The sequence below is a fragment of the Salmo salar genome, chromosome 13 (assembly GCF_965601325.2).
Source record: "Salmo salar chromosome 13, fSalSal1, whole genome shotgun sequence".
Classification (NCBI taxonomy): Eukaryota; Metazoa; Chordata; class Actinopteri; order Salmoniformes; family Salmonidae; genus Salmo; species Salmo salar.
The window spans coordinates 92712891-92773838 of record NC_138303.1 but is presented as its reverse complement, the minus strand read 5'-3'; the positions used below and the strand labels follow the sequence as shown (position 1 = coordinate 92773838).

The window sequence follows — 60948 nt, the reverse complement described above, 5'->3', positions numbered from 1 at the left end:
GTGCCCATAGGCGACGTTGTTGCCGGTGATGTCTGGTGAGGACCTGCCTTACAACAGGCCTACAAGCCCTCAGTCTAGCCTCTCTCAGCCTATTGCGGACAGTCTGAGCACTGATGGAGGGATTGTGCATTTCTGGTGTAACTCGGGCAGTTGTTGTTGCCATCCTGTACCTGTCCCGCAGGTGTGATGTTCGGATGTACCAATCCTGTGCAGGTGTTGTTACACGTGGTCTGCCACTGCGAGGACAATCAGCTGTCCGTCCTGTCTCCCTGTAGCGCTGTCTTAGGCGTCTCACAGTACAGACATTGCAATTTATTTCCCGGCCACATCTGCAGTCCTCATGCCTCCGTGCAGCATGCCTAAGGCACGTTCATGCAAATGAGCAGGGACCCTGGACATCTTTCTTTTGGTGTTTTTCAGAGTCTGTAGAAAGGCCTCTTTAGTGTCCTAAGTTTTCATAACTGTGATTTTAATTGCCTACCATCTGTAAGCTGTTTGTGTCTTTACGACCATTCTACAGGTGCATGTTCATGAATTGTTTATGGTTCGTTGACCAAGCATGGGAAACAGTGTTTAAACCCTTTACAATGAAGATCTGTGAAGTTGTTTGGATTTTAACAAATTATCTTTGAAAGACAGGGTCCTGAAAAAGGGACGTTTCTAATATATTTGTCGCGACCACGTTTTTGAATACCACTGTTTTTTTTTTTTACTGTACCATGATTCAACCAATTTCAGTATTCAGCAGGAAATCTAAATTAAAACCAACTTTCTTTAATAGCCTACTACTTTAATATGAAGTTTATACTATATTCTTCTTCTAGTGGATAATGTTTCCTCATAACGTGGGTGGAATATTTCTCAGCTCAGGCATTCGATCCAAAACCGAGCTCCGTTAATCTGTGGGAGTACCTTGGCTCATCAAATGACCTGTCTTGCAAAAATCTGCCTTACATCCTGTACAACATACCACGCCCACTCAGCTGTTTCCGCAACGTTCCATTCGTAAAAATTGTTCCTCTTGCGAGGTACACTAATTGATCTACTTCTATTCAACAAACCGAAACGTTTCTAGACGGTAAAGGTTTTCCTCGGGCTAAACCTCCGTAGGCGTCAGCCATGTCTCTATCAGACCAGAGCCGACAGTGGTATCCGACCAGTGTACAGGTAACTGTGGTTCAGGCAAGAAGCCTGAGGATAAAGGGGAGAAATGGCACCAACGACGCATACGCCATCATGCAAGTGGCCAAGGATAAATTCGCTACATCGGTGGCAGAGAAGAGCGTGGCACCGGTGTGGAAGGAAGAGGCCACGTTCGAGCTGCCGCTTTTCCACAACCGTAACACAGAAAAGTGTACGTTGCACGTCCACGTAATGCACCGGGCTCTCGTGGGACCTGACACGTTGCTCGGCCAAGCAGTCATCAACCTGTTGGAGCTCAGCGAGGTTAAATCCCGTAATAAGACTGAGTGAGTGTTCTCGTCTCTGTCCAGTAATAGTCACAGCCTTACTATTTCTAGATTGCTCCAGAAAGGGCTTTGGAGTAAGTTCCATAATTCCTTTTAAAATGAATCACTGTAGTTGTTGAAATAGCCTAAGGCAATAATGGAGCGCCACAATGTCACCAATATGTCTTCAATAGGGGTTGTAATTATACAAGAACAGGGACTGCACCATATTCCAATTATATAATAATCATCTGTCTCAACATGAAACCAAAATGTTATAATGTAAGTTATAAGAGCAGGCCATAGGCCTAAAAATGTTGTCCCATAGTTTTACTCTGTCAGTTAATTCACCCAGCAGAGATGCAACAACAAGTTGTTAGAGTGGAACAAGCCTATGGAATAACAGTGCTTTCTCCCGTTGCTTTTTACTTCGCTCCTCTTGCCTTCACCTCCCATTGAGTGACACTGTTTGTTTTAGCAGCCTTTGCAGTCTACTGATTTAGCCCGATCATAAGTGGCGCATGTGAGGAGCACAACATCCCATTATGAGCGAAATTCCCAAATATACACTTCGATACAGCTATGACTGGAAGTGACTTTGTCGTAGCAGGTTATGAGAATTAGGTTAAGGAAAATGTTCCTAACCTGCTATGAAAAGTCACTTCTGGTCGTAGATGTATCGAAGTGGCCTGTTTTTAGGGAGTCCCCAAAGGCAATACCTCACTAATTGCCTCTCCTGTGAGTCTTTAGTTCATATCAGTATTCTCTCTCTTTCTGAATATCTGTAAAGGAATTCATTGATTTTATTACAGGCCTCCTCTCCTAACCAATGGGTTTGCATTACTGAAGCATCTGGCTGACCTTCCTCATTAATGCTCCTTGCTCAATGGTAGAATGACTGGGAAGGCTTTGCTGGTACAGTTTATTGCTGACACAGTCTAACTGAAATAATATAATAAATACTGCAAATAGGATAAACAAACAAGTTTCCTGCTGGGTCTTCAGTCAAACTGTTGCTGTTTTCCTTCACACATTAAGTGAAGTCTTTGTTAGAGTTGAGCAGCAGGTGTTTATTAATTAGGCTGCAGGCTTATTTATTTCACAACAACTTCTTGAAATATAATCCGGAACAAATATATATTCAACATGTAAAGTGTTGGCCACATCTTTCATGAGCAGAAATAAAATATCCCAGACATTTTTCATACGCACAAATATATTTCTCAATTTTAAGCTCAAATTTGTTTACATACCTGTTAGTGAGCATTTCTCATTTGCCAAGATAATCAATCCACCTGACAGGTGTGGTGTATCAAGAAGCTGATTATACAGGAGCACCTTGTGCTGTGGACAATAAAAGGCCACTCTAAAAATGTGCAATTTTGTCACACAACACAATACCACAGATGCCTCCAGTTTTGAGGGAGTGTGAAATTGGCATGCTGACTGCAGGAATGTCCAGGAGCTGTTGCCAGATAATTCAATGTTAATTTCTCCACCATTATCCGCCTCCAACGCCATTTTAGAGAATTTGGCAGTATGTCCAATCGGCCTCACAACTGCAAACCACGTCAGCCCAGGACCTCCACATCCGGATTCTTTACCTGCGAGATTGTCTGAGGGGGTGCTGAGGCATATTTCTGTCTGTAATGAAGCCCTTTAGTGAGGAAAAACTTGATCTGTTGGGGGGAGCCAGGCCCTACCAGGCCTACCCATGGCAGCGCCCTTGCCCAGTCATGTGAAATCCATAGATTAAGGCCTAATGAATTTATTTCAATTGACTGATTTCCGTATATGAACTGTAACTCAGTAAAATCATTAATTGTTGCATGTTGCATTTATATTTTTGTTCAGTATACATCCCACTAAGCTGTCTCTACGCCAATAGCTTATTTAGCTGCTATACACAACAGCAGGTGATGTGCAGTGCACACACTGATGTCTGGGAAGGGGGCACTCTTGAAAGTGGATATTGCTGGTGTAACCGATGTGAAATGGCTAGTTAGTTAGCGGTGGTGCGCGCTAATAGCGTTTCAATCGGTGACGTCACCCGCTCTGAGACTTGAAGTAGGGTTGACCCTTGCGTTGCAAGGGCCGTGGCTCTTGTGGCGCGATGGGTAACGATGCTTCGGTGGGTGTCAGTTGTTGATGTGTGCAAGGGTCCCTGGTTCGAGCCCGGGTTGGGGCGAAGAGAGGGACGGAACCTACACTGTTACATTGATGCTGTTGACCCGGATCATTGGTTGCTGCGGAAAAAGAGGAGGTCAAAAGGGGGGTGAGTGTAACCGATGTGAAATGGCTAGTTAGTTAGAAATTGCCAAGAAACTGAAGATCTCGTACAACGCATTGTACTACTCCCTTCACAGAACAGCGCAAACTGGCTCTAACCAGAATAGAAAGAGGAGTGGGAGGCCCCGGTGCACAACTGAGCAAGTGTAACCGATGTGAAATGGCTAGTTAGTTAGCGGTGGTGCACGCTAATAGCGTTTCAATCGGTGACGTCACTCGCTCTGAGACCTGAAGTGGTTGTTCCCTTTGCGTTGCAAGGGCCGTGGCTTTTGTGGCGCGATGGGTAACGATGCTTCGTGGGTGTCAGTTGTTGATGTGTGCAAGGGTCCCTGGTTCGAGCCCAGGTTGGGGCGAAGAGAGGGACGGAACCTATCACTGTTACGCTTCTTGTTTAGACTGTATTAGAGTAAGTCTACTTTGGTTATGGCATCTTGATCTTTCTGATTACCTTTTATGGCTCAATATTTGTGACAGAAACGGACGAATGTAACTAAGGCTGGGAATGACAATACAATCAAACAAGCAAGGGCAAAGATCACAAGTCAGTCATAACGTGGCTAATAGGCTAGCGCATCTATTGATGTAGCAAGCTAAAAACACGGAGCCTAACGTTAGCTAGCTGCTAGGAGGATGTCATGTCATTGGAGGAGTGGGTGAGTGACTGACATTTTCCCCTCATTGTTTTTCGATGGCTATACACAGCTAGAGATGCAGGTGTCATTTGGTTAGCTAGCAAGAACTTGAACAACTGTTATTCAGTTAGCCAGAGTGAATTTGCGAATGCAAGAGATATGCTATCTATCTACTCCGATTTCAGAGCACTCTCATCTGAGTGTGCCAGAGCGCAGAATGATGAATTTACATACGCGCAACATCTGCTGATTATGGCCGGTGTCAATAAACGTAGGCAACGAAAGTAATAGTCACAAAAGCTCTAGATAACATGTAAACATCCTAACCAACTCTGGCAGGGCGAGTAAAATGGTCAGAGTGTGAGGTGTTCTCTCATTTGTGTCTGGAAGTAGCTAGCTAGCCAACTTTAGCCAGTTAGCTTTGGGTGCTTGTTTGAGACAAGCATGCATTGTTGGCAGGCAAGCTGCAGAAGGACAAGTAGGCTACAATTCTCCATTGTTTATCAGTGCAATTTTGAAGGCCAACTAGCTGAAAATGTTTGAAGGTGTATCTAATGTTCCTTCGTTAGATGTTAGCTCACCTTTCTCTGGCTAACATTAGTTGATCTTTTTGTTGTTGATGTGCATAACTAAGGGAGAGAGAGCTTACCTTTTTCATGGTTGTTTGATCAATAGGAATGTAAAGTTCGCAAATGTAAGTGGCATTGACATATTTGCAGAAATCCATTCAGGTGTATTTTTGTGGCTTTTGGCCAATGCGTTTTAATGATCTAATGTCGCGCTGTTGCAACTGCCTGTAAACACACAGTCCAATTCAAAGTGAATGATGGCAGGCCTGTTTGCATAAGGCCTACTGTAGCTCTAATTGGCTATGGTGCACCGGTCTGCATAGACTCCAGTCCTGGATGAGACAGATGTTTTATTTAATTGTCCAAACGCATGGCCACTTTCCCACTCTATTTTGCTATAGAATTTCCACACATTTTTTAGTATATGTAATACCCAAACGTTCTAAGAATTTATGAAAACTTGAAAATGACCATATCTTTTGCTCGATTGTCAGATTTTTAAAAACATTTTGTCATATTCTTCCTGGTGCTAAAATGCTGTCAGTTCCACTTGAGAGTGCATTCTCCATGATGGTAATTGGTTTCATGCAATCTGAGTAGGAGTCAGTCTGGAGACGGGGCTAAGGATCTCCATGGCTGATAGTCCTTTTTGCTGTGTGACAGTGATAGGTTAATCTGACCATTATTGTTATCGTTGCCCTTTAGTTCAAATGCCAAACTTCAGCAGAACATGTTTTCTCAGACCTGAATTCTTCCCAGACCTACTTTCATATGCACTCCTCAAAGCCTCTCAAATGTTTTTCTTTTTCTGGTCAAAGGATATCCATGCCGGTTCATACACCTTAGTATTGTATACAATGGCTATCAACTTTTGCAGCATCCCACAGGATTATCGTTTTGAGTGCTTCATAAAATCTTATATAAAACCAATGTACACACACTTTGAGCCATATTGAGGAAGTTTCCTCATGGTTTGTTCTGCTCTGATTTCTCATTGTTGACTGTGGTGTACCTGATTTCTGCGGGGCCCAAATCCAGAATTGGCTTCACATTCTGGAGTGTTTTTCGGTGAAAAACAAACACATTTTTGTCTCTGTGCTCTCCCTCCCTCTCAGGGGGTAGGGACTTGACTGTCGCTTTACCAGCTCCCACACAGACTGTGTTATGTTTGACTTAAAGCAGATAACTGTTAATGGTAATGTTTAAACAGCCTCACTGCCAATTCTCACTAGCCGCTGGAAATGATTTCTTACTAACTCTGAACTGTGTTTGCAAGCCCTCCCTCGACTATTTTCTAAAGGGGGAACATGGACCATGGAGATGTTGGCCTCTGTGAAGGCCAGCATCCCGGAGTCGCCTCTTCACTGTTGACGTTGAGACTGGTGTTTTGCGGGTACTATTTAATGAAGCTGCCAGTTGAGGACTTGTGAGGCGTCGGTTTCTCAAACTAGACACACTAAGGTACTTGTCCTCTTGTGTAACAGTGTAGGTTCCGTCCCTCTCTTCGCCCCAACCTGGGCTCGAACCAGGGACCCTTGCACACATCAACAACTGACACCCACGAAGCATCGTTACCCATCGCGCCACAAAAGCCACGGCCCTTGCAACGCAAGGGGAACAACCACTTTAGGTCTCAGAGCGAGTGACGTCACCGATTGAAACGCTATTAGCGTGCACCACCGCTAACTAACTAGCCATTTCACATCGGTTACACTTGCTCAGTTGTGCACCGGGGCCTCCCACTCCTCTTTCTATTCTGGTTAGAGCCAGTTTGCGCTGTTCTGTGAAGGGAGTAGTACAATGCGTTGTACGAGATCTTCAGTTTCTTGGCAATTTCTCGCATGGAATAGCCTTTGTTTCCCAGAACAAGAATAGACTGATGAGTTTCATAAGAAAGGTCTTTGTTTCTGGCCATTTTGAGCCTGTAATCGACCCACAAATTCTGATGCTCCAGATACTCAACTAGTCTAAAGAAGGCCAGTTTTATTGCTTCTTTAATCAGAACCACAGTTTTCAGCTGTGCTAACATAATTGCAAAAGGGTTTTCTAATGATCAGTTTAGCCTTAGTAAAATGATTAATTTGGATGGGATAACACGCCTATGTAGCTATTCCATAAGAAATCAGCCTTTTGCAGCTACAATAGTCATTTACAACATTAACAGTGTCTACACTGTATTTCTGATCAAATTTATGTTATTTTAATGGACACAAAAAACGAGGACATTTCTAAGTGACAACTTTTGAACGGAAGTGTATATATTTGCGATTCTTCAAAGTAGCCACCCTTTGCCTTGATGACAGCTTTGCACACTTTATATTCTCTCAACCAGCTTCAACTGGAATGCTTTACCAACAGTCTTGAAGGAGTTCCAAAATATGCTGAGCACTTGTTGGCTGCTTTTCCTTCACTCTGTGGTTTTACTCATCCCAAACCATCTCAATTGGATTGAAGTCGGGTGATTGTGGAGGTCAGGTCTTCTGATGCAGCACTACATCACTCTCCTTCTTGGTGAAATAGCCCTTACACAGCCTGGAGGTGTGTTGGGTCATTGTCCTGTTGAAAACCAAATGATAGTCCCACTAAGCACAAACCAGTTGATGGCATAACGCTGCAGAATGCTGTGGTAGCCATGCTGGTTAAGTGTGCCTTGAATTCTAAATAAATCCCTGACAGTGTCATCAGCAAAGCACCCACACACCATCACACCACCCACCATGAAGCATGGAGGAGGAACCACCCATGCGGAGATCATCCAATCACCTACTCTGCGTCTCACAAAGACACACTGGTCTCAAATTTGAACTCATCAGACCAAAGGACAGATTCCCACCGGTCTCATGTCCATTGCACATGATTCTTGGCCCAAGCAAGTCTCTTCTTATTGGTGTCCTTTAGTAGTTTCTTTGCAGCAATTAAAACCATGAATGCCTGATTTCACGCAGGCTCGTCTGAAAAGTTGATGTTGAGATGTGTCTGTTACTTGAACTTATTTGGCCTGCAATTTCTGTGGCTGGTAACTCTAATGAACTTATCCTCTGCAGCAGAGGTAACTCATGAGAGCCAGTTTCATCATAGCGCTTGTTGGTTTTTGCGACTGCATTTGAAGAAATGTTCAAAGTTCTTTAAATGTTCCTCATTGACTGACCTTCATGTCCTAAAGTAATGATGGACTGTCGTTTCTCTTTGCTTACTTGAGCTGTTCTTGCCTTAATATGGACTTGGTCTTTTACCAAAATAGGGCTATCTTTTATATACCACCCCTACCTTGTCACAACACAACTGATTGGATCAAATTCATTAAAAAGGAAAGAAATTACACAAATTAACTTTTAACAAGGCACACCTGTTAATTGAAATGCATTCCAGGTGACTACCTCATGAAGCTGGTTAAGAGAATGCCAAGAGTGCGATAAGCTGTCATCAAGGCAAAGGGTGGCTACTTTGAAGAATCTCAAACATATAAACAAATACAAATATATTTTAACACTTTTTTTGGTTACTACATGGTTCCATATGTGTTATTTCATAGTTTTTGATATATTCACTGTTATTATACAAAGTAGAAAATGGTAAAAATAAAGAAAATCCCTTGAATGAGTAGGTGAGTCCAAACTTTTGACTGGTACTGTAACTACTCAGCTACTACAATATAACAGTTGTGACTGCCATCCCTTTTGTAAGTGTTCCAAAAACACATCTTTTCATATGATCACATGTGAAGTTAATGTGATACCATGTGACACCATATGACAACATGTAAAGCAACATGTGATATCATGAAAAATTGTGACGTGAAGTGTTTCAAAAACACGTTTTCACATGATTTCTCATGTTAAATTTAATGTGAAGTTGTGATTTTCCACGTGAAATCATGTCGTTTTTCTGTAAGCAATGTGACCCCCCTAAGTAAATTCCAGGAGCAGGCATGTCTTTCCCTGAAGTTCTGGCTCAGTATTCCACACACTAGCAGGGAGGAATAGAAGGACAGGATGAGTATTTGGGGGGGGAATTCAGTCACTCAGTAACATGAAAGGAGGGTGTGTGAAGCTGCCTAATATTACATGCTGGATCAGTATTTTTAGACTCAATGGACTCTCTCATAAAGGAGAGGTGTTACATAAACAAATCACCTGTTTACTCATGGACACACCCAAATTAAGTGAGGACTGAGGAGGTGTGTGTGTGACATCTTTAACGTTTCTCTCATACAGTCTCCATCGCAGAGATGTAAATGCTCAAAATATTTCTCATAGCACTTACAAAAATGTATATGTGTCGTCAGTTCGCAAGGGATTGTAATGACAGCTAGGACATACAGTAATGTCCATCAATGATGTCATTTCACAGTAATTGACTCAATAGAGGGACAGGTTGAGCAAGCCGACCGCTTTGTTTTGGATTGTTGTGCAATTCCCAAATGTAGTGCCTTGGGTATTCGAGCGCCTTGGGTATTCGAACCAGCAACTTTTTAGTTACTGGCCCAATGCTCTAACCACTAGGCTACCTGCCACCCCAGCTGACACCCCTACTTACCTTGTGCTACCTTTCCACATTCGGTCCTCTAAAAAACACAACTGTAGTGATGGAGTGAGTTGATGCTCTCTCTCACCCCATTCAATGGTTCATCACATTTGTCATTCTGTGAGTAGCCAGTTTCTTTCATTGCCTTTGTTTGGATTCACATTGAGTGCTTCACTCAAGATAAGAAACTGCAGTCACAGCATTGTGTTCATTTTGTTTTTGTAACCTCCAAGAGGGTACTCATTGCCACACACACACACCCTAACCTTGCAGATCTAAAGCCCCTAGCTGTCTCTTCCTGTCCTTTTCATTTCCTTCCAGAATTCAACTGGGTTGTTTTTTCAGGAAAGAGTTTGAGGAACAGACAACCTCAGGCCTTATGGGTTTTGCTTGACAGACTTTTACTGCTGCCTCAGCTCTTAATTGTTCAGTTCCAAACTATAAATTAGTGATTGTTTTGACATATGTACCTTCTAGAATAACATAATAATGACATGTAGAATACAAACAGACAAACTAACCGCTCTTGTTTTGATGTTTTATACAATAGTGATTTATTGAGGGTCATTGAACCAGTCAGCATGAAGAATTCTCTTTGTTGAAGAATTCTAACAATGTGAGTCTCTGTACTTTGACCTTCATATCCTCAAAATGAATCTTCTGTACTAGTGAACCACTAAATGAAACAGACTTTAGGCATAGAGGAATTATAGTTATGGTATTCTGATTTTATATTTTGTGAAATACATTCATAAATAGACAAGTGCCTGGGGATTTCTAAAGTCATTAATTAAATATGAACCTAAATTGATTGGAATTGACTCCCAAAATATTTAGCGTGCATAGCACTTTGCGGTATCAGCTGATGTAAGAAGGGCTATATAAATAAAATTGATTTTGATTTGATAGCCTGTAGCAGGGATGAGGGAGAAAAAAAATCACTCTCAGAACCCTCCAATGTAATTTATCAATTCAATTTTACATTGCAAAATGATTTCACTCCTGGAACCCGGTTCCCCTTTTAGTAGCCTTTTATGGTACATTAGTGTTTTAAGGCATGGTATTCAGTCTTAACAGAGTAGTGACAACAACTTATTAGGACGGCACAGTGACAGAAATAGAATGAAATGCATAATGTTCCTGCCGGTGAACATTTTTAGTATGAATTATTATTGCCCAAACACTGACTCTCCAGAACACTCACCGCATCATCAGTCATTTCCGCTGGTCCCTCCACCCTTGGGCCAATTCAGAGAGAGCTACTGTACTGATCACCGTTTTCTATGGAGGAACTCTAAACAGTAAAAGGAAAAATGACATCAGCCCCTACTTACTGGAATTATTCACTTGGTTATGATAAACCCTTGGAACCCTGCAACAAAAAGGGGAAAAAATAGCATCCTTAAATAAAGCAATGCTAGGGGTGAAAGCGTTTTTTATTTGTGAAAAGCTATCAACATGTAGACAGTCTTTTATAAAGCTGGAGGGGAGGCCCAGAGGCAGGTGAACATACGTTATTGGATCCTCAGCCTTCCTCTGCTTATGCAGACTGGGATTGTTCAGACAGATCAGTCTGAACAGTGTGTGTTATCTGAAAAGAAGTGGTTAATGCCTACATATGTCAAGTTATTTTCAATGGCCATGAACCCCTGGAGGAGACAGCAGGCATCTGAAAAATAGAATATTATGTTGATTCTTTTTTTCACTGCCTCACATTCATTTACACCTTTAGTTCTTGTGACATCTCTTGGAGAAGAACAGCATTTGTTTTATACCAGTTATATTCGGTTGAAGTTTTTTGATAAATAATACAGATTTTCTCTCGACAGATGGCATAAACTGCTGGACAAGGCAGGCAAGCCAGACAAAGACCGGGGAGAGGTGCAGGTGGACATCCAGTTTATGAAGAATAACATGACAGCCAGCATGTTCGACCTCTCTGCTACAGACAAGCCACACTCCCGCCTGGGAAAGTTCAAGGACAAGGTGCGAGGCAAAAAGGAGGGTCTGTCGGACACTGCGTCTGCCGTGGTACCGTCCTTCACCCAGGTTCTGACGGACAGCGAGGGGGAGGGAGAGGGGGTAGGGAAGGGGGGTGCAGACAAAGGAGAGAAAAAGAAGAAAAACAAGCTGAAGTCTCTGTTTTCTCCCAAGTCTAACCTGCAGCGTCACGGACTGTCTCAGTCCATGTCTGTCCTTGGCCCTCTGCCTGAGAAGAACTCCTCACTGAGCGGCAGCCGCTCCACAGGCCTCAATGTGGACTCCTCTGAAGGTGAGGATCATCACAGGCTGTCCATTCAGTTGAAAATATAGCAGCATGATCTATTAGAAAACTCTTATGTTACACAGTATGTGTTTGCAGATCTAACCTTTCCCCGTTTCTTTCTTTCTTTCTCATCCAAAGGAAAAAATAAATTCAAGTTTCTGACCCATAAGCGCACAGGCAGTTCCCTGTCCCTAGGGCGCTCTAAGATTCCTGCCCCGCTTGCAGAGCGGAGTAACCTGTGCATCAACGGCACTCACATGTACACAGAGGAGCCCCAGCCCCGGAGCGCCCGCACTGGCTCCAACTTTAGCCTGGCCAGCTCAGGCCATGGCTCCATGGAAGACCTGCGCAAGGCCCAGGGTCGTAAGAGCTCCGGCACCTCCATGGACTCCTTCAGGGCCCTGAAGCAGCCTTCGACCTGGGCAGAGGAGGAAGAGAGGGTTATGTTGGATGAGGAGAGGAAGAGAAAGGAAGAGCAGGAGAGTAAGAAGTTAGACGAGGAAGAGAGGATAAGGAAGGAGGAACAAGAGAAAAGGAGGATTACGGAGAAGGAGGGGGAAGAAATAAGGCTAGAAGCGGAACAGGAGGAGAGGAGACTGACGGTGGAGGGAGAGGACAGGGTTTGGAAGGAAGACCAGGAAAAGTGGAGGTTAGAGGAGAAAAGGAGAGAAATGGAGGAACAAGAGCGGTGGGAAGAAGAGGAAAGAATTAGGAGAGAAGAACATGAAAGAATGAGGGAGGATATACTGAGAAAGGAGGACGAGAGGAAAATGAGGGAGGTGGAGGAAAGATTGAAGAGGGAGAAAGATGAGAGGATTAAGGAGGAAGAAAGGACTAGGAGAGAACAGGAGGAGGATATGCAAAGAAGAGAGGAAGAGGAGAGGAAGATGAGGGAGGAGGAAGAAAGACTAAGGAGGGAACAGGAGGATATACTGAGAAGAATAAGGGAGGAGGAAGAAGAGGAAAGGAGGGCTGAAGAAAGAATGAAGAGAGAGGCTGAAGAAAGAATGAAGAGAGAGGATGATAGGCTGAGGAAGGAGGAGGAAGAAAAGAGGAGGATTGAGGCTGAAGAAGGAAGAATGAAGAGAGAGGAGGACAGAGTGAAGGAGGAGGAGGAAGAAAGGAGGAGGTTTGCGGAGGAAGAAGGAAGAATGAAGAGAGAGGATGATAGGCTGAGGAAGGAGGAGGAAGAAGAAAAGAGGAGGCTTGAGGCAGAAGAAAGAATGAAGAGAGAGGAGGACCGAGTGAGGAAGGAGGAGGAAGAAGAAAAGAGGAGGGTTGAGGCTGAAGAAGAAAGAATGAAGAGAGAGGAGGACCGAGTGAGGAAGGAGGAGGAAGAAGAAAAGAGGAGGATTGAGGCAGAAGAAGAAAGAATGAAGAGAGAGGCTGAAGAAGAAAGAATGAAGAGAGAGGCTGAAGAAGAAAGAATGAAGAGAGAGGCTGAAGAAGAAAGAATGAAGAGAGAGGCTGAAGAAGAAAGAATGAAGAGAGAGGCTGAAGAAGAAAGAATGAAGAGAGAGGCTGAAGAAGAAAGAATGAAGAGAGAGGCTGAAGAAGAAAGAATGAAGAGAGAGGCAGAAGAAGAAAGAATGAAGAGAGAGGCTGAAGAAGAAAGAATGAAGAGAGAGGAGGACCGAGTGAGGAAGGAGGAGGAAGAAAAAAAGAGGAGGATTGAGGCAGAAGAAGAAAGAATTAAGAGAGAGGCTGAAGAAGAAAGAATGAAGAGAGAGGAGGATAGGCTGAGGGAGGAGGAGGAAGAAGAAAGGAGGAGGATTGAGGAGGAAGATCAAATAATTAAGAGAGAGGAGGATAGGCTGAGAAAGGAGGAGAGAAGGATGAGGGAGGAGGAAGAAAGAGTGAGGAAGTCCGCAGAGGAAGATTGGCTGAGCGAGGAAATGGGGATAAAGAGGATGGAGAAGGACAGAAGAATTAAGAGGGAAGAGGAGGATAGGCTGAGAAAGGAGGAAGAGCTGAGGAAGATTAGGGAAAATGAAGAAAGGCTAAGGAGGGAAGAGGAGGATGATATGCAGAGAAAGGAAGAAGAGCAGAGGAAGATGAGGAATGAGGAGGAAAGGATAAGGAGAATAGAGCAGGAGATGTTGAGAAAGGAAGAAGCAGAAAGAACGAGGCTTGAAGAAGAAAGGGAAGTGGAGAGAAGAAGAGATGAGGAGCAGAGAGAACTGATGGAGGCGAAAGAGAGGTTTAGGGTGGATGAAGAAAATATGAAAAAAGAGGAGTTGAGAGGGCAGGAAGAGAAGATGACAGAGAAGGAGAAAAAGAAGAATGCACAGATGGAGGAAAAGCGAAGGCATGAGGAAGTGAGGGTAAAGTTGGACAAAGTTGAACAACAAATGAAGCAGAATAAAGAGGCAGAGGCCATTGTGTGCAATAATCCTTTTGAGGAAGTCTCTCCTACCACTTCATGTGATGACAACTCTTCAAATAACCCGTTTGAGGAGACCCCCACAACCTCTTCTACTGGTCCCATCAGCTGCCGAACAAATAAAGTATCAGCAGTTAAGCCAAGGTCAGTCCCACTCCCAAACCACACACACACACACACACACACACACACTCTCCATCACTGTCTCAGTTCCCCAGAATTGTGTTACCCCTTGGGTGTCATAAATTATAGATGCACTATTTATTTAGTCTGCAAAAGCAGCTGGTGGTCTCCAAAAGCAACACTGAAGTTTCTGTTGCTCTGTCTCCTCATCCACACACACCTACTAACGTCCTTGTCTCATATCCTCACTGAACTCTTTCAGACACCCTCTTTCATCTTCTAACAGAACTATGTAAATTATGCTAACATTCTCTTTTCCTGTGCTGTCAGTGCAGGGTGACACAAGTCTGATTAGAGTGGAAAACCTGCCAATTTGTCTGAGAATACTTTTATACAACCAGTTAATCAGGCCAGGCAACAAGCCTGATTTATGGATGTGGGACAGTCAGTATAGCTGCTTGTAGAAACTAAGCTGGATGCAATTGGGAGGATTTTGTTGGATCTGTACAGCTGTGGCACAAAATACAGATTTGAGCAGAAAACCTGTCGCTTTATCAAAGACTTTAGTACAGGAAAGTGTTCTGTCTAATATATTAAGTCAATTGAAACGCTTGGTAAGAGTTAGATCTGTGTGTTGGTGTCGTGGGCATTTGGTGTGAAGGGAGTGTGTAAGCTAGATGTCATGGTATGTTTGTCAGTGTGGCGCGTAACACTACTCCAACATGCACATCTCATTAAAGCACAATCCCCTAAAGCAAATATGGGCAACTTTGATTAGGGTGGGGGCCACAAAAAATCTAAACTCATCATGAGGGGCTGCAGTTGTTTGCGGTTCTGCGTACCCACAAACATACCACACTCATTTTGTCATGGGGCGGAGAGGAAAATAAGCTGTTTTACAGCTAATTTCCTGCAATTCTACACATTTTTCCATAGGGTGGAGAGAAATGTTTTCAATTTTCAAAATGATATCTGAGTGAAAGTGACTAACAAAATCAATGGGGGCCCCCCTGCCAGTAATTCGACCATGATAATTAGATAGCCGGCCGCTAAACTAACTTAGTCAGTCAATTTTTTTTAGATTTCTATCAGTAAAACTGCTGGTGCACAATCAAAGTTCAAAATTGCACCTTATGTAGTCTACTATTCTAACTCGCAACAGTAAGTTGAGACCCCGACTAAGTTCCAAAAAATAAATAATTGGGAAATTGATCCCAGGGTCTTCAAAAGGTGGGCCGCAGGCCACCAGTTGCCCATCCCTGCCCTAAAGTAATCTAATACCTTCATGAAAATTGCAGTGCTGTGTAAAACGTGGATGTGCGTGTGCATCTCTGTGACTGTGTTTACGCAGGCAGCCCAATTCTGATCTTTTTTTCACCAATTGGTCTTTTGACCAATCAGATCAGCTCAGAAAAATATCTGATGTGAAAAGATCTGATGTGATTGTTCAAAAGACAAATTAGTGGAATAAATATCAGAACTAGGCTGCCTGTGTAAACGCACCCCTTGTGTCTTCGTATTGGAAACCTTCGGCTAAACTGAGATTGGCTGCGCTTCCCATGAATCAATCGTACCTTGTTATAAAGATTCTGCAGATGTCATATTAAAGGTGTTACAGAGAGACATAAAGCATTAGGTGATTGCTCAAGTTTTTAACTAGGGCGTTGATGATGAATGACTCATGCGAATCTATCCTGATGAGGCTGGACCAAAGAGACCATCCAATAGGATGACATGACTCAGTATAGTCAAGGCAAGTCTGTTTGGTCATGTGAACAGGGAATGGTTCAGAGGCTATAAGCATTACCTTTTTATATTGATCATTTACTTTCGTTTTATTATTTAATATCTACATGTATAACCTTTCTGTTCCCTAGTGTGCTTGTTACTAACCTAAGCATTATAACTAACCTTCATGTCCCTCATAAAGACCTAATCAAATGAAATCCCACCCTTTCTCCCATTGTCTTGTCTGGTGAATAAGTCCAACCCTAGTAACAACTTTGTTAGGATGTAACACCTCTGTAGTTGTCTACCTCTCTGCTAAATGTGTTTGTGTGTGTGGATTCCAACAAGACTTTCGTTTTTGATAAAAGTAAAAAATATCACATTTAATTCAACATTTGTTTATTTCATGACATTGCATTATTTACTTTTAGAAACAAATTATTTTTTCTTATACAGTACCAGTCAAAGTTTGGACACACCTACTCATTCCAGAGTTTTTCTTTATTTTGACTATTTTCTACATTGTAGAATAATCGTGAAGACATCAAAACTATGAAATAACACAAATGGAATCATGTAGTAATCAAAAAAGTGTTAACCAAATCAAACTATATTTGAGATTCTTCAAAGTAGCCACCCTTGATGACAGCTTTGCACACTCTTGGCATTCTCTCAACGAGCTTCATGAGGAATGCTTTTCCAACAGTCTTGAAGGAGTTCCCACATATGCTAAGCACTTGTTGGCTGCTTTTCCTTCACTCTGCGGTCCAACTCATCCCAAACCATCTCAATTGGGTTGAGGTCGGGTGATTGTGGAGGCCAAGTCATCTGATGCAGCATTCCATCACTCTCCTTGGTCAAATAGCCCATACACAGCCTGGAGGTGTGTTGGTTCATTGCCCTGTTGAAAAACAAATGATAATCCCACTAAGCTCAAACCAAATGGGATGGCGTATCCCTGTGGAGTCTCTTCTTCTTATTGGTGTCCTTTTAGTAGTGTTATTTTTGCAGCAATTCGACGAGGAAGACCTGATTTCACACAATCTCCTCTGAACAGTTGATGTTGATGTGTCTGATACTTGAACTTTGTGAAGCATTTATTTGGGCTGCAATCTGAGGTGCAGTTAACTCTAACTTATCCTCCGCTACAGAGGATAAGTTTACCCAACCGTGGGACAGACTGTTTGTTCCCACATTCGGGACTCTCTATTGGTTACTCAGACTTTTGGCCTCCCATCCTATTCTAACCACCTCTTGCCGGCTTTGTATTCATGTTATCTAATAAAATTGCTGTATAATATGATCTTGTTGCCATCTAATACACATTCAAATGTCATAAATCAACGCTGCAGAGCTCTCCCTGTCCTCTAACGTGCCTTGATTGTATTACTGTTGATGATATCTGGAAATGTGCATGTACACCCTGGCCAATCTAAGGTTGCTAGCGCCAATTCTGACTTGTGCTCTGATATCTGTTTCACTGATTTCTGCTCTCGTAAAAGCCTGGCTTTTCTGCATGTTAACACTAGAAGCTTATTATGAACCAAGTGTGGGTTCATAATTGTGAACCAAGTGTGGGTTCATAATTGTGAACCAAGTGTGGGTTCACAGCTCCAATCCAGGTGTGTTGGTCATTACTGAGACGTGGTTAAGAAGTGTTTCGGCAAGACAGATCTTCCAAAGGTGGGGGAGTGGCAATTTTTTACCAAGGATCACCTTCAGTGCTCGGTTGTCTCCACAAAGTCTGTCCCCAAACAATTTTATTTGCTGGTTTTAAGCATTACACTTTCAAATAGGTCTTCGTTGACTGTTGCTGGGTGTTTATCGTCCTCAATCGGCACTGGACTGTACCCTAAGCTCTCTCCTGGCCCCTTATACTAAGTCTGAATTTGTCCTGCTAGGTGACCTAAACTGGGACATGCTTAAACCACCTGACCAAGTCCTAAAGCAATGGGACTCCCTAAATCTTTCTCAGATTATTACCAATCCCACAAGGTATGACTCCAAACACCCAGAAAAGGCTACTCTCCTCGACGTTATCCTCACAAATAATCCTGATAGGTATCAATCTGGTGTTTTCTGTAATAACCTTAGTGATCACTGTTTTACAGCCTGTGTTCATAATGGCTGCTCAGTGAAATTACCTGTCTTGATTTGTCATAGACACTTGCTAAAAAACATAAATGAGCAAGCCTTCCTTCATGACGGCAGCGTAGCCTAGTGGTTAGAGCGTTGGACTAGTAACCAAAAGGTTGCAAGTTCTAATCCCCGAGCTGACAAGGTACAAATCTGTCGTTCTGCCCCTGAACAAGGCAGTTAACTCACTGTTCCTAGGCTGTCATCGAAAATAAAAATGTGTTCTTAACTGACTTGCCTAGTTAAATAAAGGTCAAATTAAAAAAATGACCTGCCCTCTGTAAATTGGTACAGAATGAGCTTGAAGACTTGGACCTTCTTTTTGAATATTTCCAGTGATATTGCTAAAAAACATGCCCCCCATAAAGAAAATGAGAATTAAAAACAGGTTCAGCCCCTGGTTCAAAAGTGATCTTGCAGAGGTACTCCACCTCAAGAATTGCACTCTACAAGCAACACTAGACTCTATTATTATGGTGGGAGATTTTAATACGGTTTTACATGCCTCTATGGACTGTAAAGGAAATCGCACTACAAACTGTCACCCTCAGGCACTTAAGGAAATAATGAATGTCATGAATATATTGGAATTAGTGGAGGTATGGAGGCTTAAATACCCTGACCTAGTGAGATATACATGGCGGAGGCTTAATCAAGCTAGTCATCTTTATTACTTTGTGTCATTCTCTCTGGCACAAAAAGTTAGTGTTGATGACAGGACAGAATGCAGTTGGACCATCACATAATTGGCATATATATTACTCTTACAGAATTTCCACGTGGATGAGGATATTGAAAATGTAATCAAAGTCTACTGGATGGTAACTTGTTTTTAACTAGGACATTTCCAGTTGGTCAGAAGTTTACATACATTAAGTTGACTGTGCCTTTAAACAGCTTGGAAAATTCCAGAAAATGTCATGGCTTTAGAAGCTTCTGATAGGCTAATTTGAGTCAATTGGAGGTGTACCTGTGGATGTATTTCAAGGCCTACCTTCAAACTCAGTGCCTCTTTGCTTGACATCATGGGAAAATCTAAAGAAATCAGCCAAGACCTCCAGAACATTTTTTGTAGACCTCCACATGTCTGGTTCATCCTTGGAAGCAATTTCCAAATGCCTGAAGGTACCACGTTCATCTGTACAAACAATAGTACGCAGGTATAAACACCATGGGACCACCAGCTGTCATACCGCTCAGGGAGAAGACGTGTTCTGTTTTCTAGAGATCAACGTACTTTGGTACAAGAAGTGCAAATGAATCCCAGAACAACAGCAAAGGACCTTGTGAAGATGCTGGAGGAAACCGGTACAAAAGTATCTGTATCCACAGTAAAACGAGTCCTATATCGACATAACCTGAAAGGCCGCTCAGCAAGGAAGAACCACTGCTCCAAAACCACCATAAAAAAGCCAGACTACGGTTTGCAACTGCGCATGGGGACAAAGATCGTACTTTTTTGAGAAATGTCCTCTGGTCTGATGAAACAAAAATAGAACTGTTTGGCCAAAATGACCATTATGTTTGGAGGGAAAAGGGGGAGGCTTGCAAGCCGAAGAACACCATCCCAACGGTGAAGCACGGGGATGGCAGCATCATGTTGTGGGGGTGCTTTGCTGCAGGAGGGACTGGTGCACTTCACAAAATAGATGGCATCATGAGGGGGGGAAATTATGTGGATATATTGAAGCAACATCTCAAGACATCAGTCAGGAAGTTATAGCTTGGTTGCAAATGGGTCTTCCAAATGGACAATGAGCCCAAGCATACTTCCAAAGTTGTGGCAAAATGGTTTAAGGACAACAAAGTCAAGGTATTGGAGTGGCCATAACAAAGCCCTGACCTCAATCCTATAGAAAATGTGTGGGCAGAACTGAAAAAGCATGTGCGAGCAAGGAGGCCTACAAACCTGACTCAGTTACACCCACACTGTCAGCAGGAATGGGCCAAAACATTTGACCCAAGTTAAACAATTTATAGGCAATGCTTCCAAATGCTAATTGAGTGTATGTAAACTTCTGACCCACTGGGAATGTGATGAAAGAAATAAAAGCTGAAATAAATCATTCTCTAATATTATTCTGACATTTCACATTCTTAAAATAAAGTGGTGATCCTGACTGACCTAAGACAGGCATTTTTACTTGGATTAAATGTCAGGAATTTTCAAAAACTGAGTTTAAATGTATTTGGCTAAGGTGTATGTAAGCTTCCGACTTCAACTGTATAAAAATGCCTGGAATCTTCCAAATTTGGAGAATCTCTTATAAAATGGATTAAAGTTTATATATATATATATATATATATATATATATATATATATATATATATATATATATATATATATATATTAGTAACCCTTGGTGTAAAATAATAAATGGCTACATCTCAAAGTTTTAAACTGTCAAGAGTGTTAAAACAAGGTTGTTCACTATCGGCTTATTTATTATCGCCATCGAAATGTTAAAATTAGATCCAACAATTATATTAAAGGATTAGAAATCCAAGGCTTGAAATCAAAAGGTTCCATTGTACGCTGATGATTCCTGTTGTCTTTTAAAACCACAATTAGAATCCCTCCACAGCCTCATAGAGGATCTAGATACTTTTTCTAACCTCTGGATTAAAACCAAATTATGATAAGTAATATTACGTATTGGATCACTAAAAAAAGCAACTTTTACATTACCGTGTAGCTTACCAATAAAATGGTCTGACGGGGATGTGGACATACTCGGTATACATATCCCGAAAGAAAGAAATGATCTGACTCCAATGCATTTTTATAGAAAGTCAGCAAAAATAGATAAGATCTTGCTACTGTACCATGGAAAGGAAAATACCTGTCTATTTGTGGAAAAATCACCCTGATTAGAGTTAATCATATCACAGTTTACCTATTTTCCTGATGGTTTTGCCTACGCCAATTGACATGCTTTTTAAATTATATGAACACAAAATATTACATTTTATTTGGAATGACAAGCCAGACAAAATTAAAGGGCCTATTTATATAATGAATATGAATTCGGAGGGCAGAAATTATTAAAGCATTAGACCTCTCACTAAAGGCATCAGTCATACAAAAGTTATGCTTAAATCTGAAAGGGTTCTCTAGTAAATTAGTAAGAATGTCTCATGCCATGTTCAAGAATGTCCTTTTCCCTTTATTTCGTTTTCAAATAACCAAAAGTTAGTTGTAATCTGAATAATCTCCAAAATATCGCTATTTTTTTAAACAAGCCTTAGAAAGTTGGTTGCAGTTTGTTTAATCCACCTGAAAAGACAGAACAAATAATACAACAAATATTGTGGTTAAACTCAAATATATGAATTGATTAAAAAATAAATAATTCGATAACATTTAAAAAATAAAGGTATTATCTTTGTAAATGATATCATACATTTGACTGGTGGAGTTATGTCACACATGCAGCTAACACGGACATATGGAAATGTCTGCTCTACCCAAAATTACAACCAACTAATTGCAGCATTACCACAAAAATGGAAGAGGCAAGTGGAAGGCGGGAAAAGTAAGGAACTTGTCTGTCGGCTTAGTTGGTTGTAATTTTGGGTAGAGCAGACATTTCCATATATATATATATATATATATATATATATATATATATACCAGTTTCATTTAAAGACCAAAAAATTTACAGTTGTGCCATATAAATTGCAAAATAGTTGGGAAGAGATTTTCAATGAACCGATTCCATGGCACATGGTTTATGAATTGACACGCAAAACGACGCCGGATTCAAAACTTTGAATTTTTAAATTTAAATTGTTATACATAATTCTTGCAACCAATAGAATATTATTAATATGGGGGATACAATCTTCCCAGCTCTGCAGATTTTGCAGTGAAGAGGCAGAGTCATTAGATCATTTATTTTGGTACTGTCCATATGTAGCTCGTTTTTGGTCACAGGTCCAGGAATGGCTGAAGAATTGCAACATTTACCTAGAACTAAAGCTGCAGATAGCAATACTGGTGATTTTGATAAGTCATAGTCAATCGATCAATAATATAATTATTTTAGAAAATTTTTTGTAAATTAAAGAATCTGTAGAAGCTATGAGAATAGAAAGGTTCAATACTTTTGTGAAGCATCACAGCACAGTTGAAAGATATATGGCAAATAGAAATCAAAACTGGATGGTGTTAAGAGAGAGATGGGAGGGGTTGAATGGAGCTGAAGGGTGGGACTAATAACAAGATAACAAATGTAAAACATACGGGGTCTGTAAAATGTATATAGGCTCAGAAATGTTGTCAAATAGCCGTTAAAAATAAAACTGGATGGACGTCAGAAATAGAGGAAGACCAGGACTGAATACAAACAAAATATAACTATTGTAAAATAGATTGTGCATGTAAAACGTCTATAGTATGTATAAACTGAAGGTAGAAGCCTAAGTGTTATTGTTTACTCAAATTGGGGGAGGGGTGGTAGGGTTTGCGGGGAATAATAAAGGTATATTCTAAAAAAAAAAGTGTATGCATGTAAAAAAAAAAAAAAAGAAACGTCCCTTTTTCAGGACCCTGTCTGTCAAAGAAAATTCGTAAAAATCCAAATAACTTCACAGATCTTCATTGTAAACGGTTTAAACACTGTTTCCCATGCTTGTTCAATGAACCATAAACAATTAATGAACATGCACCTCTGGAACAGTCATTAAGACACTTACAGCTTGCAGACGGTAGGCAATTAAGGTCACAATTATGAAAACTTATGAAGAATTCTGAAAAACACCAAAAGAAAGATGCCCAGGGTCCCTGCTCATCTACGTGAACGTGCCTTAGGCATGCTGCAAGGAGGCATGAGGACTGCAGATGTGGCCAGGGCAATAGATTGCAATGTTTGTACTGTGAGACGCCTAAGACAGTGCTACAGGGAGACAGGACGGACAGCTGATCGTCCTCGCAGTGGCAGACCACGTGAAACAACACCTGCACAGGATCGGTACATCCGAACATCACACCTGCAGGACAGGTACAGGATGGCAACAACAACTGCCCGAGTTACACCAGGAACGCACGATCCCTCCATCAGTGCTCAGACTGTCCACAATAGGCTGAGAGAGGCTGGACTGAGGGCTTGTAGGCCTGTTGTAAGGCAGGTCCTTACCAGACATCACGGGCAACAATGTCGCCTATGGGCACAAACCCACTGTCGCTGGACGAGCAAAAAGTGCTCTTCACTGACGTTGCGGTTTTGTCTCACCAGGGGTGATGGTCGGATTCACTTATCGTTGAAGGAATGAGTGTTACACCGAGGCCTGTTCTCTGGCACGGGATCGATTTGGAGGTGGAGGGTCCATCATGGTCTGGGGCAATGTGTCACAGCATCATCGGACTGAGCTTGTTGTCATTGCAGGCAAACACAATGCTATGCGTTACAGGGAAGACCTCCTCCTCCCTCATGTGGTACCCTTCCTGCAGGCTCATCCTGACATGACCCTCCAGCATGACAATGCCACCAGCCATACTACTTGTTCTGTGTGTGATTTCCTGCAAGACAGGAATGTCAGTATTTTGCCATGGCCAGCGAAGAGCCCATTGAGCACGTCTGGGATCTGTTGGATCAGAGGGTGAGGGCTAGGGCCATTCCCCCCCCCCCCCATAAATGTCCGGGATCTTGCAGGTGCCTTGGTGGAAGTGTGGGGTAACATCTCACAGCAAGAACTGGCAAATCTGGTGTAGTCCATGAGGAGGAGATGCACTGCAGTACTTAATGCAGCTGGTGGCCACACCAGATACTGTTACTTTTGATTTTGATCTCCCCTTTGCTCAGGGACACATTATTCCATTTCTGTTAGTCACATGTCTGTGGAACTTCTTCAGTTTTATGTCTCATTTGTTGAATCTTATGTTCTTACAAATATACTGCTCAAAAAAATAAAGGGAACACTTAAACAACACAATGTAACTCCAAGTCAATCACACTTCTGTGAAATCAAACTGTCCACTTAGGAAGCAACACTGATTGACAATAAATTTCACATGCTGTTGTGCAAATGGAATAGATAACAGGTGGAAATTATAGGCAATTAGCAAGACACCCCCAATAAAGGAGTGTTTCTGCAGGTGGTAACCACAGACCACTTCTCAGTTCCTATGCTTCCAGGCTGATGTTTTGGTCACTTTTGAATACTGGCGGTGCTTTCACTCTAGCGGTAGCATGAGACGGAGTCTACAACCCACACAAGTGGCTCAGGTATTGCAGCTCATCCAGGATGGCACATCAATGCGAGCTGTGGCAAGAAGATTTGCTGTGTCTGTCAGCGTAGTGTCCAGAGCATGGAGGCGCTACCAGGAGACAGGCCAGTACATCAGGAGACGTGGAGGAGTCTGTAGGAGGGCAACAACCCAGCAGCAGGACCGCTACCTCTGCCTTTGTGCAAGGAGGAGCAGGAGGAGCACTGCCAGAGCCCTGCAAAATGACCTCCAGCAGGCCACAAATGTGCATGTGTCTGCTCAAACGGCCAGAAACAGACTCCATGAGGGTGGTATGAGGGCCCGACGTCCACAGGTGGGTTGTGCTTACAGCCCAACACTGTGCAGGACGTTTGGCATTTGCCAGAGAACACCAAGATTGGCAAATTCGCCACTGGCGCCCTGTGCTCTTCACAGATGTGCTCAGTGTGAACCTGCTTTCGTGTGACAGTCTGAAGACGCCGTGGCGAACGTTTTGCTGCCTGCAACATCCTCCAGCATAACCGGTTTGGCGGTGGGTCAGTCATGGTGTGGGGTGGCATTTCTTTGGGGGGCCGCACAGCCCTCCATGTGCTTGCCAGAGGTAGCCTGACTGCCATTAGGTAGCGAGATGAGATCCTCAGACCCCTTGTGAGACCATATGCTGGTGCAGTTTGCCCTGGGTTCCTCCTAATGCAAGACAATGCTAGACCTCATGTGGCTGGAGTGTGTCAGCAGTTCCTGCAAGAGGAAGGCATTGATGCTATGGACTGGCCTGCCCGTTCCCCAGACCTGAATCCAATTGAGCACATCTGGGACATCATGTCTCGCTCCATCCACCAACGCCACGTTGCACCACAGACTGTCCAGGAGTTGGCGGATGCTTTAGTCCAGGTCTGGGAGGAGATCCCTCCAAATCCAGACCTCCATGGGTTGATAAATTGGATTTCCATTGATTATTTTTGTGTGATTTTGTTGTCAGCACATTCAACTATGTAAAGAAAAAAGTATTAATAAGATTATTTCATTCATTCAGATCTAGGATGTGTTATTTTAGTGTTCCCTTTATTTTTTTGAGCAGTGTATTTACACGGTAAGTTTTGCTGAAAATTAACGCAGTTGACAGTGAGAGGACATTTATTTTTATATATATATATATATATATATATATATATATATATATATATATATACTGCTCAAACAAATAAAGGGAACACTAAAATAACATATCCTAGATCTGAATGAAAGAAGTAATCTTATCAATGTAAATCCAATTTATCAAACCATGGAGGTCTGGTCTAACTTTGATGTAATGTCCTTAAAACAAGTCAAAATGAGGCTCAGTAGTGTGTGTGGCCTCCACGTGCCTGTATGACCTCCCTACAACGCCTGGGCATGCTCCTGATGAGGTGGCGGATGGTCTCCTGAGGGATCTCCTCCCAGACCTGGACTAAAGCATCCGCCAACTCCTGGACAGTCTGTGGTGCAACGTGGCGTTGGTGGATGGAGCGAGACATGATGTCCCAGATGTGCTCAATTGGATTCAGGTCTGGGGAACGGGCGGGCCAGTCCATAGCATCAATGCCTTCCTCTTGCAGGAACTGCTGACACACTCTAGCCACATGAGGTCTAGCATTGTCTTGCATTAGGAGGAACCCAGGGCCAACCGCACCAGCATATGGTCTCACAAGGGGTCTGAGGATCTCATCTCAGTACCTAATGGCAGTCAGGCTACCTCTGGCGAGCACATGGAGGGCTGTGTGGCCCCCCAAAGAAATGCCACCCCACACCATGACTGACCCACCGCCAAACCGGTCATGCTGGAGGATGTTGCAGGCAGCAGAACGTTCTCCACAGTGTCTCCAGACTGTCACGTCTGTCACATGTGCTCAGTGTGAACCTGCTTTCATCTGTGAAGAGCACAGGGCGCCAGTGGCAAATTTGCCAATCTTGGTGTTCTCTGGCAAATGCCAAACGTCCTGCACGGTGTTGGGCTGTAAACACAACCCCCACCTGTGGACGTCGGGCCCTCATACCACCCTCATGGAGTCTGTTTCTGACCGTTTGAGCAGACACATGCACATTTGTGGCCTGCAGGAGGTCATTTTGCAGGGCTCTGGCAGTGCCCCTCCTGCTCCTCCTTGCACAAAGGCGAAGGTAGCGGTCCTGCTCCTGGCTTGTTGCCCTCCTACGGCCTCCTCCACGTCTCCTGATGTACTGGCCTGTCTCCTGGTAGCACCTCCATGCTCTGGACACTACGCTGACAGACACAGCAAACCTTCTTGCCACAGCTCGCATTGATGTGCCATCCTGGATGAGCTGCACTACCTGAGCCACTTGTGTGGGTTGTAGACTCCGTCTCATGCTACCACTAGAGTGAAAGCACCGCCAGCATTCAAAAGTGACCAAAACATCAGCCAGGAAGCATAGGAACTAAGAAGTGGTCTGTTGTTACCACCTGCAGAACCACATCTTTATTGGGGGTGTCTTGCTAATTGCCTATAATTTCCACCTGTTGTCTATTCCATTTGCACAACAGCATGTGAAATTTATTGTCAATAAGTGTTGCTTCCTAAGTGGACAGTTTGATTTCACAGAAGTGTGATTGACTTGGAGTTAAATTGTGTTGTTTAAGTGTTCCTTTTATTTTTTTTTGCAGTATATTTACCCAAAAAATGTATGGGGGATTGGAAATGATGCAGACAATTGCATTGATGGATGCAACAAGCTTTCTGCAATATTAGAGCTGATCCACCCCCTAAAAAGAAAAAAGATTTGCATTTGGCGAAAGGCTCGGCACAAGCATACTCAGGCTGACTAGCTCTTGTTCATGCAAATGAGAAATATGTTTTTTTCAGGCTATCCGGAGGGCCAAATGTAGTTGCTTGAAGGAGCAGTTTTTTCACTGTGGGTCTAACCCAAGAAGTTCGGTGAAAAAAGCGAGCTTCGATGCTCCTCCCTCTTTTTCCTCTGCCCCGGTTCAAAGTTTTTCCCTGCAGGCGGTCACTGAGTCCGAGGTGCTAAAGGAGCTCCTTAAACTTGAGCCCAAAACCATCTGGGTCAGATGGTTTAGACCCTTTCTTCTTTAAGGTTGCTGCCCCTATAATCACCAAGCCTCTCTGACCTTTTTAACCTCTCTCTCCTCTCTGGGGAGGTTCCCATTGCTTGGAATGCAGCCACGGTTCATCCTTTTATTTAAAGGGGAGATCAAGCCGATCCTCACTGTTATAGGCCTATTTCTATTTTGCCCTTTTTATCAAAAGTGTTAGGGGAAAACTTGTCAATCAACTGACTGGCTTTCTTGATGTCTATAGTATTCTCTCTGGTGTGCAATCTGGTTTCCGCTCAGGTAATGGATATGTCACCATTACCCTTGATTCTAAGTAATGTTTTGCTGCTATATTTATTGACTTGGCCAAAGCTTTTGATAGCCGGCCCATTCTTGTGGAGTATTGGGGTCTTTGGCCTGGTTTGCTAACTACCTCTTTCAAAGAGTGCAGTGTATAAAGTCAGAACATCTGCTGTTTCAGCCACTGCCTGTCACTGTGTACCCCAAGGCTCGATCCTAGGCCCCACGCTCTTCTCAATTTACATCAACAACATAGCTCAGGCAGTAGGAAGCTCTCTCATCCATTTATATGCAGATGATAGTCTTATTCTCAGCTAGCCCATCTCCGGATTTTGTGTTAAATGCTCTACAACAAAGCTTTCTTAGTGTCCAACAAGCTTTCTCTGCCCTTAACCTTGTTCTGAACACCTCCAAAACAAAGGTCATGTGGTTTGGTAAGAAGAATGCCCTTCTCCCCACAGGTGTGATTACTACCTCTTTAGGGTTTCGAGCTTGAGGTAGTCACCTCATAAAAGTACTTGGAAGTATGGCTAGACAGTACACTGTCCTTCTCTCAGCACATATAAAAGCTGCACGCTAAAGTTAAATCTAGACTTGGTTTCCTCTATCGTAATCGCTCCTCTTTCCCCCAGCTGCCAAACTAACCCTGATTCAGATGACCATCCTACCCATGATAGATTACGGAGACATAATTTATAGATCGGCATGTAAGGGTGCTCCTGAGCGGCTACATGTTCTTTACCATTCAGCCATCAGATTTGCCACCAATGCTCCTTATAGGACACATCACTGCACTCTATACTCTTCTGTAAATTGGTCATCTCTGTATACCTGTCGCAAGACCCACTGGATGAACCCACTGATTCTTATTTATAAAACCCTCTTAGGCTTCATTTCCCCCTATCTGAGATATCTACTGCAGCCCTCATCCTCCACATACAACTACCATTCTGCCAGTCACATTCTGTTTAAAGATCCCCAAAGTGCATACATCCCTGGGTCGCTCGTATTTTCAGTTCGCTGCAGCTAGTGACTGGAACGAGCTGCAACAAACACTCAAACTGGACAGTTTTATCTCAATCTCTTCATTCAAAGACTCAATCATGGACACTCTCTTACTGACAGTTGTGACTGCTTCGCGTGATGTATTGTTGTCTCTACCTTCTTGCCTTTTTCTGTTGTCTGTGCCCAACAATGTTTGTACCCTGTGCTGCTGCCATGTTGTGTTGCTACCATGCGGTGTTGTCATGTGTTGCTGCCATGCTATGTTGTTATCTTAGGTCTCTCTTTATGTGATGTGTGTTTTTGTCCTATATTTTTATTTAATTTATTTTGTTTTTAATCCCAGCCATGGCCCTGCAGAAGGCCTTTTGGTAGACCATCATTGTAAATAAGAATTTGTTCTTAAATGACTTGCCTAATTAAATAAATAAACAATAAGAGGTAACTCTGCATCTTCCTTCCTGTGGCAGTCCTCATGAGAGCCAGTTTCATCATAGCGCTTGATGGTTTTTGCGACTGCACTTGAAGAAACTTTAAAAGTTCTTGAATTTTCCGTATTGACTGACCATGTCTTAAAGTAAATGGACAGTCATTTCCCTTTGATTATTTGAGCTGTTCTTGCCATAATATGAACTTGGTTTTTTACCAAATAGGGCTATCTTCTGTATACCACCCCTACCTTGTCACAACACAACTGATTGGCTCAAACGCATTAAGAAGGAAAGAAATTCCAACATTTGTATTTTAACAAGACACACCTGTTAATTGAAATGCATTCTAGGTGACTTATTCATGAAGCTGGTTGAGAGAATGCCAAGAGTGTGCAAAGCTGTCATCAAGGTAAAAGGTGGCTACTTTGAAGAATCTCAAATATATGTTTATTTGTTTAACACTTTTTTTTGGTTAATATTTCATCACACTATAATTCTACAATGTACAATGTAAAAATAAAGAAAAACCCTTGAATGAGTAGGTGTCTGAAATTTTGACTGGTAGTGTATATATTGTTTTATGTTTTATGTGTGGTAGTTAGACATTGTCATCAGCAAAGTTCAAATGTGTGAAGGCAACCATCTTATACAGCTGTAAAGTGCAGATTTTTTTCTCTTACTGTATCCTCCCTATCCCTCTTCTTCCAGACCCTCTTCATGGGTGAACCCTTCTCAGCCTAGTATGTCTTCCAACCCCTTCTTATCGTTCTTGTCTCCTGAAATGGAGATTTCTATGGACTCCCCTAGAGTCGATGGGGAAACCAGAGGTGCCCAGGACCCGTCTACTGATCTAATGGAGAAGAAAGACCCTGCCCTTCTGCCCCCCAACAACCAGCGCTGGGCTCGTATGGACAACTGGCCTAGCAAGGGCAACGCTCATTCTGTCACAGTGAACCTCGCCCAAACAAAGCCACCAAAACAGCCACCACCTCCAAGGCATCAATCTTCCACGTCACTGGTGGGATGCGGGGATGACCAGGAGAGTGTTAGTGGTCAGGACCATTCCAGTATCAGGATGGACAAGGGTCCCGCTCCAGACAGACCAAGCCAGGCTCCAAGCCAGACACAGAGGGACCAGAGTATGACTAGAGTGAACCTGGGACATAAGGACATAGGTGCCTCCATGTCCAAGGTCTCTCAACGTGTGGTACAGATGATCACACCACTGAGATTTTCCTCCACTGCTACAACAGAACACACAAGTGGAGGCCAGAGCTCTACCCACCATGGGAACCAACCAGAACAACACATGCCATCTGCCACTGGGGGGTTGAGGGTGGCTAAACACAATAAAGGTCCAGCACCTTCTAGGCCCCAGTACCCTCCAGGGAAGACAATGCCAAAAGTTGATGTATTAGATAAGCAATTGAATGCTGAGGAACATGACTCTTTGGTTGAGTTTGATACAAATAATCCCTTTGCAGAATACTGCAGAATGGAGAATTCCTCTGGATATGGTGAAGAACAGAGACTAACTGGTGAACATCAGGAGAGCCTAGACTCTCACAATCATCAGACTTGTACCTCCACAGAAGCAAATCCAGGTTCAATGCAGAATAGTGTGGTTGGGGACTCAATGGAGCTTCCAACGCCAGATGTTCTGCTAGCTGAGGATGGCTCCCGTCCCATCAAAAACACATTAGCAAAGCGGGTCTGTGTTCCCTTGCCTCCATTGAAGAAAACATCCACATCTAGAGAGGAGGATACTGGTAAACAGAGTTCTGTAAAACTACAAAGCCCAGGGGCTTCCTCTTTGAGTAATCTTTCCTCAAGTATCTCAGAAAAAATGCAGAATCGCGGTGTGGCACTAACTTGTGTTAACATTGCCCAGCCCCCATGTGTACCCTCACCTGCCCCCCCCTTCTTACCCCAACCCAAACCCCTGAAGGGATCAGGGGGCAGGAGTAACTGTCCTCCCCAGACAAGCTCTCTCCCCGGCCAGAGGACCCTGCTTCAGGCTGGAGCTATGTCCTCCGTTGCAGAGCATTGCAGTGGAGAGGAGGCGGGAGGGAGAGGGGACAGGCCTACCTCAAGCACACGCAGGTGAGAGAGAGATTACAGCCTTTTCCTGTAGTGTGTAGCAGCTTTGTGCTCTCCACGAAACCTCTCCTGTACTGTAGTTAGATTCACTAAACCTTTCCAATCGCTTGTAGGATACATTGTTCGAGAACACTTCATGAATGTGACCCTTGTAAAATAATTTGACTCTCTTATAAAATGTTTAATTTCACTTTCCTGAATTGAATCAATGGAACTTCTGACCAAGTTGTTTTTGCAATACTTTCAAAAGTTGTACAGGACATCATAGCTAGTACTACTTTAATAATGATTATATAATTCTGTAGTTATTATTAACATAGTTTAACGTAAAGCAACATGAACATAGCTCCCCAGAGAAATTAGCACTATATTAAGTAATCAAAAGAGCACTTACTAATTACTGCAAATGTAATGTAATTTTGCTCTGCAAGTTATTTAATTGCGATGTCATTCACACAATCCCCTCGGCACAGTATGAATCATGGCTATAGAAATGCCAGTCTTTGCAGCTTTCATTGCTTTTTGTCAAGTTATTCTCCCTGTAGAATCTCAGACAAATCTCAGTGGCGCCTGTAAATTGCATTGCTCAGAGTGTGTGTACACTGTGGCTCCTGTGCAGTCTAACCTTATCTGAGAGGGAAAGAAGAGATATGCTTGCCACTGTGTCACGTATGATGGGAATCAGTCAAGAGGGAAGAAGAACCCATGCTCGGCTTGCTTGTCATGTCTAACTCTGTCTGTGTTGTCCGTTTTGTTTTACATTGATTTTATTTATTTTTTAATCCCAGCCCCCGTCCTCACAGGAGGCCTTTTGCCGCCTCTTGCCAGGCCATCATTGTAAATAAGAATTAGTTCTTAATTGACTTGACTGGTTAAATACATTTTTGTTAATAAACTGATAAAGTCCACCCGATTGAACAAATCATTTCAAACTGTTGGCAGCAATTACTCGTGCTTTCTAAGAAAATGTCATTACCCGCATATCCCCCATATCCACCTGCTGCATCTCCTCAAATAACACAACACTTCAGGAAAGTTTGAGCCTCTCTCATTCTGTCTCTGTCTCCCTGTCTATCTCTATTCAGGCCCCATCCAGTAAAGCCCTTGAGCTTCCTGGAAAACCAGCCAGCCTCCAACATCCAGGCGGGGCAGACTGGCATATCTACAGGAATCCTCGGTGTCCTTCAAGAGAAGTTAAAGGTACTAATGCAATATATCTCTGCCACGAGGGCAATGGAAACAGCATTGAGTGAACTGATGCACACCAGCAGCAGATGAAAGAGCTACCTACAGGTTCTCTCACCAATCACCTGTCAACATAGATCTGCTTTAGACAGGAGGTATGTGTACTAAATAATCAGACCTCATTGTGTCTACAATCTATTTTGGGAAAGTGTGTGCATGTTAATATGCACACACAGTACATGCTTAGCCTTATGCCCTGTAATATGCACAGCAGGGGCTCTTCTTGATAATATTATCATAATAATGTTATGCAATTAAGGTACCAGGATATCTTTGAAACCATTCCCCCAGGCACCTCATGAAAATGCCCTCTGCTGCTGTTTCAATTTATCCAACCAGTTCCTTGATGCATGCACAGTTGGTTTTATTAAAACCTCAGTGCAATATTCCCATTCTTGCTGCGCGCCCGCCGACACACACACACACGGTGCACACACACACGGTGCACACACACATGGTCTCACCAAATGCTCACTGTAAACAATTCCCACATAAACATTATTTATCTTGACAGTGACTCACCTTAAGCTCACTGTGAATAACACTGGCATTTGCCTATGGTGTTGGGATCTGAGAGATCAGAGCTCTGAATTAGTTCACAAAGCAGTCAGAGCTCACACTTCACAAACTTCTCTCGGAGCCTCTGATTGATGATATGGGCACAATCAATCGAATGTATTTATAAAGCCCTTTTTACATCAGCAGATGTCACAAAGTGAAATACAGAAACCCAGCCTAAAACCCCAAACAGTAAGCAATGCAGATGTAGAAGAAAGGTGTCTAGGAAAAACTCCCTAGAAAGGCAGGAACCTAGGAAGAAACCAAGAGACTCACCAGGCTTTGAGGGGTGGCCAGTCCTCTTCTGGCTGTGCCGGATGGCGATGGTACATGGCCATTAAGGCCAGATTGTTCTTCAAGATGTTCAAACGTTCATAGATGACCAGCAGGGTCATTCAGAGGTCGAGACAGCAGGTGCGGTAGAGAGAGTCAAAATCAGCAGGTCCGGGACAAGATGGCACGTCCGGTGAACAGGTCAGAGTTCCATAGCTGCCGGCAGAACAGTTGAAACTGGAGCAGCAGCATGACCGGGTGGACTGGGAACAGCCAGGAGTCATCAGGCCAGGTAGTCCTGAGGCATGGTCCTAGGGCTCAGATCCTCTGGGAGGGGAGGGAGAGAGAATTAGAGGGAGCATACTTAAATTCACACAGGACTCCAGATAAGACAGGAGAATTACACCAGATATAACAGACTGACGCTAGCCTCCCGGCACACAGACTATTGGAGCGTAGATACTGAGACGGGGGGTCGGGGGACACTCTGGCCGCGTCCGACAATGTCCCCGGACAGAGCCAACCAGGCAGGATATAACTCCACCCACTTTGCCAAAGCACAGCCCCCACACCACTAGAGGGATATCAACAGACCACCAATTTACCATCCTGAGACAAGGCCGAGTATAGCCCACGAAGATCTCCTCCACTGCATGAGCCCGGGGGGATGCAAAACCGGACAGGAAGATCAAGCCTGTGACTCAACCTAGTCAAGTGACGCACCCCTCTTAGGGACGGCATGGAAGAGTACTAGTAAGCCAGTGACTCAGCCCCCATAACAGGGTCAGAGGCAGATAATCCCAGTGGAGAGTTTGCCAGGCAGAGACAGCAAGAGCGGTTCGTCGCTCCAGTGCCTTGCCGTTCACCTTTGCACCCCTGGGCCAGACTACACTCAATCGTAGGACCTACTGAAGAGATGGGTCTTCAGTAAAGACTTAAAGGTCGAGACCGAGTCTGCGTCTCTCACATGGATCGGCAGACCATTCCATAAATATGCAGCTCTATAGGACAAAGCCCTGCCTTCAGCTGTTTGCTTAGAAATTCTAGGGACAATAATGAGGCTTGCGTCTTGTGACCGTAGCGTACATGTAGGTATGTACGGAAGGACCAAATCGGAGAGATAGGTAGGAGCAAGCCCATGTAATGCTTTGTAGGTTAGCAGTAAAACCTTGAAATCAGCCTTGCCTTAACAGGAAGCCAGTGTAGAGAGGCTAGCACTGGAGTAATATGATCAAATATTTGGGTTCTAGTCAGGATTCTAGCAGCTGTGTTTAGTACTAACTGAAGTTTATTTAGTGCTTTATCCAGGTAGCCAGAGAGTAGACCATTGCAGTAGTCTAATCTAGAAGTGACAAAAGCATGGATTAGTTTTTCTGCATAATTTTTTGACAAAAAGTTAAAGATTTTTGCAATGTTACGAAGATGGAGCAAAGCTGTCCTTGAAATATTCTTGATAGGTTTGTCAAAAGAGATCAGGGTCCAGAGTAATGCCTAGGTCCTTCAGTTTTATTTGAGACGCCTGTACAACCATCAAGATTAATTGTCAGATCCATTACCAGATCCCATTGTTTCTTGGGACCTAGAACTAGCATCTCTGTTTTGCCTGAGTTTAAAAGTAGAACATTTGCAGCCATCCACTTCCTTATGTCTGAAACACAGGCTTCCAGGGTATGCAATTTTGGGGCATCACCATGTTTTATCGAAATGTACAGCTGTCGTCCGCATAGCAGTGAAAGTTTACGTTTTGTTTCTGAATGACATCACCAAGAGTTTGAATATATATAGTGAAAACGATAGTGGTCCTGAAACGGAACCTTGAGGAACACAAACTTACAGTTGATTTGTTAGAGGACAAACCACCCACAGAGATGAACTGATATCTTTCCGACAGATACGATCTAAAACAGGCAAGAACTTGTCTGTGTAGACCAATTTGGGTTTCCAATCTCTCCAAAAGAATGTGGTGATCGATGGTGTCAAAAGCAGCACTAAGGTCGAGGAGCACGAGGACAGATGCAGAGCCTTGGTCTGACGCCATTAAAAGGTAATTTACCACCTTCACGAGAGCAGTCTCTGCTATGATGGGGTCTAAAACCAGAATGAAGCGTTTTGTATACATTATTTGTCTTCAGGAAAGCAGTGAGTTGCAACGGCTTTAAGAAAAAAAATGAGAGGAATGGGAGATTCGATATAAAGTACAAGTAAAAGTTTGGACACATCTACTCATTCAAGGGTTATTCTTTGTTTTACTATTTTCTACATTGTAGAATAATAGTAAAGACATCAACACAATGAAATAACACATATGGAATCATGTAGTAACCAAAACAAGTGTTAAACAAATCAAAATATATTTTAGATTGTTCAAAGTAGCCACCCTTTGCCTTGATGACAGCTTTGCACACTCTTGGCATTCTCTCAATCAGCTTCACCTGGAATGCTTTTCCAACAGTCTTGAAGGAGTTTCTACATATTTTGAGAACTTGTTGGCTGCTTTTCCTTAATTCTGTGATCCAACTCATTCCAAACCATCTCAATTGGGTTGGGGAATTGTGGAGGCCAGGTCATCTGATGCAGCACTCCATCACTCTCCTCCTTGTTCAAATTGCCCTTACACAGCCTGGAGGTGTGTTGGGTCATTGTCCTGTTGAAAAAAAAAATGACAGTCCCACTAATCGCAGACCAGATTGGATGGTGTATTGCTGCAGAATGCTGTGGTAGCCATGCTTGTTAAGTGTGCCTTGAATTCAAAATAAATCACATAGTGACACCAGCAAAGCACCATCACACCTCCTCCTCCGTGCTTCACAGTGGGAACCACACATACGGAGATCATCCGTTCACCTACTCTGCGTCACACAAAGAAACGGTGGTTGGAACCAAAAACCTCAAATTTGGACTCTTCAGTCTAATGTCCATTGCTCGTGTTTCTTGGCCCAAGCAAGTCTCTTATTGGTGTCCTTTAGTAGTGGTTTCTCTGTAGCAATTCGACCATGAAGGCCTGATTCATGCAGTCTCCTCTGAACAGTTGATATTGAGATGTGTTTTACTTGAACTCTGTGAAGCATTTATTTGGGCTGCAATTTCTGAGTCTGTTAACCTCTATGGGCTAGGTGGGACGCTACTCAACAGCCAGTTGAATCCTGTGGCGCGTTATTAAAATCCTTAGATATGCTATTACTTCAATTTTTCAAAAATATGACTATTTTACACCATTTTAAAGATAACTCTTGTTAATCTAACCACACTGTCCGATTTCAAAAAGGCTTTACAACGAAAGCAAAACATTAGATTATGTCAGCAGAGTACTCAGACAGAAATAATCAGACACCCATTTTTCAAGCTAGCATATAATGTCACATAAACCCAAACCACAGCTAAATGTAGCACTAACCTTTGATGATCTTCATCAGATGACAACCCTAGGACATTATGTTATACAATACATGCATGTTTTGTTCAATCAAGTTCATATTTATATCAAAAAACAGCTTTTTACATTAGCATGTGACTAGCATGTGACTAGCATTCCCACCGAACACTGCCGGTGAATTTACTAAATTACTCACGATAAACGTTCACAAAAAGCATAACAATTATTTTAAGAATTATAGATACAGAACTCCTCTATGCACTCGATATGTCCGATTTTAAAATAGCTTTTCGGTGAAAGCACATTTTGCAATATTCTCAGTAGATAGCCCGGCATCACAGGGCTAGCTATTTAGACACCCAGCAGGTTTAGCACTCATCAAAGTCAGATTTACTATAAGAAAAATGTTATTACCTTTGTTGTCTTCATCAGAATGCACTCCCAGGACTTCTACTTCAATAACAAATGTTGGTTTGGTCCAAAATAATCCATCGTTATATCCAAACAGCGGCGTTTTGTTCGTGTGTTCTAGACACTATCCTAAAGGCTAAATAAGGGTGACGAGCATGGCGCAATTTGTGACAAAAGAATTTTAAATATTCCATTACCGTACTTCGAAGCATGTCAACCGCTGTTTAAAATCAATTATGCCATTTTTCTCATAAAAAAGCGATAATATTCCGACTGGAAATCTGCGTTTAGATAAACAGACAAAGGAAAAGAAAGGATTCGGTCGAAGAGGGCACGCGCCTAAGCCCATTGTACTCTGAGTGGCCACTTGCCAAAAGCGATAAAGTGTTTCAGCCAGAGCCTGCCTCGATATCGTTCAACTTTTTCCCGGGCTCTGAGACCCTATGGAAGACGTAGGAAGTGTCACGTTATTGCACAGATCCTGAGTCTTCAATAAAAAGAGCCAAGATGAAACGCTACTTCTCAGACAGGCCACTTCCTGCTTGAAATCTTCTCAGGTTTTGGCCTGCCATAGGAGTTCTGTTATACTCAGACACCATTCCAACAGTTTTAGAAACTTTAGGGTGTTTTCTATCCAAAGCCAATAATTATATGCATATTCTAGTTACTGGGCAGGAGTAGTAACCAGATTAAATCGGGTACGTTTTTTTATCCAGAAAAACGAGAAAAATGGCATAAAAATGGATTTTAAACAGCGGTTGACATGCTTCGAAGTACGGTAATGGAATATTTAGAAATCTTTTGTCACGAATTGCGCCATGCTCGCGACCCTGATTTACCATTTCGGATAGTGTCTTGGAATGCACGAACAAAACGCCGCAATTTGGATATAACGATGGATTATTTTGGACCAAACCAACATTTGTTATTGAAGTAGCAGTCCTGGGAGTGTATTCTGACGAAGACAACAAAGGTAATGAAACTTTTGTAATAGTAAATCGGAGTTTGATCAGGGCTAAACTTGGTCGGTGTCTAAATGGCTAGCCGTGATGGCTGGGCTATCTACTGAGAATATTGCAAAATGTGCTTTCACCGAAAAGCTATTTTAAAATCGGACATATCGAGTGCATAGAGGAGTTCTGTATCTATAATTCTTAAAATAATTGTTATGTTTTTTGTGAACGTTTATCGTGAGTAACTTAGTAAATTCACCGGATGTTTGCGGGGGGTATGCTAGTTCTGAACGTCACATGCTAATGTAAAAAAGCTGGTTTTTGATATAAATATGAACTTGATTGAACAAAACATGCATGCATTGTATAACATAATGTCCTAGGGTTGTCATCTGATGAAGATCATCAAAGGTTAGTGCTGCATTTAGCTGTGGTTTTGTTTTTTGTGACATTATATGCTAGCTTGAAAAATGGGTGTCTGATTATTTCTGTCTGGGTACTCTGCTGACATGATCTAATGTTTTGCTTTCGTTGTAAAGCCTTTTTGAAATCGGACAGTGTGGTTAGATTAACGAGAGTCTTGTCTTTAAAATGCTGTAAAATAGTCATATGTTTGAAAAATGGAAGTTTTCGGCTTTTAGAGGAATTTGTATTTCGCGCCACGCCCATCATTGGATATTGGAGCAGGTGTTCCGCTAGCGGAACGTCTAGATGTAAGAGGTTAAGATTATGATCAGTGATTAGTTCATTGACTATAACTGCCTTGGAAGTGAGGGATCTAACATTAAGTAGCCCTATTTTGAGATGTGAGATATCACAATCATCTTTCAATAATGACAGGAATGGAGGAAGTCTTTATTCCAGTGAGATTGCTAGCGCATACACCGCCATGTTTAGTTTTACTCAACCTAGATCGAGGCACAGACACGGTCTCAAGGGGATAGCTGAGCTGACTACACTGACTGCTAGTGGCAGACTCCACTAAGCTAGCATGCTGGCTAACAGGGTGCAGGCCAGGCAGCAGGCGATCTCATTGTGGCGCTAGAGGAGTTAGAGCCCTGTCTATGTTGATAGATGAAATGGGAGCACCCCTCCAGCTAGGATGGAGTCCGTCACTCCTCAGCAGGCCAGGCTTGGTCCTGTTTGTGGGTGAGTCCCTGAAAGAGGGGCCAATTATCTACAAATTCTATCTTTTGGGAGGGGTAGAAAACTGTTTTCGACCAGCGATTGAGTTGTGATATTCTGCTGTAGAGCTCATTAATCCCCCTAACTGGGAGGGGGCCCGAGACAATTACTTGATGCCGACACATCTTTCTAGCTAATTTACATGCTGAAGCTATGTTGCGCTTGCTGACCTCTGACTGTTTCATCCTAACATCGTTGGTGCTGACATGGATAGCAATATCCCTATACCAGTGGAGGCAGGTGACTTGAACAATTGAGGAGGATGGGAGACCCACGGTATAGGTGCATAACGCACAGAGATGACAGTGTGTTTAAACAATTGTTAAAGACTAATTATTTTAACCTAAAGCATTTAATAAAGACATTTATAGTACAATATTATGGGAATGAGAGGGCTACTTACACCGTATGGGAAAGGGATCACAGCAGTGATTGAATGAGGGTATGAGGCATGAGTTGAGGTGTTCAGAGGCTTGACCAGTGCAGGACTGGATTTGACTGGGAAGACAAAAAACAATAACACAACACACTACACAGTTAGACAAAAGAGCCAAGAATTAGTTAGTCCAAGCAAGGAGTAAAATCATTGATGTGTAAAAATGTGATTGACTCTACAAACAGGAATGAGAATTTATAGGGGTACTCACAGTGCTTGGAGGGGAAACATTCAATGTTCCAGTGGATGAGCGGGCACATGAGGCATGGCTTCAGTTCATGTCAGGAGAAAGTTGACAAAGGTAGTGGAGTGGAGTAGTCATCACCTCTTAATCAGGGAACAGTAGGGGACTAAGTTGTAAATACAAATAGCAGATTCATTCCATTACAGCTGCGCCATCGTAGGTTTGGACAACAAATTTCTCTATGAACTTAAACTCAGACATCTCAAAATTCATAAAGTCGAACACAGACTGCACATCTCGCCCACTTGACACATCAAAGTAGCCCAAGAAATGTTCCTGAATAAAGCCCTGATCATCCACATACCTGACGGTAACTGACAACTGCAAGCAGACTGGTGGCACCGTAGGTCCCAGAGCGGTGGGGCAATTTTTACCCCCTGGGGCCTGGAGTTTTTCCTTATGTTAACCTAACTAGGAAAACTCTGGACCCTATAAGGTATGACAGTGATTAATCAGTTGTAAAAAGGTTTTATATGGGCTAATCAGGTCACATGATTTTTAAAAGCTCCTGAAAAAAACTCCTGGCCCTGGGGGGATGAAAACCCTGTCAAGCTACAGCAACCTTATACTTGTTCATATTAATTATATTTAGACTAGATTAAGAAGGTAATTTCCTCTACCCAGACACACAGACAACTGATAGACAATAGAACTCACAGGGCTGAGCTTGCTTTATGCATGTTTGCATCATGCAGGCCTAAGCAACTCTCAGCCTAATAAAACATTAACTCACATCTGTCATCACTATTATGTGGTTTGATTCATTCCAGTTAATCATTATGAATTAAAAACGTATAGGCAGCCTAGCCAGCCCAGTGTTGAATATAAACAACATTTGATCACATTCACATTTTCTCCTGACACACAAATGGACTATAAACACATAACGTTACCAATTAGTTTACCCTGACCAGATGGACAGGGCTCATAGGCTGTAAGCAGCTGCTCTTATTAGTAGCCTACAGTTGATCAGACTGAAAAATAGTCTTGTTTTCATCCCATACAGCATGTCAGATTTCCAATGTTTAGGTGTAGCCTAGGCTGCTGCAACATTTATATCATGAGTTTTTGCTTGTGTCTGTCCCGAGTGATTATGTGCTAAATAAATACTGGAGGAAAGTGGAAAGCCTACTTGAGCGCACGTGAAAAATTGTGCTGCGTCCAACTCTCTCTTTAATCTTTTAACTTTTTAGGGTATAGGGGGCAGTATTTTTGATTTCGGATGAAAAGCGTGCCCAGAGTAAACTGCCTAATACTCGGGCTCAGAGTTAAATATTTGCATATTTATAGTAGATTTGGATAGAAAACACTCTGAAGTTTCTAAAACTGCGTGAGCGTGCCGTTCCTTCTTTTTCTCCTGGAATGAATACGCTATTGTCCGGTTGGAATATTATCGACGTTTTATGTTAAAAAATACCCTAAGGATTGATTGTAAACAACGTTTGACATGTTTCTACGACCGGTAATGGAACATTTTGACTGTTCGTCTCTGGTACTGCGCTCACGCGTTATGCCTTTGGATAGTGATCTGAACGCACAACCAAAACTGAGGTATTTGGACATAAATATGGAGTATTTCGAACAAAACAAACATTTCTTGTAGAAGTAGGAGTCCTCGGCGTGCATTCTGACGAAGATCAGCAAAGGTAAGAGAATATTTATAATACTAATTCAGAGTTTTGTTGATGCCAGAACTTGGCGGGTAGCTGTATAGCTTGCTTCGATGGCTGAGTTATGTACTCAGAATATTGAACAATGTGCTTTCTCCGTAAAGTTATTTTGAAATCTGACAAAGCGGTTGCGTCAAGGAGTAGTGTATCTATAATTCTTTCAATAACTGTTGTACATTTTATCAACCTTTATGATGAGTATTTTTGTAAATTGATGTGCACATTCACCGGAAGTTTTGGTGGGAATACATTTTCTGAACATCACGCGCCAATGTAAAATGCTGTTTTTGGATATAAATATGAACTTTATCAAGCAAAACATACATGTATTGTATAACATGAAGTCCTATGAGTGCCATCTGATGATCATCAAAGGTTAGTGAATATTTTAGCTGTACTTTTGGTTTTTGTGATGCATGTCCTTGCTTGGAAAATGGCTGTGTGGATTTTCTTGTGAAGTTTATGTCCTAACATAATCTAATTTTATGCTTTCGCCATAAAGCCTTTTTGAAATCGGACAATGAGGTTAGATTAATGAGAGTCTTATCTTTAAAATGGTGTAAAATAGTTGATTGTTTGAGAAAATTAAATTGAGATTTTTGCTGTTTTGTATTTCGCGCCATGCTATTTCACTGGCTGTTGAATAGTGTGGGACGGTCACGTCCCACCTAGCCCAGAGAAGTTAATGGATGGGAGCTATCAAATCATTCAGAATTGTTTTCAACATCCCAGAAAAGACAGTCGAAAGTTCGATATGTTCAGCAAGTAAAGCATCGTAACGTGCAATTTCCTCTGCAAGCTGCCCTTGTCGGCGGAAATTTCCATCTTGTCGTGTCCTCTAAAAGCAAATTCATGCAAGGCCAGCGATACAGGCGGCTTGATGAAAGTCTCCCTGTTAACCAGCAATACTTTTGATACCAGGTGGTATTGAACGCCCTCACCTTTTCATCCTTCTTCATGAAACTGATCTCAGGCAGAGGTCGACCCTTGCTTTTAATTTGCACATTTTCTGTGTACCCCAGAGAATGAAAGGGGTTCTTCAACAAAAAGTCCACAACATTTTCGGCAGCGTTGCTCATTCTACCATTCTGATGCAGAAAACTGCACACTGGCACTGGTAGCTAGCTAGCTAGCTACTGAAGTTAGCAAGGCAAATTTAAATAAATTGCACTAACTGGACACACAAATAAAGTTCTAAAACCAAGAAAACAATTGATAATATATACCTCCTCAGTCTCCTGTCATTTAAAAAAACTAAATTGAATTGAATAATATTCCAAGAAATGCTTACCTATCACTTTTCATAATCTCTATCCAACAATGTCACCAAGTTCTCAACACATAGAACCCCCATAATGCTCTGTGGCACAATCCCAATACAACTCAATAGTTCATTCTCTGATCCTAATTCTCTGATTGGATGGATAGCATGTCAGTTCATACTGCAAAAGCTTTGATTGGTTGGAGGACGTCCTCCGGAAGTCGTCATAATTACCATGTCTATGGAAGGGGGTGAGGCCTACGAGCCTCCTAGGTTTTGTATTGAAGTCAATGTAGCCAGAGGAGGATGGATGCTAGCTGTCCTCCGGCTGCACCATGGTGCTACCCCAGACAGTGCTGTTGAAGTTACTGCAGACCTTCATTGCAAAAAAGTGTTATTTAATCAATTATTTGGTGACATATGAATATATTTAATATAGTTTTATTTAAAAATAACTTTATTTTTATGAAATTTCACTGAGGAGGGTGGTCCTCCCCTTCCTCCTCTAAGGAGCCTCCACTGCCCTATACTCTACGGTCTACAGTTTTAGCCTTAGCCAGTACCCTCTTCAGATTAGCCTTTACGTTGGTAGCCCTGCCCCCTGGTAAACAGTGTATGATCGCTGGATGATTCTTTTTAAGTCTAATGTTGGGGGTAATGGAGTCGCTAATGGCTCAGACCCCGTAACAGGTGGAGGAGAGACCTGAGAAAGCTCGGCCTCTGACTCTGACTCGTTGCTTAATGGGGAGAACCAGTTGAACGTTTCTTTCATTTGAATGAGCGACACAGGTTGAGTGTGCCAACAGAATTTCTTTCCAGAAGCCATGAGAAAATTGTCCGGCTGCGGGGACTGTGCAAGGGGATTTATACTACTATCTGTACTTACTGGTGGCGCAGACGCTGTTTCATCCCTTCCTACATTTAAATTGCCCTTGCCTAACGATTGCATCGGAAGTTGGGCTTGTAACACTGCTATCCTCACAATAAGGGGAAAGTTGTCTTGTATATTAAGAGTACAGTGACTGCAATTAGAAGGCATAGTGTTAATGTTACTACTTCGCTTTTTCAGCTGGTGGAGGTCCTGTAGAACCATGTCCAGATAAAGCATCCGGGGTGAAAAAGTTGAATGAAAAAGGTTGAGTGAGGAAAAAACAGATGTTAGTAAATGCTGATTTTGATTAAACTGTTAATAAAAGTAAAAACAGGTAGCCAAGTAGCAACAAACAGCACAGCAACACGGAGACAAGTCCAGAAGAAACACAATTCCTCCAATCAGGAGTGAGGTAGAATCATGTGTGGGAAGTCATAGGCTCCAGGACTCCTTAGAAATTAGATCTGGTTGACATTGCACCCAAGCATGCCATCCATTACAAGTGTCTGAAAGCTATAACTTTTTTGTGCATTGAATCCTTTCTGCTTATGTAAAGAAACAAAATACAGTAGCCTTGGTTGGGTGCTTAAAGTTTAGCAATATTTTTGAAGGTGCTCTTTGTAGGGGTTCATGCATAGACTAAACATTGCTTAATAGATAATGCATGGCATATCTTTGGAGAATTGTATGGAAACATATAAATGGCACTAACTCATACCACCTCCATTCCCCTCTTTCCTTCTAGGTCAAAGACACAGGGGTCAAAGGTCAGTACTCCCAGCTGACCCAGGAGGAGCTGATCTCCCTGGTGGTGAAGCAGCAGGACCAGCTCTCCAAGAGGGACAACAAGATCAAGGAGCTGGAGCAGTACATTGACAACCTGCTGGTGCGCATCATTGAGGAGCAACCCAGTATCCTGATGTCCATGAACTCACTCAAATGAGACGTCTAGAAATATATATTTCTACATCCTGTTCCTAATCATTCAGAGCAAGGCTTCCTAGATGTTTATTTCCCTCAATGCCTATGTGTTAGGCTGTTTGAAGAATTCCTGCTTGCCTCCCAAAGAACGTTTCATTCACCTATGTATAACATGCCAAGCACTGGCTTCGTCTATTCCTACTGAACAGATGCACTTTTGATTGTTCATTACATTTTGAATGTTGTCTAAACTCTAAATAATGGTATCTTAACAACTACAACTCTATGGTGTGTGTGTGTATAAGAACATGAACCAAATCCACACAGGCCTGTTAGGTGCTGTACATTTTTGGCAGTTGGTTTGGTTTGTCTTTCTATTAACGTTTTGATGTGATTGTAAGGAGTGTGATATGAAGGTTAAATCCAGAGCAAAACCACTGAAGAAGGAATTGAATAGTAACAAAAAAAAAGAACAAAAAAAAGAAATCTCCAACAGAACAGTGGCACATTGAGTTTGTGTATTTGGTAACACTAGGCAGACAGACCGGTATAATAGGGGTCATACCGGTAACAAGTATTAACATTAATTACAACCACATTATAATGAGCTATACCTGTCGGTAAAGGGTTACTTCGTATTATTGGTTGTCTGTGAACTAACAAAATAATGTGGATATTATTCCCTCTTACTGTATAACTCATGTGTACATATTGAGATGTCCTTTTCTTATATTGTAAACTTTGTTAAAGCACTTTGAAGAATAAATAATTGAAAAAATTATAGTCTAAAGAAACATGGATTAATAATTAAAACAATTTAGACTACCGATAAACTAATTTAGACTACAGACAAACCAAGTTCAAATCAAATTGTATTTGTCACATACACATGGTAAGTAGATGTTAATGCGAGTGTAGCAAAATGCTTGTGCTTCTAGCTCCAACCATGCAGTAATATCTAACAAGTAATCTAACCTAACAATTTCACAACTACCTTATACACACAAGTGTAAAGGAATGAGAATGTACATACAAATATATGAATGAGTGATGGCCGAAAGGCATAGACAAGATGCAGTAGATGGTATAGAGTAGAGTATATACATATGAGATGAGTAATGTAGGGTATGTAAACATTATATAAAGTGGTATTGTTTAAAGTGGCTAGTGATACATTTATTACATGCATTTTACCATTATTAAAGTGTCTAGAGTTGAGTCAGTATGTTGCCAGCAGCCACTCAATGTTAGTGATGGCTGTTTTACAGTCTGATGGCCTTGAGATAGAAGCTGTTTTTCAGTCTCTCGGTCCCCGCTTTGATGCACCTGTACTGACCTCGCCTTCTGGATGATAGCGGGGTGAACAGGCAGTGGCTCGGGTGATTGTTGTCCGTGATGATCTTTTAGCCTTCCTGTGACATCGGGTGGTGTAGGTGTCCTGGAGGGCAGGTAGTTGGCACCCGGTGATGCGTTGTGCAGACCTCACTACCCTCTGGAGAGCCTTACGGTTATTGGCGGAGCAGCTGCCGTACCAGGCGGTGATACAGCTCGACAGGATGCTCTCGATTGTGCATCTGTAAAAGTTTGTGAGTGTTTTTGGTGACAAACCGAATTTCTTCAGCCTCCTGAGGTTGAAGAGGCGCTGCTGCACCTTCTTCACTATGCTGTCTGTGTGGGTGGACCATTTCAGTTTGTCCGTGATATGTACGCCGAGAAACTTAACTTTCCACCCTCTCCACTACTGTCCCGTCAATGTAGATAGGGGGCTGCTCCCTCTGCTGTTTCCTGAAGTCCACGATCATCTCATTTGTTTCGTTGACATTGAGTGTGAGGTTATTTTCCTGACACCACACTCCGAGGCCCTCACCTCCTCCCTGTAGGCCGTCTCGTCGTTGTTGGTAATCAAGCCTACCACTGTAGTGTCATCTGCAAACTTGATGATTGAGTTGGAGGTGTGCATGGCCACGCAGGGAGTACAGGAGAGTGCTGAGAATGCACCCTTGTGGGGACCCAGTGTTGAGGATCAGCGGGATGGAGATGTTGTTACCTACCCTCACCACCTGGGGGCGGCCCGTCAGGAAGTCCAGGACCCAGTTGCACAGGGCGGGGTCGAGACCCAGGATTCGAGCTTAATGACGAGTTTGGAGGGTACTATGATGTTAAATGCTGAGCTGTAATCAATGAACAGCATTCTTACATAGGTATTCCTCTTGTCCAGATGGGTTAGGGCAGTGTGATGGCCTTCCCTACAGCCTTCCCTGTAGCTCAGTTGGTAGAGCATGGTGTTTGCAACGCCAGGGTTGTGGGTTCGATTCCCATGGGGGGCCAGCACAGAAAAAAAAATGTATGAAATTGTATGTAATGTATGCATTCACTACTGTAAGTCGCTCTGGGTAAGAGCGTCTGCTAAATATGTAAATGTAATGGCGATTGCGTCATCAGTGGACCTAGGGGGGCGGTAAGCAAATTGGCGTGGGTCTAGGGTGTCAGGTAGGGTGGAGGTGATATGGTCCTTTACTAGTCTCTCAAAGCACTTCATGATGACGGAAGTGAGTGCTACAGGGCGGTAGTCCTTTAGCTCAGTTACCTTAGCTTTCTTGGGAACAGGAACAATGGTGGCCCTCGAAGCATGTGGGAACAGCAGACTGAGATAAGGATTGATTGAATATGTCCGTAAACACACCAGCCAGCTGGTCTGCGCATGCTCTGAGGACACGGCCAGGGGTGCCGTCTGGGCCTGCAGCCCTGCGAGGGTTAACACGTTTAACTGCAGTGAAGGAGAGCCCGCAGGCTGTGTCAGTGGCACTGTATTGTCCTCAAAGCGCGCAAAGAAGTTGTTTAGTCTGTCTGGGAGCAAGACATCGTGGTCCGCGACGAGGCTGTTTTTTCTTTTGTAGTCCGTGATTGACTGTAGACCCTGCCACATACCTCTCGTGTCTGAGCCGTTGAATTGCGACTCCACTTTGTCTCTATACTGACGCTTAGCTTGTTTGATTGCCTTGCGGAGGGAATAGCTACACTGTTTGTATTCGGTCATGCTTCCGGTCACCTTGCCCTGATTAAAAGCAGTGGTTCGTGCTTTCAGTTTTGCGCGAATGCTGCCATCAATCCACGGTTTCTGGTTCGGGAATGTTTTAATAGACGCTGTGGGTACAACATCGCCAATGCACTTGCTAATAAACTCGCTCACCGAATCAGAATATTCATCAATGTTGTTGTTCGACGTTATCCCAGTCCACGTGATTGAAGCAATCTTGAAGCGTGGAATCCGATTGGTCGGACCAGCGTTGAACAGACCTGAGCGCGGGTGCTTCCTGTTTTAGTCTCTGTCTATAGGCTGGGAGCAACAAAATGGAGTTGTGGTGAGCTTTTCCGAAAGGAGGGCGGGGGCGGGCCTTATATGCATTATGGAAGTTAGAATAACAATGATCCAGGGTTTTGCCAGTCCGGGTTGTGCAATCGATATGCTGATAGAATTTAGGGAGCCTTGTTTTCAGATTAGCCTTGTTAAAATCCCCAGCTACAATAAATGCAGCCTCAGGATATGGTTTCCAGTTTACATAGAGTCGAAAGAAGTTCTTTCAGGGCCGTCTGTGTCTGCTTGGGGGGAATATACACGACTGTGATTATGATCGAAGAGAATTCTCTTCGTAGATAATGCGGTCGGCATTTGATTGTGAGGAATTCTACGTCAGGTGATCAAAAGGACTTGAGTTCCTGTATGTTGTTATGATCACACCACGTCTCGTTAATCATAAGGCATACACCCCCACCCTTCTTACCAGAGAGATGCTTGTTTCTGTCGGCGCGATGCGTGAAGAAACCAGGTGGCTGTACCGACACCAATAGCGTGTCTCGAGTGAGCCATGTTTCCGTGAAACAAAGAACGTTACAGTCTCTGATGTCTCTCTGGAAGGCTACCCTTGCTCGGATTTCGTCTACCTTGTTGTCAAGAGACTGGACATTGGCGAGTAGTATGCTTGAGAGCGGTGCGCGATGTGCCCGTCAATGGAGCCTGACCAGAAGACCGTTCCGTCTGCCCCTTCTGCGGTACCGTTGTTTTGGGTCGCCGGCTGGGATCCGATCCATTGTCCTGGGTGGTAGGCCAAACAGAGGATCCTCTTCGGGAAGTTGTATTCCTGGTCGTAATGTTGGTGAGTTGACATTGCTCTTATATCAAATAGTTCCTCCCGACTGTATGTAATAAAACCTAAGATTTCCTATGGTAACATTCTAAGAAATAACACAGAAAAAATGCATAGTTTCCTAGGAACGCGAAGCGAGGCGGCCATCTCTGTCAGCGCCGGAAGTAATCACCAGGAAGTAATCATCAGGTTTAGACTACCACTATGCCTTTAGATGAATGCACTCTCAATTTATTGCATTCTCCCTGACAGGTGCACCTCCAGAAGCAAATTGCATGGGTGTAACATATGGAAATTTTCTAAAGTGGCATTTCCTTGTGAAAAAAGCTATTGGGATTCAGGGACAGTTGTTTTTATAGGTAGATAGCAAGATGTGTCAGAGTGTGTTGGTCTGCCTTTGGTCATAGGAAGGATTACTGTATAGTTGGGTGAAAGTCAGAATGTGTCTTCTGTCAACTTATAGCCTATCATTTTTACAATTATGAAATAAATACTTATTTTCTATCATAACATTTATTTAGCCTCTGGTTGGAGTAGACCCACACCTCTCTCTCTTTGACCATTACTTCATGAAGCACTTGAAATCAAGTTTTCACTGTTCACACTGTGAATATAGCAGCTATGTTATGCTGTTCCAATGGGAATGTTGCAGTTGCTTTCAAAAGCAGAACTAAGGTAAGGGTGGTAGTGTGCAAGGCTTGATCGAATTTTGGATTCTGAGATGGAGTTACGTTGGGATGCCACCAAGGCCGCAAGCAAAGTCGGAAGAAGAGGAATATTGGGACAGGGGCACAGAAAAGTGGATTTCTGAGGAGGAATGGAGAAGGAAGAAGAGGTCGAAGAGAATGAGGAAAGCAGAGGTTGGATTTGAATTTGAGGAAGATGGAGATGGGGTGTCGAAGAAGATTGGTGTCAAGTGCAAACAAAGTGAGCCGTGCACCAAACCGAATTCTGGAGGTGAAATGGATGTGAATGAGGGCGAGTTCTGGAGGTGAAATGGAAGTGAATGAGGGCGAGTTAAGTGAGGTGGAAGGTGTGGTGAAGAGCTCAGAACCTGAGCTTGGCATCAATGGACGTAAAGAAGAAACTGTTCTAGTATGAGAGATTTTTGGAGAAAGTAGATCCTTGCCTTTTGGTGCATACATTTGTGGTTTCAGAGTGGGTGGGAAAGGAGTTGGGTGCAGTTGAATCAGTAACCTGTATTGGACTTGGGATATTTGTTTGTGTTTCTTCTGCCAGAGAGAGCGAGTGCTCCGCGTCACTCAACTTGGGTCAAGATCTGTTTCTTGCTTTGCCCTTAGTAATAGGGTATCATTGAAAGGCGTGATTTCTGGGGTAGCTTTAAGTGTGGAGATGGAGAAATTGAAGTTGAAGATTCCTAGTGTTTGTGACGCCCGCCATTTGGTGCAATGCATACCCGTGGTGAAAGTCACTGTCAGTCGTTTTGAGGTTTTACCCGAAAAAGTCATGTTAGGATATATCAGTTATGCTGTTAGAGCTTGTGTGCCGAATCCACTGTGTTGTTTCAGGTGCAACACTTATGGTCATGTTGCAGCAGTGTCTAGAGGGGGATTCCAAGATGTTGGAAGTTTGCAGGAGGGCATGGGACAGAGGATTGTGTAGTTTCGGTGGATAAAATTGTGTGTCAACTGTAGGGGTGCCCATGTTGCTGGAGATTGGAAGTGCCCGGTGCAAGAGAGGCAGGTTGAGGTGGCTAATCAGAGTAGTGCAGAAGGTGTTGTATGCTGAGGCAGTGGAAAAATTAGAGGAGGATGGGTCAAGGGTGAGGGATCTGGAGAGGCTCCCTGTGATGGGGATAGGCCAATGAGTGATATATGCTTCTGTAAGGTTGGCTTCTTAGCGTTCATAGCAATGGTTATCAACTGTAACGTAAATGACAGAAAATAGATGTTGTGGTGGCAGTTGCAGAGAAGTATTTGGGTATATGAGATTTGACTTCAGAAAAGTTACAGAGTGTTTTGAGTGGCGGTTTCCCATCCTCTCAGGTCATTGGAAAGCTGCAGGAGCAGAAAGGGTCAAGGTAGTGGAATGGGATAGTGGATTTTTATTGAGTGTAGGGTTTAGTTGGAAGGGGATTTTATTATTATACATTTTAAAATACATGTATATTTATTTTTTGTTTATGAAAAAGTGGTATAGGTGTAGGGTTAGTTGGTGGTGCAATTTTTTGCTTTCCCCGCCTTCCTTTTTATTTTTGTATCACATAATATAAAGTAATTGACCACACACTACCGCACAGTAGGTGGCGGCATGCACGAAATAAATGTGTGAACGCCATGATACCAAAGAAGAAGAATTCAAACTTTCATATAATAACTGTAAGTGTTGGCTGGCTGGCTCACAATCGTATGTTTTGCTAACTAACATAGCTAGCTACATTTAGCCTGCTATCTATTTAAAGTTAAGATAGCTGCTATCTGTCAGAAGTGTTTTTTTGTATTAAAAACCAAAAACAATGTTTTAAGTGAGAATAGGCATTGGTCTGAAGCCGAAAATTCATGAGCGCCACAGTGCCTATTTCACCGATGCTCTACCAAGGTTTTCCAGCACACAGCTTTGACCTAGTACTGTAGCTATGTGTAGCCAGGTTGCTTAGGATTCAAATCTTCTCAAACAGCCTAATTCATACTCTTAGAGGAGGTGCTGCCAAAATAATGTGATTTGTACTGAATGCAAGCTAAAGTATTGGATTCCTTACACACCACAGTAAGATATTATCCCATTATGCTACCTTTTCATGCTTTTTATTATTAAATGAAAGCAAACTTTAGTAGTGGTTTCTTTGCAGCAATTCGACCATGAAGGCCTGATTCACGCAGTCTCTTCTGAACAGTTGATGTTGACATGTGTCTGTTACTTGAACTCTGGAAAAAAATTTGGGCTGCAATTTCAGAGGCTGGTAACTCTGATGAATGAATCCTCTGCAGCAGAGGTAACTCTGGGTGTTCCTTTCCTGTGGCGGTCCTCGTGGGAGCCAATTTCATCATAGCACTTGATGGTTTTTGTGACTGCACTTTAAGAAAATGTCAATTTCTTTTAAATGTTCCGTATTGACTAACCCTCATGTCTTAAAGTAATGATGGACTGTTATTTCTCTTTGCTTATTTGAGCTGTTCTTGCCATAATATGGACTTACCAAATAGGGCTATCTACTGTATACCACCCCTACCTTGTAACAACACAACTGACTGGCTCAAACGCATTAAATTAACTTTTAACACACCTGTTAATTGAAATGCATTCCAGGTGACTACCTCATGAAGCTGGTTGAGAGAATGCCAAGAGTGTGCAAAGCCGTTATCAAGGCAAAAGTTGGCTACTTTGAAGAATCTCAAATATAGAATATATTTTGATTTGTTTAACCTCTCTAGGGTATGTGGGACGAAATCGTCCCACCTACTCAACAGCCAGTGGAATCCCGTTATTCAAATACCTTAGAAATGCTATTACTTCAATTTCTCAAACATATGACTATTTTACACCATTTTAAAGACAAGACTCTCGTTAATCTAACCACACTGTCCGTTTTCAAAAAGGCTTTACAACGAAAGCAAAACATTAGATTATGTCAGCAGAGTACCCAGCCAGAAATAATCAGACACCCATTTTTCAAGCTAGCATATAATGTCACATAAACCCAAACCACAGCTAAATGCAGCACTAACCTTTGATGATCTTCATCAGATGACAATCCTAGGATATTATGTTATACAATACATGCATGTTTTGTTCAATCAAGTTCATATTTATATCAAAAACCAGCTTTTTACATTAGCATGTGACGTTCAGAACTAGCATACCCACCGCAAACTTCCGGTGAATTTACTAAATTACTCACGATGAACGTTCACAAAAAACATAACAATTATTTTAAGAATTATAGATACATAACTCCTTTATGCAATCGCTATGTCCAATTTTAAAATAGCTTTTCGGCAAAAGCACATTTTGCAATATTCTGAGTAGATAGCCCAGCCATCACGGGCTAGCTATTTAGACACCCACCAAGTTTGGCCCTCACCAAACTCCGATTTACTATTAGAAAAATTTGATTACCTTTGCTGTTCTTCGTCAGAATGCACTCCCAGGACTTCTACTTCAATAACAAATGTTGGTTTGGTTCAAAATAATCCATAGTTATGTTCAAATATCCTCTGTTTTGTTCGTGCGTTCAAGACACTATCCGAAGGGTGACGCGCCCGACACGTTTCGTGACAAAAAAATTCTAAATATTCCATTACCGTACTTCGAAGCATGTCAACCGCTGTTTAAAATCAATTTTTATGCGATTTTTCTCGTAAAAAGCGATAATATTCTGACCGGGAAACCCTGTTTTAGTTCAAAGACGAAAAAATAAAAACATGGTGTCGCCTCGTGCACGCGCCTCAGTCTCATTGTTCTCTGATCGACCATTATCCAAATGCGCTAGTGTTTTTCAGCCAGGGCCTGCAAAGACATCATTCACCGGTTTGCCGCCTTCTGAGAGCCTATGGGAGCCGTAGGAAGTGTCACGTTACAGCAGAGATCCTCAGTTTTCAATAAAGAGAGTGTAGAAGCCCAAGAAATGGTCAGACAGGCCACTTCCTGTAAGGAATCTTCTCAGGTTTTTGCCTGCCATATGAGTTCTGTTATACTCACAGACACCATTCAAACAGTTTTAGAAACTTTAGGGTGTTTTCTATCCAAAGCCAATAATTATATGCATATTCTAGTTTCTGGGCAGTAGTAATAACCAGATTAAATCGGGTACGTTTTTTATCCGGCCGTGCAAATACTGCCCCCTACCCTAGAGAGGTTAACACTTTTTTGGTTACTACTTGATTCAATATGTGTTATTTCATAGTTTAGATTTTTTAACTATTATTCTACAATGTAGAAAATAGTAAAATTAATGAAAAACCCTGGAATGAGTAGGTGTGTCCAAACTTTTGACTGGTACTTTAGCTAGGTAAAGCTGTGTGCTGAAAAACCTTGGTAGAGCATCGGTGTAATAGGCATTGTGGCGCTTATGTGAATTTCCTTTATTTTTTGGCTTTCTTTTTTTGTTTTTAATTTCCATGGTTATTACACTGGAAGGTGATTATGTAACATTATTATACAACATTTTAATACAGCATAACACATGCTCTACTTGTGTACCCTCACAATGTTATGCGTTTTATTGATTTTATTTATTGATAAGATCCTAGCTCATAATGCTACTGATCACCAGGACCGAGTTTGGGAAACCCTGCCATAGGGATGGCATGCATCTCATGGATGAGGACAATGACCTCTTCTTGAGAGTCTGAGAGCTGATCTCTCCTGCATTCTAGTAAGACTCAAGCAGCAGTAGCTAAAAAGTAGTAAGTAGTTGAAAAGTTGCTAAAATGCTAAAGTTGTCTGTGATGAAATTCAAACTAGCAACCTTTCGGTTGCTTTAAGTAACCATCTGTCTTTTGTAACCATACCAAAGTTAACATATCATACTAAATGGAGCATCACAGATTTACATACAGAATAATACGAAATGCTATGAGACCAGGTTGCACCTACAGACTTAGTCAATCCGCATTTTTTTAAATCCAATGGTCATTTTAGGGGCGCTATAGTCTCGTGTTAATATGACGTCTAGAATTTGAGGTAGGTAGGAGCAAAAAATCCTCTTAAAACTAAATTGCTAAAGACCCTGTTAAAAATTCTGGTATGTGCATCTCGGTAATGGATGGATGACTCATGATGAGAGGCGGGAGTGTGTTGTGTACCTCCAATCAAGTTGATTTGTGAATTTTCATTGAGATTGGTGTCATATTGATACTATGATAGGGAGATTTGAATTTAACACTGAGCTTCAACCAATGCCTATAATAGACGTGACTATTGTCGGGTCTATAATGTGTAGATTGTGGCACTGTGGTATCTGAAGGTCTACTCACCACAGGAGGTTGGTGGCACCTTAATTGGGGAGGACGGGCTCATGGTGATGACTGGAGCGGAATGGGAGGAATGGTATCAAAGACATTTATTCCGTTTCAGCCATTAATATGAGCCATCCACCCCTCAGCAGCCTCCACTGCTACTCACCACCACCTGAAGTGAAGACACAGGGCACAGGTAGCTAGTTAACTAACTATGGTCTATCTGTCATCTTCTTAGCTAAACGATGTATGCAGCTGTCTATAAGAATATGCTTTCCTTCTGAATGTTAGTCATTAACGCTTGAGTCTTGGTCTGTAAGGCCATTCAACATCTCTGTCAAACATCATCGTTTGTGACTGTGATTTAGCAAACTGAAGTTGTAATGTCAGATACAGGAATTGCACAGAAGAGGACAAGACGCTATGCCGGGATCAAATAAAAGGTAGGAATGGCAGTTTCCCTGTAGAGAACTACTACTACTGTTTCCTTCAACTTGCTGTTGAACAACTGACACAATGTGAGGGTTGGATATCACAAAATACTGTGTCTTTTAATAATGTTTGGCTGACAATACTGTATCACTTCTTTAAAACAGGCATACACCGGGTGCGTGCTCTCTGTTGCATTCTTAGACTCACCTTTCTCATGGAAGAGACTGCAGGGACCTATTTGAAGCAGAACAATGAGCACCTTAATCCTGGTCAGCCTGCAGAAGAAACGGGCTCTGGTGGGATTCTGCGTGCTGGCCCATCGCAATGGGTACCATGAGTTGTCTCATCGCAATGGGCACCATGAGTTGTCTCCTGGAGGCAAACCCCAGGCTGATAGGCGTGGTCTACCAGGAGATGGGGAAGACTCTGAAGATAATGGCTCCCCCACCACTATCATTGAACAACTGGAGACACACTGTCAGGCGTAAGTGTGTAATCATTTACCTCAACTGTAAGCATTAGCCTTGATTGCCTGATAAATAAATTGCCTGACTAAATACATGTTGTTATTAGGCAGACATTTGATGCTTATTGGGCAATTCCATGGTAACAGAATTACGCTTTCACTCAGATGCCAAACAATATCATTCTCTTCATGGTTAGTTTTACTGAGGGATGTTGGGTAATGTAATTATGTTGCAGGAGCACAAAACACCACATCCTTAATATTAGAATCTGCCATGTCAGTAATTTTTACATGGCAGGAGAGTAACAATTGCAGACAGAATAACCTACAGTTTTTTTGTAAAACTCCAACGTCCTCTGATAATACTAATCCTTTGCATAGCAATATCACTGTGTTTTCTGAGACATTACAGAGTTTGACAGGTGATGCGCGCAGTTTGTGCAAGAAAACAAGAACTGATTTGATAAATTGATGCTTAAACAAAGTGCCGCACATACAGTACACTACCGTTCAAAAGTTTGGGGTCACTTAGAAATGTCCTTGTCTTTGAAAGAAAAGCACATTTTCTGTCCATTAAAATAACATCAAATTGATCAGAAATACAGTGTAGACTGTTAATGTTGTAAATGACTATTGTAGCTGGAAACGGCTGATTTTTTTAATGGAATATCTACATAGGCATACAGAGGCCCATTATCAGCAACCATCACTCCTGTGTTCCAATGGCACGTTGTGTTAGCTAATCCAAGTTTATAATTTTAAAAGGCTAATTGATCATTAGAAAACCCTTTTGCAATTATGTTGGGCACAACTGAAAACTGGCCTTCTTTAGACTAGTTTAGGATCTGGAACATCAGCATTTGTGGGTTCGATTACAGGCTCAAAATGGCCAGAAACAAAGACCTTTCTTCTGACACTCATCAGTCTATTCTTATTCTGAGAAATGAAGGCTATTCCATGTGAGAAATTGCCAAGAAACTGAAGCTCTCGTACAACGCTGTGTACTACTCCCTTTACAGAACAGCGCAAACTGGCTCTAACCAGAATAGAAAGAGGAGTGGGAGGCTCCGGTGCACAACTGAGCAAGAGGACAAGTACATTAGAATGTCTAGTTTGAGAAACAGACGCCTCACAAGTCCTCAACTGGCAGCTTCATTAAATAGTACACGCAAAACACCAGTCTCAAAGTCAACAGTGAAGAGGCGACTCCGGGATGCTGGCCTTCTAGGGAGAGTTCCTCTGTCCAGTGTCTGTGTTATTTCGCCCATCTTAATCTTTTATTTTTATTGGTGAGTCTGAGATATGGCTTTTTCTTTGCAACTCTGCCTAGAAGGCCAGCATCCCGGAGTCGCTCATAAAAATCCCCAGTTTAAAAATACAGAAATCATCCCCGTATGATGTATTTTGCAGCATATGATACAAAGTGCAGCATCATGTGAAGCAAAATGCATCATACGGGGAACATTTCTATATTTTGAAAGTTACATATCTTGAAAACTTGATTACTGACAAGTGAAACATTTTGGTCAACAATGGACTAATTCATTAAATACCTAAATATAGTTTTTGGGTGGAGTTTTCCTTTAAGATATCATTTTTTTTGCATTGGATCCACTGCATCTGCTGATACATAGCAAGAACAGAGTTTGTCAGACCATGAGACATCCTGAAAATTGGTCTTCCCACAAAATTGTCTGAAGCATCCGAACAGTTGAGACACTCATGAGCATGATGGTGTTCTCCATTTTGCTCTACGACCCCCCACATTTGTCTAGGGACTCTGCCAACTTCTGTCCGAACAGTCCGAACAGTTTGGCTATACACTAATATGACCCCTCTTTGGAAAGAGGTTTTGCTCTAGGACGCCCACAGACCTCACAAGACTCTGAAGGTCCACTGGTTCCCATTGAAAAAATGAATGGAAGTACATATGTAGACCGTTAAGTGAAATAAGGTGTTAAATACATGTAAAACAAAATAACATGTGTTTCCTGATCTTTCTTATATCTCTCAGATATAGGACACTTCAGAGCAAACTTCATTTTGATAATATTTTTGGCACTAACGTTGTTCCATGTACTGAATTTGTTGTTTCATGCATTTGTATGGGCTAATAGGAGTAAGGCATAAAATACTTTTCATTAATAATTTGTATTTATTTATTTTACACTTCAAGGTGTCTTAAAATTCAAAATCAAATAGCTAAATGAGCCTTGGTATGACTTTCTTAAAACAATTCCATATAGCTTAGTAGAACGCCCCTCCCCCGGCTTAGAAAGGGCTTAGTCTGTAGAGGGTTAATAAAAATAATATATAGATTCCTATCTTTCACTTGAGGCCCAATTTGACATGCTCCAATGAACTTTTAGATGGATTGGCCCAATTTTTTCAGCTTTCTCTGTCAGCTACAAACTAAGCTCTCAGCATGTTCATTAAGAGTTCTCGGAGTCCTCCAAGGATTTGAGAAAGCGAGCCGCTGTCTTGTTGGAGCTGGCTGCAGATGCCTAGCTGGTGACCGATCACCAAGCTATCCTCATCCTCACAGCCTCCATCTTTCTGGCCTGGCAGTCTCTGAAACCCACCCAGATTCAGCTCAAATACACTCTGGCCAGGTTCTGCCAGATGGCCAAGATCAGCAAGTCCTCCATAGCTCTGAAGCAGATGATGGAGCTGAAGGAGGTGCTGTGCAAGCTGGGGCCAGGAGCTGCCCTGGCTGAGGGGGCTAACACGCTCTGCCTGTGATCCAGATGGTGGATGACATCCTGAACCATAGACTCACCCTACTGAGGATGGACCTGAGCAGCCACGAGGACACCCTGGCCTCTGAGTCTGAACTCCCACCCAGCTTAGAGGACTCCCTGCCTGGGCGCCATACCAACACACCATGCCTGGAGGGGGTTGTTCCATCCCAGACCCCAGGACAGACACTTCAAGAACCATTTGTGGGAGAACCAAATGCAGAAAGTGCCCAGCAACAAGATGTTGACCTGACATACAATGTTGTAATGGACTCAGCACAGAACTGGGGCAAGAGGAGTTTGTTTGAACAGCCTTCTGTGATGTACACTAAGATAAGGAGGGTGCAGGTCCCGGTGGTGAAGGTGGCTGGTGATGAGGAGATCTTAGACAGTGAGATTGATAGTTACATCCGTACTCCTCAGGAGGTCAGAGACTGTACTGAGGCTAAGGAGTCATTGGCTTACTATGATGCAACATCAACTTGTTACCTAGTTGTGACTAAATATATATTATAATTTGCATGGATATTGAATAATCTCTTGTTCATGCACATTAGATCCACTGATTTCACATCACTCACCCACAGTGTTTAGGGCAGGCCTATATTTGTTTGATGGTGATTATGTCCTTAATTTCTTTGTTTGATTGAAAGATTGTTTTATAGATGGTAATTTTAATTGCATCTAATTGGATGCACGCACACCATAATGGTCTGCACTTCAAGCAGAATATGATATTTGGGCTTGATTTGCTGTTTATAGTGGCCAAAAGGACTCATCTGCTTTGCCTAATTAGTGTCAATATTGTCACGGCACAGTAGTACAGACAGAATAGCCTAAATGTGTTTTTCCAAACAGTCAGTAGTGTTGGTTGTTAGGTGGTCTACAGCTGTTAACCTAAAATATATATATTTTTTTTTTTTTTGGGGGGGGGGGGGAGTTTGTACAGAAGTTGTGCGTTGGTCATCTAGATTTAAGATCTCTGTAGGCTGCGTTTACACAGGCAGACCAATTCTGATATTTTTCCCACTATTTGGTCTTTTGACCAATCACATCAGAACCTTTCACGTTAGAACTTTTTCAGAGCTGATCTGATTGATTAAAAGACCAATGACTGAAAAATTATCAGAATTGGGTTTCCTGTGTAAACGCAGCCTGAAAGTCATTGTCGCTGACATAGGGAAGTGGATGGCTGCAAACTTTCTACTCTTAAACTCGGACAAAACAGAGATGCTTGTTCTAGGTCCCAAGAAACAAAGAGATCTTCTGTTGAATCTGACAATTAATCTGGATGGTTGTACAGTCGTCTCAAATAAAACTGTGAACCTCGGCGTTACTCTGGACCCTGATCTCTCTTTTGAAGAACATATCAAGACTTTTTCAAGGACAGCTTTTTTCCATCTACGTAACGTTGCAAAAATCTGAAACTTTCTGTCCAAAAATGACGCAGAAAAATTAATATATGCCTTTGTTACTTCTAGGTTGGACTACTGCAATGCTCTACTTTCCGGCTACCCGGATAAAGCACTAAATAAACTTCAGTTAGTGCTAAATACGGCTGCTAGAATCCTGACTAGAACCAAAAAATTTGATCATATTACTCCAGTGCTAGCCTCCCTACACTGGCTTCCTGTTAAGGCAAGGGCTGATTTCAAGGTTTTACTGCTAACCTACAAAGCATTACATGGGCTTGCTCCTACCTATCTTTCCGATTTGGTCCTGCCGTACATACCTACAGGTACGCTACGGTCACAAGACGCGGGCCTCCTAATTGTTCCTAGAATTTCTAAGCAAACAGCTGGAGGCAGGGCTTTCTCCTATAGAGCTCAATTTTTATGGAATAGTCTGCCTACCCATGTGAGAGACGCAGACTCAGTCTCAACCTTTAAGTCTTTACTGAAGATATATCTCTTCAGTAGGTCCTATGATTAAGTGTAGTCTGGCCCAGGGGTGTGAAGGTGAACGGAAAGGCTGGAGCAACGAACCGCCCTTGCTGTCTCTGCCTGGCCGGTTTCCCCTCTTTCCACTGGGATTCTCTGCCTCTACCACTATTATGGGGGCTGAGTCACTGGCTTACTGGTGTTCTTTCATGCCGTCCCTGGGAGGGGTGCGTTACTTGAGTGGGTTGAGTCACTGACGTGGTCTTCCTGTCTGGGTTGGCGCCCCCCCCTTGGGCTGTGCCGTGGCGGAGATCTTTGTGGGCTATACTCGGCCTTGTCCCGGGATGGTATGTTGGTGGTTGGAGATATCCCTCCAGTGGTGTGGAGGCTGTGCTTTGGCAAAGTGGGTGGGGTTATATCCTACCTGTTTGGCCCTGTCCGAGGGTTTCATCGGATGGGGCCACAGTGTCTCCTGACCCCTCCTGTCTCAGCCTCCAGTATTTATGCTGCAGTAGTTTATGTGTCGGGGGCTAGGGTCAGTCTGTCACATCTGGAGTATTTCTCTTGTCTTTTCCGGTGCCCTGTGTGAATTTAAATATGCTCTCTCTAATTCTCTCTTTCTCTTTCTTTCTTTCTCTCTCTCGGAGGACCTGAGCCCTAGGACCATGCCTCAGGACTACCTGGCTTGATGACTCCTTGCTGTCCCCAGTTCACCTGGCCGTGCTGCTGCTCCAGTTCCAACTGTTCTGCCTGCAGCTATGGAACCCTGACCTGTTCACCGGA

At 42.6% G+C, this 60948-nt stretch overlaps 1 protein-coding gene across 3 annotated transcripts; it reads left to right on the top strand.

Moving 5' to 3' along the window:
• Positions 1-975: 975 nt before the first annotated feature.
• Positions 976-45543, top strand: LOC106568251 (uncharacterized). Of its 3 annotated transcripts, none has more exons than XM_045692404.2 (6): positions 976-1469; positions 11292-11734; positions 11867-14255; positions 29893-31188; positions 32271-32385; positions 44411-45543. In XM_045692404.2, exons 1-6 carry the CDS (start codon positions 1120-1122, stop codon positions 44606-44608), a joined length of 4791 nt encoding a protein of 1596 aa, XP_045548360.2. In that variant the 5' UTR covers positions 976-1119; the 3' UTR covers positions 44609-45543. The 3 variants fall into 3 exon arrangements, with proteins under 3 accessions (XP_045548360.2, XP_013993896.3, XP_045548361.2); XM_014138421.3 differs by having other exon boundaries at positions 29794-31188; positions 44411-45534; XM_045692405.2 differs by lacking the exon at positions 29893-31188 and having other exon boundaries at positions 979-1469; positions 44411-45384.
• The last annotated feature ends 15405 nt before the right edge of the window (positions 45544-60948 follow it).

Bases quoted from the DNA above. Each gene is read 5' to 3' on its own strand.
- LOC106568251 (XM_014138421.3), top strand. From the start codon at position 1,120: ATGTCTCTATCAGACCAGAGCCGACAGTGGTATCCGACCAGTGTACAG. The intron at 14,256-29,793 runs GTCAGTCCCACT...CTCTTCTTCCAG, and splicing joins GTATCAGCAGTTAAGCCAAG to ACCCTCTTCATGGGTGAACC. The intron at 32,386-44,410 runs GTACTAATGCAA...CTTTCCTTCTAG, and splicing joins TCCTTCAAGAGAAGTTAAAG to GTCAAAGACACAGGGGTCAA.